The sequence below is a fragment of the Hemicordylus capensis genome, chromosome 1 (genome assembly GCF_027244095.1).
Source record: "Hemicordylus capensis ecotype Gifberg chromosome 1, rHemCap1.1.pri, whole genome shotgun sequence".
Classification (NCBI taxonomy): domain Eukaryota; kingdom Metazoa; phylum Chordata; class Lepidosauria; order Squamata; family Cordylidae; genus Hemicordylus; species Hemicordylus capensis.
In genome coordinates this window covers 336,454,254-336,526,342 of record NC_069657.1, presented here as the reverse complement: position 1 = coordinate 336,526,342, position 72,089 = coordinate 336,454,254, and the positions used below count along the sequence as shown (strand labels likewise).

The following is a 72,089-nucleotide window of genomic DNA, read 5'->3' as shown; positions in this document are numbered from 1 at the left end:
TTTGCAGAACTTTGCAATTCCTGCAATCAGTGCTGCACACATATATCCATGTATTCTGAATATGGATGGCTGTAGTCATCTTCCTTTATTGTTAACATGGCAAAAACCCTTGTCACCAAAGATCACTAAGACAAAATGCCTCAGGAATGTCCAAGGATGCCTCATGTTATCTTTATCTTAAAGTTATCTTTATTTCTTCTTCATATTTGCCTTCTTCAGTATTGGCTGACATGATGTGCAATCCCAATAGCAATGCTGGATCCAGAAGCAGCAGTATTGCTATAGTCAACTGATGGTTTGCACTGCCAGCATTACCACAGGTTGTGATAATGGGCATAAATACAGTAACGCTGATAGCACAACCACCAGTTATCTTCCAGGTGCACAGTGGCACAATAAGTGCCACCATTGCCATTAGGATTGCACATCATGTTAGCCATCATCATCACCACCACCATCATCATCATCATAATGGTCCTCTCATAGCCTAGAAAGATAGGAAAATACTGCTAGCCACATTTTGCAGGTGCAGATCAGAAGCACCCAAGAACTGGATGACTGATCAAAATGAATGTAGAAAGTCTGCTGCAACAAATAAGAGTTTAACTCAAACCTCTCAAATTCTAGGTCAGTGGCCTTACCTCTGAGTGAACCACTGTCATTTCTCCTGGAAGAGAAAGAATAAACAATGAACTAACCCCGTTTCTATCTCCAAGTAACTGATAACTCATTTTGGGTTTCAATTCTCAGGCAAGCCTCTTATTATCTGACCCAGCCAGAAAGCATCGCTGGTAAGTGGTTGAGCTGCTTGAGATTTTTCTACCCCCAACAGCAATCGCATCAAGCCGTTAACAAGATTTACCACAATACTGTATGATGAATACATCTTAAAAGGTCGTGAAAACAAAGACAGTTTTATTGCTTTGCCTTATTGCTTCTTATCTCATCAGTGCTTTTATCTCCATACGATGACCTTTCACAACATTTTTAAAAATGTATTTTTAAAATGCACACATAAACACACAACAGAGATTTAAGTGTCCTCAAAAGGCTCAAAAGCTATTTAGTTGTACTCAGTATGATGTAACATGTCAAAGTTTTACTTGGAACTTTGCTCAGTCCTAAACTGAACTCCTTAGGTGACTTGTGCAACTCAGAACCCTGATTCCATCTTACAGTTCTGGAACTAAGAATGAAAGCACGGCTGCTGAGTCAGAGAAGTATTGGAAAAACACTTACATATTTGAAGGAAATATAAGCATGGGCAGAGCTATAATAGGGCAGACGTGTTCAAGGAACATGAGTCAGCCAGCATCTGGGAGTGGCCTCACTTGCCTCCTCCCCCCCGGTCAGTCAGCCACTCCTGCTGCTGCCACTGGCCCTCACCTAGCATCTGTTTGTGGCCCATGCTGCTTCTCTCCACTGGCTCTTGGGTGGTGAGAGTTCTCAGAACTTCCCCCTCCAACTGCTTGGACACCTGGCACTGCCACCATCGCCACCTCCCACCACTGCTCAATAGGGATGTGCACAAAACTAGGAAAGCTGGTTCAGCTTGAATCCAAACCCACGACCTCTCCTGCCACCCTCCCCACCACTGCTACCACCACCTCTGCCAGCAGCACTTTCAAGGTTCTTTCTGACTCCCCTCATACCTGCTCTACTTCTAGGGAAGCCCCCTGCCTCCTTTTTCTGCTAAAGGGAAATAAACAAGATGGCTTGAGTTGAAAAGTGCCTGGTTCAGTTTGGAACTGGACTTGTACCAAACTGATCTGGCTCACACAAGCCTGTCTACATTCATCAGGACCAGAAGCCTGCTGGGATTGGGATGAACATGAAAGCTCTGATGCAGACACATACTCCATGGGAGCAGGATGGGCCTGGGAGACCTGGGAGACCTGGCAAGTGTGTGTGTGTGCTGGGGTGGGGGTAGGCATTAGCAGCGGTGAGGTGATGAGGGCAAGTGGGGTGTGTGCATGAATGTGAGCACACACACACACACACACTACCACAGGTGTAAGTGAATTGCCACAGGGGGCACTGCTGCGAGGGGGGAAGTCACCTGTGTTCTGTACATGAACACAGGCCAGTCTCCCCTTGCTATGCCACTGAATATGAGTATATATGTGCGAGCTTACTGGTATGGCAGTAAGAACTGCCAATGTGAAGGTATGTATTTTTTATTTTTTTTTATTTTTGGCTTGGAAGAATAGTTGCCACCTTATGTTTTTTGAGAAGCTATGAAAGGTTCACTTGTTCTCCAAGGTTCAGTCAAGCCAGGAGGAATGACACCCATCTGATGGCCAGGATCTCCCATAAACTGGTTGTGGGGGGAAGCTACCAAGATGGGGAGTAGTTACCAGGTGGGCAAAGGGCCCCCACCCTCTTTTCACTTTCTCTCTCTTACAACTCCCTTCTTGGAGATGTGATGGCCAATGGGCAGGTAGTTCCAGCCACAACCTTCCAATGTGTCATTTATAATTGCATGCTTTGTTCTCTTTCAGTGGGCTTATACTGCTCATTTATTTGGATGGGTCTGACAACTGAATTTTTATCTCAGCAAACTCCTCTGTGAAGAAACAGGATGTGGATTTCTTAAAAGCTTCTTAACTTTCTGAATAGCACTTTCTGAGTTCACACCTGGGGGCAGCTGACAACTCGGTGATAAACACAAGCCTGGCTCACTTTCTCACTTTATGTATCACTTTGAAATAAAGTAAAGCAATCTACCTGCTGAGCAGCTTCTGAAATGTGTGTCAGCCCTTTACACAAAGGGTGGCAAAGCTTTCCCATGAAAAATAAAAACCTGACACTTCTCAAATTGTGCCGCATCAGCAGCCATGAGGTATAAATGGATGAGGTTGTGATGCTGTATTTCACTGCTGCCTTTATGTAACACTGGCCCAGTTCTCCACAGCTTGATTTGCCTTTATCAAGCTTCACTGTGAAAAGGGCTAATTGACTTGAATGGGTTTATAATGAATGGGTATGAGCTACATTTTCAGGGTAAGGTCAACGTTCTGTGTGAATAAACTATACATTCAAAGTACAGTACTTTTGTATTGACAAAGAGACATGGTTTTTAATGAAGGTTGATACTGCAGAAGAAAAGATGCAAATGAGAGCATTTCAGGATGCCAGTGGAAAAGAAAATGTTGATAAAGGGATCAAATTACAGGTGTGATATTGCATTCTACTGTCCAAGCAACTTAAAATCTGTTCTGTTGTCTACCCCTTGCGTAAAATAAAGTGTACTTAGATCATAGCTTTAATGCCTTTTGTGTGATAAATAGTAAACATTGTACTAGTCTTGATTAATGATGTATTTTTATACCTATGGCCTAAATACTAAGAATGTGCTAGAATACTGAAGCCAAATAATTAGCTGGTTTAAATCAATAGGTGAGATGCAGCTCCTGCCACACTTGTTTTTAGTTCTCATTAACCCCTTATTCTTGCCAGGTCACAACTGCTGAAGAGACATTAGAAATGTCAGCTGGAAAAAAAATCTCTACCTAAATTATTCAAACCTCGTTATCTCCCACCTAGCCTTTCATTCCATCAGGTCCTTGCTTCTAAGTCCCTTACTACTTTGCATCCTCTCTTCACCCCTACTTCTTATCTATCTTACACTGTGAGACCTCTTTCCAGTCCACAATTGATACTCCCATCCCTGAGATTTCCATGGAGTCTCAGTCAGAGTGAGATCTCTCACAGCTGTGTAATCAATATTTTATCAGTTTTGTCCCTAAAGTAGGTGGAATGTTTATGCATATCTATCTATCTATCTAAATCGTACTCGTGGTTAATCCTGCGTGCGGCAGCTCTTGCGGGAGTTTGTGAGCAGAAGCACCGTGGTGATTGGGCAGTGGTGATTCCATATGCAGATAGGGAGGAGGAGCCTGTGATGGTTAAGGTCAGTTAGAATGCAACTATTACTGATCGGAAGATGTTCTTGATTGTAGAGGAGAGGAATAGATAGATAGATAGTGGGCAGGGGTCTGTGAAGAAAGGGTTCGTGAGGGAGGAAAGAGCCCCTTTAGGAGAAGGAGGCTGCCATTGTGTGAATTAGATGAGGAAACAAGATGAACAAGATCTGTTAACTCATGAAGGGAGAGAGAGAGAAAGAGAAAGAAAGAAAGAGAAAAGAAGGGAGAGGAAGAAAGACAGAGGGGAAGAGCGAGGGGAGGAGACAGAAAGAGAGAGAAAGAAGGGAGGGGAAGAGAGAAAGGGTGAGGGATGGGCCCAAACCTGTCAGCGGCCTAAGGAGAATGAGCAGCCATGGCAGCACCTATTGGCAGCAAGGAAGGCCCCAGTCAACCATTGCTGCTGTTTGGGGCTACCGAGGCCTTTGGCGGAGGCAGGCAGGTAGGCAGGCAGGTAAGGGATGGGCCCAGGACTGTCAGCAGCCTGAGGGGAATGTGTGGCCATGGTGGTGGCAGCACTGAGGAAAGGCCCAGTTAACCACAGTAGCTGCTGCTGTTGCTCCTGTGGGGAGGAGCAGAAGTGGGGCTCGGGTGAGGGTGGAGAGGTCTCTGAAGATAGAGGGCTGCAGCTTGGCCAATAGGCATCAACAATGCTGCAGCCGTGACCGAGAGGGGTGAGGGGGATGGGGTAAAGGGATGGAGGAGGGACCAACAGGGGTGAGGTGGATCGAAGAAACTGGATGGAGGAGGAGCAGGAGTGCGGCTCAGGAGAGGGTGGAGAGATATCTGAGGTGAGGGGGGCTGTGGCAGTTGGTGAGTGGAGCAATCAGGTACTAGCATGCAGATGCTCTGAGCGGGTTAATCTAGTTCTGGATTATTATACCAGCTCTGACAACCGGTGTCAACCATAAGTGTAAAACACTGTCATTCACACAACCTTAGGGAATGGAGCTAGGCAGGGCTGGGGGAAAGACAGGATCCTACCTACCTTCTCCCACACAATCCAGGACCTGTGCATCCACACAAGAGGCGGGGTGTTGAGAGGTGTGCTGAAGTAGAGAGGTGTGTGTGTGTGTGTGGGGGGGGAAGCCTGGCCACCAGATATCCCGCAATGCACTGCACAAGCAGTATGGTGCATTGAGAGATCTCTTGGCTGCTAGGATCCTCCTCCCCCCTGGCTGTATGGTAAGTATGGCTGCTGGCTGTCCAAGTGCCCACACAACCTAGACATGAGGTAGGAGGCATGCATGCATGTGCATATGTGCTCCTACCTCACTTTTAGCCTGGATACAAAAACTGGGCTACCTGGGGAGAAGTGCCAGGATCGAAAGCAATCCTAGTGTTTCTCACAACCAACCCTACCCAATCTAGCACTGTTCTACCCAGGTAGAACTGGTCATGAGAATGACCTCAGTATAAATTACACAGTTCCCTTTGGGCAAATGAGATTGCTGATACAATTCTACAAATGACAGCAGCAATTCCTGCTTCAGTAATTCCTGCTTCAGTAATTCCCACCGCTTATTAAGATGTTCGGGAGAGATCTGCCTACAGCTACCCCAGTTCGTCTAGTGGAAACTCTGGGTTGGGCCTTTTCTGTAGCTGTCCCGAGGCTTTGGAACAAACTCCACCTTGTATGAGCTTCCCCCATCTCTAGCAGGTTTTAAGAGAGCACTCAAGGTGCATTTATTAAATCAAGCCTTCGATCAGCTGTAATTTGGTTTTTATGGTTGTTGTTACTGCCATATATTGATTGTCTTTTAACTGTTTTAATCTTCACTGGCTATAATGGAGTATTTCATTGCACCTAGAGTCTCAAAACATTAATTGATTGTTGGTTCTTAACACTAAAATTTTGTCCATTTAGGACATTGTCAGTGACATGCCAGGAAATAAAACCTGCAAAGAACAAGTAATTACCATAAATGGCTTTGCCTCCATGATCAAAAAATTAATGGGGAACAAGCGTGCCCCATTAGGGGTACAGTCATACCCCTGAGTTAGTTGACTTGCAAAACACCCACTATCATAGTGGAATATATTTTTCTAGGACTTGGTTTGCCGTGGCAAGTTTTGTTTAGTTGACTTATGGGTCAGGGTGCATTCAAAGTTCACCATAATGGCAATTTTGCAAAAATGTTCAGCTTTGTTACCTCGTAGCACCTAGCAATGACTGCCCCTTGTGTAACCCATCAATATGTTTTGTAGGTGACCTATTGGTCAGGGTGCATTCAAAGTTCACCATAATGGCACCGTTGGAACAATCTCAGTATTTCTACCCCTTAACACCTAACTATGTTATCTGACCCCTGTGTCACCCCTGGAGAGCAGCATGCAAAACAGCTAGGTACCCGTGCTGTAGACTTGTTCAGCCATAGTACCATTCAGGAAGGAATGTGGTGGGTAATAATTTTTTCACCAGTACAGACCTAGCAGAAAGTCTGCTAAAGGAAGATCTGTCTTACCTAGGTACCATCAGGAGAAACAAGGCTGATATTCCTAATGAAATGCAACCAAATTCCAGAAGGGAACAGTTTTCATCTATTTTTGCATTTGATGGGGAAGTGTCCATTGTTTCCTATATACCCAGGAAGTCTAAATGTGTTATTTTTTGTTGTCCACCTTACTACAATGAAGCTGTGTGATGATTGTGTTAAATAGACGTATGGATCTGTGTTTTCTGATATAAGTTTCTTCCTGAGTTGTTACTGCAGATAATTTAATATTGTTAATGTGCTTTTTCTAATATATTTCTACTATTTTGATAAAACAAGTATTGTCCTGAAAAATTTGATCAAAATAGGGTTGTTTTGTTTCAAGCTCAAGATAGGTCCTTTATTCAAATGGCATTTTGTCTCAAACTTGAAAAAGCTGAAATGGCCCATTGCAAGTTGAAAAGTTTTGACATTGAAATGTTTTGCACATCCCTAGCATATATATTGTCTATAAGAGTCCAATAAGTTATGCATTCTAAATTAGTCAGTGAAGCCATCATCTACTTTAGGGTATAAAATTTCACTCAAAATGAAATCAATTTGACACCTCCCATACAAACCATTCAGTGTGTACTCACCACTAAGCATGAGTCATTACTGCTGGGTCAAAGGTAGTAAATGAGGAGGCAAAATCCCTGGGTTTAGCAATAAATATGAGGTTATTGTGACTGCTATTTATCTTAATTGCTTTTTTAAATTAATTGAGTGGTAACAAAGGCAAGCATAAAGCTCTTTAATTTAAATCAGACAATTAAAAAAGACCCAGAAGGTGTGGAGCTGATAACAAAAGCCATTCTCTTTAAAGGCTAAAGTTTTGGTTTTAGAGGCAGAAATTAGTCTATTCAATTTCACATGATTTTGCAGATTTATTAGTATCTTCTATCTACTGTTCAGTATGTTTTGTTTATACTGGAAAGTCTTAACATTTAGAAATGTTTCTGATGTTATATGTCCCAATGTGCATTTATTGAAAATATGCATTGCATAGTACAATTCAATCATGGCTAAAAATGTGCATTTTTGTAATGTTGGATGAGTCAACATGAATGAGCTTTACAAAGCTCCTGGGAATTTCTTTGTAGTTCATGCTTCTGATATTCACATCTTCACAAGTGTTATACAACATACTCCCCAGTTCTGATTTTCAGTTAGAAACCACCAGTTTTGAAGGCTATGACATGTATTCCAAAAAACACATTGTGTGGGGTTGTTTTTGCTTTTGTTTTGCTTTTTACTATCTCTTTTAGTGCCATTGTTTCCTCTGGCAGCTGCTACTTTATTGCATTTTTTCACCTTGGTTGTTGCTTCTTCATCTTTCTTGGATTAGTCACATGGGTAATCTCATCAAATCCAGAATCACACAATAAATGGGTTGATATCACAATGATAAATAGCTGATAATATTTGCTGTCACTCAGGCTGATTGACAATGATAGTAAATGATGTCAATGAATGTGAATAAGTGGAAACGTTTAAAGTGCTTAAGAATCCCAGAAAAAGACAGGAATATTTTGGCAATGCCAGAAATGGTAGCAACATTGAGTACTCTCAGCTCTGTTTAGGACTTTGAAAAATGCATGTCTGCAACATTTTCTGCCCTTTCTATCCCACATGTTTTCAGAATGTGAATAGGAACATGTAGCATTAGAAGCCTGCCAGTCTGTGTAGACAATACTGAGCTAGATGGACCAATGGGCTGACTTGATATAAGGCAGCTTCCTATGTTACTACGTTCCTAATTGTTTTTAATTTGTCAGTATCACAGGCTGTGATGTCATATTAGTATTGAAGGAATGTAACACGAGTACAATAGACAAATATCCAGACAACTGTCTTTATGTTTAGTGTACAATGTTCTGTGCTCTGGATTAGGCTACAAGAGGCTGCTATTTCTTTAGGAAATGTAATAAAATAGCCTTATGTTCTATATTATTTCTCTGTAGCCCCTGGATCCTGCAGACTAGAGGACCACTCAGATGATGCAAGCCATGCAGAGTTGGCAGTGTGCTTCAAAAAGAAAAAAGAAGGAAGGAAGGAAAAGCAGCTGCTTCGAAAATTAAAAATAAACATTTTTAAAAATTGAAAAATAGGCCTGGCCCAGCAATAGGCAGGCCAGAACCCAACCTATTCCCTGACTGCAAAAAATATGGGGACATAAAAATGCAAAAAATCAACCCCAGGAAAGAGGCAGCCAGAAAAATGGGGGGGACCCCATAAAATGGGCAAGAGGCCTGTCCGGCTAGAGATCTGCAGCCAGAGATCTGCAGCAGAGATCTGCAGCTAGCAGGAGGAGAATGGGGCCCCACTTGCTCACTGGAGGAATTTTTTTTTTTAAGGACAGCCAGCTGGGGGGAAAAATCCTTGAAAAAAGACAAAAAGGGGGTGGGGAGAGACAAAAGAGAGAGAGAGAGAGAGAGAGAGAGAGAATAGGGCAGGAGAAAACCCTCTGTGTACAGAGACCAGACCTCTACAGCCAGCCAGCAGGCAGGTAGGCTCTCCAGTCTCTCTCAGTAGAGTGATTTTACAAGTCCACAGGTGGGCCTATTCTTTTAAATGGAAGCAGAATCACCCTCCTTTTGGAGCACCCCACCTTGTTCCTTCCCTCTGGCCAGTGGGGTAATGGTTGCCCCTGAGTGGCAACATTATTAAGCCAACCAAAGGGCCAGACACATCTGTCCAATCAGAGAAGCAGCAGCTGGGCCAATCTCGTAAAGATTCTGTCACAGAATGGCCATCACTTCACAAAATAGAGGTTCAAGCCTTCGAACCTCTTCGAACCAGGCTCAACTTGGTTTGAACTTGGACTGGCTATACAATTTTGATGGCCAGCCCAGTTCAAAATCAAGCCATGGAACCACTATCCATGGGGTGGGGGTAGAAGGAGAGGGGCCGATGGCTGCTTGCTCAGCCAGACAATACCTCTCTCTCATACCCTCCCCAACACTCATCTCACCATTCAGTGAGGACCCCGCCGTCCAAGTAATTTAGTCTGCTTCTAGGTCCTCTGGGACCGAGTCAGACTCTGAAGATGAGTCTGCTGTGGAGGAAGTGCCTCTTCAGCCTGGCACTTCCTGAATGGAGGGTGATGGGGTGGGTGGCGGTGGCAGGCAGCCAGCAGCCCAGGTAGACTCACCATCATGCAAGCAGTCAAAGATGTCCAAGACATGAGAGACCTCAAACAAACATTTGGAAGCACTTTGAGATCCACGCTTCCTGTGTCCACTACAAGGCATAGGTCAGAAGAAGGGAGGATGCTATGCATCTGGGTACAACCTCCATGTGGCAACACATGTGGCGCTGTCACCCTGCCATGCTTCCCGTTGCTGACAGCACTAGTGTGCTTAGTTCTATGCCTGCGGCTATCGCTGACAAGGTGTGTGCACCAGATTCTTTACTGAAGCAGGGGTCTCTGCCTGCCAAGCAGTGGGAAAAGGCATAGGGCAGCAAGTGTCATGGTCAGACTGACCCACATCTTGTGAACCGATTCATAAGTGAGATGATGCTGATGGATGACCAGTGATTCCAAATGATGGAGAACACTGGCTTCTGCCAGCTTCTCCAGGCACTGGCTCCTGACTACAAAATCCTCTCAAGGACCACTTTCAGTCGGATGGTGGTCCCTTCCCTGTACAAGCAATGCAGGGAGCTTTGTTGGGCATGCTGCAGGTAGCATAGCCAAGCACCAGCGTGCATTTCACCACTGATCTCTGGAACAGTGTCAGGGGAATGCATGCTGCTTTCATGTCGCACACTGCTCACTTGGGGGGGGGGCAGAGAGAGAGACTGGGGTGGCTGAGTGGCTAATCCACAATTTGGGTGAAAAAAGAGGAGTATGTCTTGGCTTATCTTTGTGACCCAATGATGAAGGGCAATGCTGTCCTTGAGGACATGTCTAGGTGGAGGGACCTAGTTAGAGAGGAGGTGATGGTGTGCCCCACCCAGCAGCAGTGTGGGTCAGTCCTCTGCCCCCGCTCCTCTTCCCAGTCTAGTAGCGTGGCATCCCAGGCAGTGGCGCCAACAGAGCTGGCAGTTCCACTTTCTTGTTCCACCCAGTGGTTCAAGTGGGGGGGCCCTTGGTGACTTGCTAGGGGTGTAGGCGGCTCGTTCAACTAGGCCCTGCACTGGAGCTGAGCAAAGCGTTATGCAGTACCTGCAGGAATTGGTTGAGGAAGACCTGGAGGTGGATCACGTGCAGTTCTGGGCAGTGCATTGCTGAGTCTGGTCAGACCTAGTGGCGGTTGCGTTGAAAGAGAATCGAGATGCCCAAAACTCCCCTGCAATTAGGAAGAGATAGAGATCTCAAAACCCTCACATTAAAGAGAACTATGGGTTCTTTTAAGTGGTCTTGGCTGTCAAGACTCTCAAGATCTGAGAAAACACAAGGAACATGAAGGGGTAAGAATTAATCAAAAGCTTTATTTCTTACCAGACTTTCAGACAAATCTCAGCATACAGCAAAATACTTCTCTCTCTCCCAAAAGCAATCAAGCAGTTAAACTAACAGCTTTAAGAGATTGTCAAAACCTGTGGTCACGATTTCCTTTGCATCTTACCAAAGCCTTCGTGCTTCCTATTTTTACCTAGCATTAGGTGTTGTTCAATTGATTGATCAAATCAGCTTCCTCCTTTTTTCCTGTTTCCCCTTTCCTGTGGGTTGCCTTGTGTCCCCTTGAGTTCCAATATGGGGTTTTTGTACCTTTTGCAGATCACCCACACATTAATAATTTTCCATATTTCCTTGATAATAATTGGCCAAAAGGGGTCTTGACCAATTAACCTATAATTCAATTTGCTGTTACATTTAATATCATTGGCCAGAAATATGACAGATGCAAGCAAAAATGAAAAGGGTACAAATATGGGCAGCGACCCTTCAAGCAGAACTTTTTGTGGTTGACATACTCTCACTTTTTAGACCCTGTTTTTCAGTAAAAATGAGGAAGTTTTGCCTGGGTTAATATGCTGACCCTTTAAGACTGAACAAAAGAGAGGTGGGGGGGAATCGGGGTGGAAAATTACTCACAAGCAAGATGAGGTGTTGTGTATTCAACCGGGAAAGGGACATTTAATATTGGGTATGTGTAGGAAGACAGGAAATCACCTATCAGCAGACCAGAGGTATGACCAGTTCTTGACCATGAGCTCATGTCAAAGCCTGAACTTATGACAAACACATGGACTCATGTCAAGCACCTATCTAACATAATATGGCTAACTTATCTAATACAAAAAATTGACCCCTACTATGTGTTACATGGTACACCTCCTCTCCTTCCCACCAACCAGCGTTTAGAGTGAATGGCTGTTTCCATGGCTGGTGACATGGCTACACCACATTGCTCCCACCTGGACCCTGGCTTGGTGGAGCAATTGGTTTTCCTCAAGGTTAACTTTGTCCTGCTGGGCTACCCCAAGCTGGAAGTGGAGGGTGAGTGATTGACCCATGGTTGGTTACCCACCCAAAATACCACTTCAGAATAGCTCACCCCATCCTACCTTCACTCACTCCATCACTCTTTCCAAAGCACACATTCCAGCGTCTGCTACTAGTGCTGTTGATACATCCACATACACACCCCACTGGCACTGCCCATGATGCTGAACAACTGGTGCCCCTGGCCAGCAGCACACAGGGGGCAAGGGGTATTAGTAACAGGGTATTACTATGAAGAAGTTATGTTGCAGCCAAAAATCCACACTGTTTAGATTCTTTGATGTGACATAGTTTCTTCATAGAGATTAATTATAAAGAGAGGTTATAACACACCAAATCATCTAAGCACATAACCCCCCCCCAATCAACAAAATGCCTCACTGCCTTGTGGGTTGGATGGTAGTTGGGCATCATGGAACCTTGCCACCCATCCCACTTTGGATCATCTAGCACCATCCACAGGGAATTATGGGGGCACTTCAAATCCCCCATTATTCTCTATGGCAGAAATCGTAAAACAAAAACAATACCTAAACATTCATTAAACATCTCCTGAGTGCCTGATTTCTTTGGAGCTTGGGTGGTAGTTGCCACCCATGGGCACCTACTGTATCATCCAACCCATTTTTCTGCCCCTAGGTGCTTGCCATAGGGAATAATGGGCTGGTTTGAATCCCCATTATTCCTTATGGTTAACCTTTCAGAACCATTTTGAGTGTGGTTCAAATTAGAACTGAACCACAGGTCAGCTCTACCAAACTAGAACTCAAGCTGGGGAGCCCAGTTTGAGTCTGGTTCTAATTAAAACCAAAACCACTCAAACTGGTTTTGTGCACATCCCTAGTTGTGCCTGCCACATGCCAATGCCAATATGCATGCCAATATGGCCAATGGTTAGTTTTTAAAAAAAGCAAAGTCAGGAACCTTTGGAATGATATTATTTAGAGTAGGAATTGTGACAGAGGAATGAATAATGCTTTCCCCACCCACTGCCTCTGATACAAACCATCACTCCCAGTTACTTTCCTCTCATGGAGTTACAAAGACATCACTTTGCAGTGAAGTGATTCCTTTATCAATTTAAATGCAAGCAAAAGCCCTGTTTTAATTCTACAATCCCAACATAGATAGATATTTTTTAAACTGTCCCATTATGAATGTTTCTGATTTGAAGTGCTTATTTTGAAGAAATCTTTCTCTCTCCCAGAAATAATAAATTTTGTTCTCTTTGCCAAAAAGCAATCACAATTCAAATTACACTGCAGAGAGAAACATAGATTAAAAATAATACGTGCTGCAAGTCAGGAATGCCTATTGCTTCAGCCATGTTTCTATGTTCTGAGTTTAGATTAGGTTTTTAAAAAATGATCAGAATAACTGAACATTTATGAATTCAGCATGGGTGTTTGTTTTCATGCTTCCTTAGGCTTTCAGTGAAATCTTTGACAAGCTCTTTATGTCTAAAGAAATTTAAAGCCCCTTTGAAATTCCCTGAGCTGCTAAAAGATCTCATCAAAAGATACTGGTGTTGTAGCAAGAAGAGTTTGAAGAATTATGCCTTAAAGTTTTGCCAAAGATCTCAGCTTCTCTTCTTCTTTTTCTTTTATTATCAAACAGAGCTTTGGCTTGTCTGCCTTTGGGCTAGGCAATTTCAGAGATACTGGCAGTTCTACTGCAAAGTTTTTTCGATAGAGAAAAGGTGTTCCCTTTCTCTTGACTACTCTCTGTTGTGTAATCTCTCAACCTTTGTGCTGCATTCAGAATAATGGAAAATACCAGAACAGGCAGCTATAAGAAATAAAAGAAAACAAATCTGTCAGACGGGTCCTCCTTGGTTCCTCCTACATGTGATTCCCCTTTAAACAGAGAAAAATATATCAATAATCAAATGTGTGAACCACCTTCTGCTTACTTGTGCTCTGTTTCCTTCCCACTCTTCCCCATTGCTAAAGCTTCCAAACTAGCCATTTGATTTTGTGCAATTGACTGAACTGGTTGCTGCTAAATTGCTATTTTGATCACCTTCCCATCTGAAGAAGCAGTTACTGATAGTGGAAACTAAAAAGAAATCTCCAGGTTTCCTTTGCGAAGTTTTCCTTAGTAAACAACTTCCGAGAGTAGTGCTGTGCAAAGCAAGATTAGGACTGCTGCTGTAAACATATTTACCTATTAAGAATAATGCTTTGTGGTAGTAAAGCACTCTAGAGTGTCCAAAACACTTTAGTAATGGCTGTCAGGGATTTGTAGAAAGAGACCTTCTCTACTCAGCAATGGCATAGGGAAAGGGAGGCCTAGCATTATTCTGGTGGGTGGGATGAAGCCGCAGTAGAATACTTAGCAATTGGTTTTCTCCTGGGTTGGGGGAAAAAAAAATCAAATTTCACCTGAAATTTGAAAATAAAATGTTACACACACACACACAATCTAGATATGAGGCTCTGAATGCATGAGATAATAAGTTGTTCTGGTAAGATCTAATCCGCCTATTTTCCTTTCACTATAATCTTAATTGATAATTACCATCTTTACAAGTTAGCCAAGTTCAGCCTTAAAATGTTTACACATCTGCCATCTTGAATTGTAGTGGATGACATCACCACAAACTACATATTTGAGGTGTTCCTATGTGTTACTCAAAACAACTATGCTAAATCAGTTCAAATCAGTTAGGTTCAAATCAGTTAGGCAGTCCACAAGTTAGCCCTCTTGTGCCTCAACCATTCACGCATCCAACATCTTGAATCATGGTGGATGACATCATTACAAGCTAGGACCTTGGGACACCAATGTGTCCTTCCACCTGTAGGAAATTTGGTTCAAATCGGTTAGGTGGTTCACAAGTTAGTCCAGTTGCACCTCAAATGTTCATGTGTCCACCATCTTGAACTGGTGTCTTGAACCCATCTTGAACCCATGGCTGCCTACCACCCAATCCAGTTTTGGAGGCTTGAACTGGTTCAAACCAGTTCAACCAGAACCAGGCTCTGTTTGGTTCTAACTCGGACCGGCATTGCCAATTCAATGCCCTGTTTGGTTCGAGTGTGAACTTTCGAACCAAATGGGTTCAAATTTGAACTGGTTCGAATCTGAACCTGTTTGCACATCCCTAGTTTACAAGTTAGCTCACTTGCATCTCAAATGTTCATGTGTCTGCCATCTTGAATTGGGGTGGATGACATCATCACAAACTATGCCTTTGAGATGTCCCTATTTGTCCCTACAACTGTACCAAATTTGGCTCAAATCAGTTCCCACTTGCACCTCAAATGTTCATATGTCTACCATCTTGAACTGGGGTGGAAGGTATCATCACAAACTATGCTGTTGAGGTGTACCTATGTGTTCCTACAGCTGTAGCAAATTTGGTTCAAATCAGGCAGTTCACAAGTTAGCCCTCTTGTGCCTCAAATGTTCATGTGTCCACCATCTTGAAGTGGGGTGAATGACATTACAAACCATGTTGTTGAGGTGGTGTCCCTATGTGTCACTCACTAAAAGTGCACCAAATTTGGTTCAAATCAGTTAGACAGTCAACAAGTTAGCCCACTCATGCCTCAAATGTTCACACAACTGACATCTTGAATCAGGGTGGATGACATCATCACAGATTATGCCACTGAGGTGTCCCTATTCATCCCTACAACTGTACCCAATTTGGTTCATATTGGTCCAGGCATTGCGAACTTGATGGGGCGGGTGAGACACACACATGGACACATACGCACACAAACACACAGAGTCATTCTCTCTCTCCCTCTCTCCCTCCCCCACTCTCTCAGACACACACTACTGAACAATCTCATAAGTTCACTTTCCTTAGGAAAGAAGACTAAAAAGAGGGTTGGGGGGCATGTGTATATAGTCCTTTTCTCAGCCAGCTCCCCTCTTTGGTTTTGCCAGTGGCAGCCCATGACAGCTTAATGCCTGTATCAGAGCATCAAATAGCACTCATTTCCTTTCTTCTGCTTTCTGTTGAAATAACCCCTCCAGTTCCTTCTTTCATTCTGCCTTCATTTCCTGTGAGAAAGGGAAAAGGGAAAGTGCTGTCGATCCATTTCAGCTTCCATCTGGGGGAGGGGTGTGCTTGCTGGGCTGCTGTGTGGCCCACAATGCATCATCTGCCACCTGAAGAGATTCCATGGAAAGGCCAGTCCTTGTTCTTGGGTCCCCAGATGCTGTTGGACTATGACTGCCATCATACACAATCACAATGGCAGAATATCTATGATGGAATTGTAGTCCAACAGAATCTGAAGACCCAGTACTGGGAACCCCTGCTCTATATATCTTGAGTGCTAGAGAATGAGGGTGAGGGGATAATAGCAATCAGTCAAGGCAAGGCTGGTAGATGGTATCATGTAGTAGAGAATGTATTTGGAGCACCAGTTTGAATTATGCGCAGAGGTAGAGAGAGAAGCTTTTCTCAGGTGAACATCAAGAAGTATGTAGATGAAGCCTTCATCTTCCCAGAAAGTTGTCAAAAATAATGTTACTCTAATTTGACAGGCAGCAGTACAAAGGCTGGCAGCTGCTTTGAAAATCTCTCCAGAAAGTAATGAAAGCTTTCTGCATTATTTAATCAAAACATTGAAAGAGTTTAAGGGCAGCATAAACTAGCATGATTCCCTCACATTGTATTATCTTGGCCAGGAGATCACTCCTTACAATTGGAATGTCATTCTTAAAAGTAAGATTTTGTCCCACTAATTGCTATCTTAAAAAGGCAGCAATTTTGGATTTTAAATAAAACCTGACAAGGGTGTACGGGATATTTAAAAGAAACCTTATCCAGCAGCACTTCTCTGGCCATTCTTCTTTGACTGGTTTTCAGAATTGTCTATGTCAGAAAGAAATCAGAAGGAGTTTGGTTTATGAGAGGCAAATGGAGCCATTAAATGGATGACATTTGCACTGCACTTGAGGGCAAATTGAGCATCATGTTGAAATGGTTATGAGCCCTGCCCCGCATCACATGGGGCTGTGTGTGGACGGTGTATATGCCTTTCTCTGTAGGGTAGGCTGAGTTCAGCTCCAGTCACTGGAGGGTTGCTTTGTATGCTCCTGTTCTAGTGGGTCTGCTAGAGACTTGAGTTGAGCATTTGCAAAACCTGTAATATTTGGTTTATTACATGGTTTCTTCTTTTTTTAAAGTTGTCTAAGGTGACATACAAAAACAAAGCAATAAAATGTAAAATCAAGAGCAATAAAACAGCAATTTGTTTTTAAAATAACCTTAAACACTTCTGTCAAATAAACAGCAGTTTGAAGAAGGAAAATCAACTGCCACCCTTTTTAGAAGGACAACTGGGGCTCAATGCATGTGTGTAGAATGGAGGACAGGGTTGTGGCAGCAAACTATGCTATGGCTGGTTCAGATGAAACATCCACCAGCACACACAGTTCACACAAAGAGTACACCTGCCCGGATGTCAGGGCATCACTTAAGCACATGAAGAGGGTGTTCATATGAATTGCCCCCTTACACATGCTATGTTGATAATGTCCAGACCTCTTTTTAGCCTACTTTCCAGTAGGCTTATGAGATCACCCGGCATTCCGTCCATGTGTCCATCCCCACATCAAGTTCACAATGCCTTGACCAATATGAACCAAATTAGGTACAGTTGTAGGGACACATAGGGTCATCTCAACAGCACAGTTTGTGATGATGCAGGCAGGAATTTCTCTCAGCGCTATCTTGGAGATGCAAGTAGGCACGGCAGGTGCTCTTCCCAGAGAGGCACTGTCCCTGCTAACTGGGCAAAGAGGCACCTTTTATCATGGCGATTCTCTTTATTTAGCAGGGTGAGAATAACAGTACCTCTAGTGACTGCTGCTGGTGTCTATCTTATGTTTCTTTTTAGATTGTGAGTGAGCCCTTCGGGGACAGGGAGCCATCTTATTTATTTATTTGTTATTTCTCTACGTAAACTGCTTTGAAAACTTTTATTGAAAAGTGGTATATAAATATTTGTTGTTGTTGTTACTGCCCCCTTAGGGGACTATCTTATAGTGTTCACACATGTCTCCCATTCAAATGAAAACCATAGCAGACTCTGCTTAGCCAAGGGGACAATTCATGCATGTTACCACAAGACCAGCTCTCCACAAGAGACCAGATCTCCTCCTTCCTACCATTGACTACTATGCCTTTTGTAAGCTGGGATGCTTATTCTCAAGCTAGTTTTTCATTTTTCCAGATTTCTTTTATGCTCTCTCCTTCTCTTTTCTACAGGGAAGAGCTATTCATAATTGTGTGCATTGAGAATTTAACACATGGTAACAAAATAATTCAGCTTCATATCTGAAAAGGGAGGAGTCCTTTGCAATCTCATTATACTACCAAGCCTGAGGATTTTCTAGGAGTAAGTCTGACAAGGCTTTCAAGGTCTCCTGTGTCAATTTGGAAAACCCTGTAAGCTGGGAAGGTACCCAGGAAAAAAATTACATGGAGAAGCTCATATCTGAACTGAAAGGTAAGGTAAGTCTCCCTTTCCTGCTTGTAAGAGGGAGAGCTATCCCCATCTGACACTCCAGCTTCAAATAACTACAGTGCCACTATAGCATTCAGTTCCTCTTGAGTGAAGCTGGAGATGACAGGCCCTCCTGCTTCCTTTCAGCTTTCAGATGAGCTGGCTGCATAAATATCTGCTTGGGGAGATCACACCAGATGGAAAGCACAGACTTGACTTATTGAGGGAGGGAAAGACTTCTTCTGAATTGAAGAGTATTAAATTAATACACTCAGAGAATAGAGAGTTCATATTTCTTTCTTTGCTATAATTTTTCTTACTTACTCAGTTTGCAGAAAACTTAATATATATCTCAAAATGAGTATTTTAGGTTAATCCCTGGTTTCCCCACTATCATATTTTAAGTGGTTTTTTTCTTTGAGTATTGCTTCTAAGCATGCATACAATGGAACTCAGTATAAATGCCAAAAAAAAAAAGAAAAGAAAAGAAAAGATGACTGGTTCAAAATAAGCAGCCAGTTTTCAGTTATACAGTCATCCCTCACATATCGCAGGTTTCCCAATCATGGATTTGCATATCCGCAGTTGGGAAATTGTCACCCCCCTCGCCAACCATGACCCGAATATTCGTGGTTTGGTGCCATTTTTTAATTTTGGGTGGTTTCGGGGGGGAATTTCTGGGGTCAGGGAGTCATTCCAGGGATCAGGGGTAATTTCCGGGGGTCAGGGGATGGTTTCTCTTATTTTTTAATTTCCCATGCAAGTCACTGTCTCACCTACCATGAATTCACCAACTGCAATGGTTTCCAGGAATGGAACCCTCATGGTTGGCGAGGGATGGCTGTATGAACAGTGATTTATTTTCCTCTTTTTCATCCCAGTTTATGCATGTTGTTTTGGAAACCCTTAAAAATCCAAAACCATAATGTATTCTTTTTATTTTGATGTATACTGCCCTGAGCCATTTTTTGAAGTATATAAATCAAATAAATAAAAAATAAAATAATAAATTTTATAGAGTTATATACCAAGCAAAAGTGTGCTATTGTTAAACTTGTAAAAGAATATTCTAGAAGGATTTCCCCCCCAAATATTCTTCCTTAAAACCAGAAAGAATCACTAAGAGGATGCATCTCTAAGAAAAGAAATTCCCCTCTACCGAATATCTAAAAGAAACTAAAATTCTAATTCATCTGGCTTTAAGGCACAAGACTGCTCTTGGGTCAGCTTTATTTACACATGGAAGAAGGCAATGATACCCAGCAATTAACAACTTTACACTTTAAAAATGTGTGAGAAAGATCTGCTAGTAGGTTCTTTAAAATATTGCCTTTTCAGTAGGAGGATTTTAGAGATTTAAAAGGGTTTGCTTGAAACTCCAGGAAGGGTTTATTAAATACTAAGTACTGGCCACATTCGCATGTAAAGTGGAAACAGAGTTGCTGGGGTTCCCTTACTGTTATGTCCAAATGCGTGCACCTCTGGTCCCGTCCCTTCCGTGACCAGAGATTTTGCTATGGAGACTCCAGTTTGAAGCCTAGGTTTGTAGTGAGTTTTGCTGCTCAAAACTGAGTGTCTACGGAGCCTCTGTTGCATCTGAATGCAGCACTGTAGACTGCAATTGGTCAGACTGGAGTTGAGGCAGGAAGCTCCTCCTTCTCTGCCTCCGTGATTGGCTGTGCAGGCTGTCCTTCAAGCAAGAAGGAAGCCCGCACATCCAGTTCCCCCTCCTCTCTGCAGTCTCACTGACTGCGGAGGGGACACTCTCCCTGTCATCCAAATCCAGACAGGAGAGCAGGGGTTGGGAGCAGCAGACTTGTGGGTCCATTGGACCCATGGTTCCACTTGATTTGTAAATGTGGCCATTGTGTAACTTCATAAGGTGCAGCTGAATTTAAAACAAGAGAGCTTCAATCTCTAAACAGATTGAAGAATCTGTTTTATTAATTTGATTTTTGATTGACTTCAGCATGTCCAGACTCTGAATTTTAACAGCATCCCATCCATGTAGTGAATGAACATGACTAGTCTATGAAGACACACGTTCACGCTGCTTTGTCTGCAAGCTCACATAGAAAGACAAAAAAGTAAACCCAGGATTGTGAAATGCAGATGTGAAGCAATGGGTCTTTGTTCACCCCCAAAACTCATTCATGTTTTCATATCAGAACTTCCCTCCACCTAAAAGTCAATTTTGGCCTGGCTTTGCTGTTCCCTTGTGGATTTCTTGTCAGTCATTAGCCTGTGATCGCTGTGTGTCACCTTAGACCAGAACAGCCTCCAAGTATTGAGATCTCAGTCTTGTAGGAGGGACCACATCTATGGACTCTCAATTTTCCTCTAGAGTACAACAAATAGCACAGGTGGACGCTTTTGGGTCTGGCCTCTCACAGTTCTCAAAACAGATAGATAAGGCATACTTTGCTCACCCATTGCAAAGGTCCAGAAGGATCTGAGGTCTAGCCTCTCAGTCTCTTGGCTAGCCACTGGTTTCAGGGGGGTTGCTGGGGAGATGGGCATTTTCCCCTCCTCTCCCTTTCCTCCCAGAAATTAATCTAAAACTGGTTCAAAAGGTCTGAACCAGTTCTAAATGCTTTAACAAAAACTAATGTGTGATTCTACCTTTAAACATGAACTGAATTGTAAAGTTGAAAAATATTGGACATAAGAAGAGCCTTGCCAAATCAGGCCCAAGACCTATCTACAGACCTGTCTTTTGATTCCCTGAGCCCCACATTCCCCCAGGCACTGCAGCAGGGCGCAGCCACCCCCACACTCTCCATCAGTTGCCACTCCTCACCTCCACTTCAGTATACAACACACACAGCACTAAAGAGTTCAATCACCTCCCTCCTCGTTCGAGCAAAGTGAGAGGCAACCAAACTTCCCAGTGCCACATAAACTGGAAAATAAATTTGAAGTGTGTAGTAGTAGTAGTAGTAGTAGTAGTAGTAGTAGTAGTAGTAGTAGTATTTAATAGCCAGCTCACGTGGTGCTGGGAAGTTTCCCTCTTTCTTCTTTTGAGCTAGGAGAGAGGTGACCGAACTTCCCAGAGCTGTGGGAGCTGGATGCTAAAAGCGAGCCGTGCACATTTCTTATTTAGTATCCAGCTCACGGGGCTGTTTTATTGCTGCTTTCCTCATAAATACAAAGTAATCTTATGTTTGTTTAACTAAGACTATTCCAGGAACCATTTGCTCCTCCTTCGTCCCTTCCCTTTTCTTTCACCCCCTCCCGTACAGGATCCCCACTGGGACAAAGCTCTAATCAACAAAGCATAAAAGACTAGTAGACAGAATACAACAAGGACACTGGGTCCTCACTGAAATGAGGAAAGAGGCAAACTTCCCAGTGTCTTACAAGCTGAATACTATATGATAGGGTTGTGGTTTTTTTCTGTTTTGTTTTTGGCCTGAATCCAAAATACCCCTATTTTGTTCTTTGTTCAAAATCAGCCAATCCAAAACACCCCGGTTTTGTTCTTTGTTTGAAATTACAAAATCTGAATCTGAAATGTTCTGGATTTAAAAAACGACCCTGGGCCATAACTAGTGGTTGGGAGTGGTAGTGCCCAATGGGTTGAAGCTACCACCCAAATTTCAGAGGAATTGGGCAAAGGGCTGATTTTTGGTGAATTTTTGAAGTTTAAGATTTTTCCGATAGGGAATAATGGAGGTTTCAGCAAAAGTATAGCTGCACATCGGGGGGAAAGGGGGTTGCCCAGCGCAGAGTAGCGTGGGTGGTAGTGCCCAGTGGGGGCAAGGAAGCTGCCAGAATTATTTCAAAGGAATTGGGCAGAGGGCTGATTTTTAAAGATTTAATGGAGTTTATGCATCTTTAAGGTTCTTCCCCATAGGGAATGATGGTGGTTTCAGCAGCCCCATAACTGCACTTGGGGGGCAATGGGGTGGCCCAGAGCGTGTGATGGTGCCAACCACCCGCATGGGTTGCTAACCAATGGGGTACTGGGTTCAGTTGTTTCTGAGATGTTTTGAGTGTAGATTCTCTGGTAGCATATGAGAGTGGATTCATGGTTTGTCATTGAAAATCTCATATGCTGCCATAGAGTCTACAGGCTGGGCTTAGGCTGGCAACATGGCAGGCATAGGCAATAGCATGGAATCTCTCAAGGAGGTGAAAAATATTCTTCTGGAACAAAAAAGCAATGCAGCAAATAAATCCATTCCCAGGCTAGCATTCAGTAGCCATAGCAGGCTGGCAGGCTGGACTCAGGCTGGCAACAAGGCAGGCAGGCATAGGCAATGGCATGGCATCATCATGGCAACTTGAGGCATGCCATGCAATGCAAACTAGTTCTCTCTCTCTCTCTCTCTCTCTCTCTCTCTCTCTCTCTCTTTTCAATGAGGCAGAAAGGCAGAATGGCAAAGGAGTAACTAGCTCGTTGAATGAATTGAAAACCCCTCCTTGAACTCCCCCCACCCTTGCCCTTCTTTGACCCTTCCCCTGGCCAATGTGGGTACAGTAAAGAGTGGCAAGTAGCAAAAGAGCCAATGGGGAACAAGGAGGGGATCTTCAGCAGGTCAGCTCATGCTTTAGGTCATCGAACGGAAGGCTGGAAGGGTAGGAAATTCAAAGAGATGTCAAACACAAAATGGAGACTGACTCAAAGATCGCCACAAAATGGAGGTCTGAAACAACAAAACATTTTGTAGCCGAAACAGGGATGTTTTGTTTTGTGTACAAAACTTTCGGATTTGGAAAACTGGTGTTTTGTTTTGTCTACAAAACACCCAAAATGGCCCATTTCGAGTACAAAATGTTTTGTAACCGAAACGTTTCGCACATCCCTACTATATGAGAGGTGTGCATTCACCCTGATTAGGTATCAGAGTACACATGCGCCTCTGATTTAGTATCCAGCTCACTGAGAAATTGAGCCACCACTCTCGTCACTAGAATGAGGAGGGAGGCAATCAAACTCCTTAGCACTCTGCATGTTGGATACTCAACTAGATAGAATACTGCAGAAAAGATGGCATTCCAATTAAGTTGCTGAAGTGTGAAAAGGTCAGCCAGTGCATAGCTTCTAGTTGTACTTTATCAGGGAAGGTTCAGTTAATATAAATGGGACGGGGGTGAGGAATGGCAGCGAAGGAGAAGTGCCACCTAGGAGCAAGTGCCATTCGCCCCCAGCCCTGCAGCCTCCTAGGGACAGCCCTGCCTAACTAATCCAGGATCCTATGGCCCACAGTGGCCCACCAGATGCCTTTAGGAAGCCCACAAAGAGGAGATGAAGGCATACCCCTTCTCCTGTGGTTGCTCCCCTGCACTTCTGCCTTTGAACCTGGAAGTAGCCTGTAGCTTGTCAAGATTAGTAACCATTGATAGACTTGTCCTCCATGAATTTGTCTAAGCCTCTTTTGAAGCCATCCAAGCTGATGGCCATCACCACATCCTGTGTCAGAGAATTCCACAGATTAATTATGCACTGTATGAAAAAATACTTCCTTTTGACAGTCCAAAATTTCCTGGGAATCATTTTGATGGGATGACCCCTGGTTCTGGTGTTGTTAGAGAGGGAGAAAAACTTCTTTCTATCCACTTTCTCCACACTATGCATATTTTTATAAACCTCTACCATTTCTTCCCTTAGTCATCTTTTTTTTTCTAAGCTAGAAAACCCCATATGTTTCAGCTTTACCTTATAAGGAAAGTATTCCCCCTGATTGAACTTGAACCAAACTGAATCCAAAATATGAATTATTTGACTCCCTGCTGAATAGGGATGTGCTGAACTGGCTCAGCCATGAACCAGTGCACCGCCAACCTGGGCAGTTTGAGCTGTTTGATCACGAACTGGACCATGTTTCAGGAAAGAGGGCCAGTCCAAGATAGAACCAAATCAAACCCAGTTCGAAATGAACCGATTTGACGGTTTGAGTGGGCAGCTGGTGAAGGCAGCGATAGGCAACATTAAAATTAAAAGAGAAGGTCCTTGGTACTGATGGTAGCACCAGAAGAGCGGTGAGAGGCAACTTTAAAATTAAATGAGAAGGTTCTTAGGACTGGCACATGCATGGTGGCTAAGTGAGTGCTGGAGCTGCACCACCACCACCACATGGACTTCTGGGTGAGTGAGTGTAGGCAGCTTCCAGGCCAGGTGTGGTGGTACCGCTGGTAGTGGTAAATAAATTCTCATTTAATTATAAACCTCTCTCTTCCCCACCCCAGCACCACCACCGATATAAACAACTTTCTTGTTTAATTTTAAACTTGCCTTTCACTGTCCTCAGCAGCAGGAGCATAGCAAGGTTGGAGGGGGCCCAGAGACAAGATTTTAAAATTGCCCCCCCCTCACTGAAGCTCAGCTCATGAAGTAAAGAAATCTTAAATGAGGCTGAATAGTGGTAACAAAAAGCATAGTGTGTATGTATATGTATAGAACATCATCCTAAATTATTTTTTTAAAAGTTTTGTAAATTGTGGATGATGCAAGTCATTTTATGGTACTAGAGAAAGACATGCTGTTCTGGCAGCTCCTGGTCTTACCATTCACATCAATTTCGGAGGATGGATACAACTGAAGGAAGCCCGGGAGGGTTTGCAGCTGGTTTTTCCCCCCAAGGCAGTGAGCCCCTAGACAACTGTCTCCCCTTGCCCTATTATAGTTACGCCCCTGCTCACCAACCACCTGGGCTGCTCAAACCATCAAACTGGTTTGAGCTGCTTATTTGAACTGAGCGGCCTAGCAGGTCGGTTCAGCCAAATCAGTTCATAGACCTATGGTTTGGTCCATATTTGGTCTGCATTTGGACTGAACCGTGAAAAGCGGTCTGTGCACACCTCTACTGCTGAACTCTGTATTGAACTTTGCATGGTCCAATTGTGGAATTAATTTTAGAAATTCTCCTAAATAATCCAGAATTCAGGACTAAATGAATTCAGTAGAACATAGGGAAGAGTGAACCACCAAAACGGTAAAGGAACTGAACAGAGAAAATGCTCTTATCCCTAAAATAATATCATAATAGTGTGAAATGCTGATGAAACAGTTGCCAACTGTTGAAAGGAATGTTTGAAAAAATTCCAACTTCTATTTTTTGCCTGCAGTGCAGAAGGCCGTCAGCTTTTGTGCAAATGAAATAATACTAGTTTGGTATGTGCCAAGAAATACAAATTGCCTTGGATTTAGGGAACCTTCATACTATGCAGGATGCAATTATAAATACCCTCAGCTTCTTTGCTGCTAAACATGCCCTTAAATGATATCATTATGGATGGAACAATTCTTGTGAAACTTGCCTCCCAGGCAGCTTCCACTGCATCAACAGCTTCCTGTTGATGAGTTCAAGAGCTGAGTCAAGCCATAGACTTTCTGGAAAGCGAGATGGCACCTGGAAAAAATGGCATCCCAATTGAGTTCCTTAAGTGTGAAAAGATCAGCCAGTGCATGGCTTCCAATTACACTTCCTCAGGGAAGGAGCAGTTAATATAAATGCTAAAATCATGGACAAAGCTAGACATGGGGACTGCAAAGCTATGATGCCAGCCCACACTCTGCACAGTAAACCACCGATCCAAGAGAGGGGCATGCTCTCTGCTTCTGCTTCTGAGCCACTTTGCTTGCACTGCTTCCAATGGTGGGGCTGCTCAGTGGCTACTAAGGAATGTGTCATCACACTTTTGATGCTACTCCTATCATTCCCAGTAGACGTAGTATCAGAAGTGTGATGACACACTACTTAGTAGCCACAGAATAGCCCTGCCTTTGGAAGCAGCATAGGTTGGCTGCAGAGAAATACTCAGAAGCACTTAGTGCACCCTTCTCTTGGATCAGCGGCTTGCTGAGCAGTTTGGGAGCCTGTATCCCTATTCTCAGCAGCATGTTGAAAGTTCAAGAGAAGGTATTTGCCAAAATGATTTTGAGGATATTGTTGGTCATGTGCAGTGCACCCTACAGCGTATTGTGCTTCTAAGCAGAAGGATCTCGAGTAAATCGTCATTTTTTTCTGAACCAACTACAATAAATATTCAGTGAACAATATGTGTGCCAGATTTTATTGATCTTACAGAGGTTAGTCAATAGAGTAGATCTACAGAAGATCCTTGGGAAGATCCATTGACCACCCCGCACCCACCCAAAGCTTTTCAGTCTCATCCCATTTTTAAATGATGATATGCTTATTTCTCTTGAGTTGGATGACTTCACAACCGCCGAGTTTGTAATTTGGAATTGGGTGATTGGACTGTGTCTTTACATCTTTTGTGAGTGCTTCTGTAATTTAGAGACTGCTTCATAAGATCAGTTAGTAAGCTGAAAAGTCTTGCTTGCTTGTTTACTTAGATGCCCATGGTACATCTTCCTAAGGGAATTGCTGTTAGCAGATTAGAGTTGACAGTGAATTTTTTTTTTTAAAAATCAAAATGAATTTCAGGATTCATTTCCCATTGAGAAAAATCAAAGTATTTTTCAGAAAACCAGACAAGTTTCTATAAGACAATCGCAATTTTTCAGGGGTTGGGGGGTTGCATATCCCTAGAGTAGGTGATGTGACATCATACCCATTGCCACTAGCAGGATATTTTCTAAAACTAATTGAAATGTATTTTGACACATGCTCCATATTCTCCATCATGATCAGCACTGAGAAAACCATATGGGACAAAATGTTACACACACCACATCCTATAATAACCCTAGAGAGCAATCTTTTTGAAGTAGGTAACACATTCTGCTGCCCCAAATAGGACATCACTTAAAAAAGAATTGGATACTTGCCTTAGGAAAGCAGCCCTGACAAATTTGAGAAGTATGCCTAGCATTATGGTGAACTGCCACTTTACATTTAAGGTGCATTATGCTATTGCACTAAGACCTGAGCTGTCAAGACAGGAACTGAACAATTCCATTTTTTTGCCATTTTTACATCCTCTCCATTTAGTGGCGAGAAAAGATCACCAGGGTAGACATCCTTGGCCAGGCCCATCTCCCAAACTGCTCTTATCAGAAACAATTGCACTAGTCTTGGGCATCTGCACAGTGTACAATATAGATGCCTACATATACCAAATAGCATACTCAAGATGAGATAACCAGTGCTGAGAAATCCCAGAGGTTGCCCAAAACTTTAAAATCTAATGAAAATATCTGTAAACATGACTTAATAGACTTTGACATCCTGAATGGTCAATTCTGGCAAGTAAAAGGACTATCTGGCATTACAGATTCTGGGCTGGCATACAACATTATGATGAAAAGTGGCTACTTCTGTTCTGGAATAAACTTGAATTAGGCACAGCATGTCATGAACTTTCCAATGAAGGCTACAGGAGTGAGTCCTGTGGCGAGTAACGGTCCTACAAATCCATAATTTGCCTCTTGAGTTGCCAGAGGAAGTCTAAATTAATGAACTGAACTCCTTCAAAATAACGTTGCATGCTCTTGGTCTTGGATGGACAGCTGCCATATATAGACAGCAGCAAATTATAAATAAAATAGCTCTTGTAATCTTCTTTTCCAAATTACATAATGAAACAAAATAAACTGGCAAAAGGATCAACAGCACAACTGAAGGGCTCTTCAAACTGGTATTGAGCTGAAAAATGCATGAGGAAGAATCATTATGGATATATAACTTGTGTATTTACTTATGCAGATTAAATGATTTTACAGGACATGATTTGGTTTGTACTTGTGAACTAATACAATGCTGAATGCATCCTTTCTCTCTAGAAGCTTAATTACTGTTCAGTCTTCCAATACTTTAGCACGCCTTTCTTCTGTACTAAACAATATTCTTTTGAGCCTGCTTGAGAAAAAGCCTTGTACCTAGAATGCATTTTTAGAAAGAACAGTAGTCATGCTCTATAGCCATTGATTTAAGTAGAATAGGTTTGTTTATTTCAATTTATTTATGTAATTTCAATTTCCACTCCAAAAGGCACCCAAAGCTGCCTAAAACATAAAAATATATAAACAACCACAAAACAACATTTTAAAATCAAAATAATTAAATAATACAATAAAAAGCAGAAAGTATTGTAAAGCTCCCATTCTCTGGAAGAGCACAGTTTTCTGCCTCTCTCCAAAACAAGAGGAGAGGAGAGAGGAAAAAGACTAACCAAGCTTTGTTTGTAAGGAAACTTCATAATGAGGGTGAGGGTGGAGGAATTGCACAAAAAGCCTTTGTTTCTTATAACAGTTAACTTGGCCTTCAATTGATGTAGAATATGATGCAGGAACTCAGATGATGACCTGAGTATGTAGGATGAGTTCTTTTTCGACAGGCAGTTCTTTACATCCTGGGGGGAAACTGTCAGGGCTTTGCAGAGTCAGACCAAAGAGCAAGTCCAAAAGGCTAGAGCACAGGTGCCAGTTTGGATGGATGAGTAGTGGCAGGCTGGAAGTCAAGTTCTGAAGTGAGCAAACAGATCCTTGAGTGTCAGAAGTGTATGGCACGGTTGAGGATTGGCTGGTAGTCAGGTTCCAGAGCAGGCCAGCCCAGGCAAGGCAAGAGTCAGGTTTGCACCTTCTAGGAAATAGAAGCTCAGCCTGGGGAGCCAAATTCAGGCCAGGTGATTCTTCTTTAGCAGGACATTCTCTCCATGCTGCTGTCAGATACACTGTGGAAGAGCAAGACTCAGGTAAGCCAGTTCTTCTCCCTGTGAGCTGCCTTTGTAACTTGGAGGGCAAAGAGACTAAGTCCTGCTGCTGGACTGGGGGTCAATTTGAGACCCCGTTTCAAGGTCTCAAATGCCAGCTTTGAAGTGTATACATCAAAACCAGCACTTGGATTTGCACCAGAATAGAACTGAGACCTGCTGTAAATAAGTTGATCCAGGCGTTATATGTCTAAAGTGATGGGAACAGATCAGCAGTCTGGCCTCTGTGTTCTGGACCAATTGAGGTTCCTGAATAGTATTAAAAGGCAATATTACAGTAGTATAATCTGAATAGTACCATTCTGTGACAATAGCAAGTCACCATTTCCTGAGAGGAGATTCAGAAAGTGCACCAAGCAAAGTTGGAGAAAAATGTTCCTGGCCACTGAACATCCAGGAGACATGTTAGGCCAAGGACTACCCAACCTGCTGAGGCTAAATGTAGATGTGGGGAGAATCTGCCCACAAAATTTATGAAATTTCTCAAAGGGTGAACATAATGGGGAATTCTGAGATATTTCTACTGAGCTTTTGAATATCCTTCAAAATTCCAATGAAGGTCTTTTTCTTCAATACAGCAACTGGCATTCTAGAAATGACATACTACCCCCCACCCACATCCCTAGCATGAACTTCATTCAGGGGAAGAAAATGAAGGGGGAGGAGAATAGCATTTCAATTTGGGAAATTATTCCTAACAATATTTTCCTTGTAACACAATAATTCTCTTAGGCATGCTCAATCACTCCCAGTGAAGAATATATATTTTTAAATGTTTGGAGAATGTTGCCATCCATGTCTATGGAGCTCCTATAAAACCCTTAATGGCTTAGGCCCAGGGTACTTAAGAGAGTGCCTTCTCTGTTGTGAACCCTGTCGCCTATTAAAAGCATCTGGAGAGGTCCGGTTAAGGTTGCTGCCAACTTGTTTGGTGTCAACTTGGGACCAGACTAGGGGCGTAACTATAATAGGGCAAGCAGAGACAGTTGTCTGGGGGCCCACTGCCTTGGGGGGGCCCAGAGGCAAGTCACATGACTGACTCCCCCAGCTGCGCACCTGCCCAGGCTTCGTTCGGTTGTAGTCATCCTCCAGAATTGATGTGGGTGTTAAGTCCTGGAGCTACCAGAACAGCATGTCTTTCTCTAGTACCATTAAATGACTTGCATTATCCACAATTTACAAAACCTTTAAAAAAATAATTTAGGATGATGTTCTAGTGTGGCACATTGTGTGTGTGTGTGTGTGTGTGTGTGTGTGTGTGTGTGTGTAAATGCTTTTTGTTACCACTATTCAGCCTCATTTAAGACTTTACTTCATGAGCTGAGGGGGGGGGGCATTTTAAAATTTTGTTACACCTTGATACACCCCTGGACCAGACCTTCTCTGTGGCTTCCCCTGGGCTTTGGAATATGCTCCCTACTGAAAGAAGAGCATCCCTTTCTCTGATTGTTTTTAGGAGGACCCTGAAGAAGTACCTATTTTCCTAGGCTTTTAGCTGAAATCTAATTTTAAATTTTAATGTGTTTTTATCTATTACGATTTTTTATCTTTTTATGAATTTTAAATGTTTATATTTTGTATTATGTTTTAATTTTGTACACCGCCTTGAGATTTTATATTAGGTAGTATATAAACTCAATAAATAAATAATAATAAATAAATTGCAGGACCACACACAAACTGTTGAGGTTAAATGCAACACAAGTCTGCTGAGATTAAATGAAACCCCATCTAGAACAATCCAGCTTCCTTCTCCAAGGATATAGATACAGCTTTGGAAGAGAAATTAGAATGGCAAATCAAATCCTTAAATGTAGCATAGCTATATTTTCATCGTCTGCTGTCATATGTAGCTTTGCTTGCTTGCTTGCTTGCTTGCTTGCTTGCTTGCTTGCTTGCTTGCATGATTGTACGCTGAGCACCTCTGGCTCAAATCACCTTGTATTTTCTGCTTCTCTGTCTATAGAGAAATGTAGTCACATGCTTCCATTTCATGATCTTACATGTTAAAGATATTTGGAAGTGAAAATTCTTTCCTTTGAGCAGGTAGTTGGTTCCTTAACCTTCTGACCATTTCTATTTCTTTACCTTTTCCACGTGCAGGATCACAGACTGACATTTTAGAGTGCATCAAACAGCCATTTTGACCAGAGAAAGAGGGAATAGTAGGAGGGCAAGGGAGGAAAAGGTAGCACATTGGTGTGCCACTGTATGAAACAGGATGCTGGACTAGATGGGCCTTGGGCCTGGTCTAGCAGGGCTGTTCTTATGTTCTTATGTTCACTAATAAGGACAGGGAAGCTACATGAGATACATCCAGGTTGGAACATGCAATGTTTAGTTACTTAACCTAAGGCAAACCAGTACGCAGGACCTGCCAATTTTCTGAAGATGATTCTGCTGGATAAATTTTTATGTGTTTGAGTTCATTGGCAGAGATGTGCAATTCAATCCATGAATGAATCAATTCACTCAGAACTGGAGCAATTCTAGTGATTTGATCTTGAATCAAACCACCCCTAAAATGTGTTGGAGGTAGGACACTGGCAGCATCAGCTCTCAGCTGCAATGTCTCATTGTGACCACTGGGAGGATTTAGGGTCTGGACTCCTCCGCTCTTTGTTCTTCCAGTGTTAGTCTCAATTTTGTCTCTCCAGAGATGGCTGGTTGTTTAGTCTCTCTCCCCTATCAGCCTTAAGCTTTAAATGATAGCTTTCCTATCATTTTATAACCTCTAAATAAATCTTTGTTGGTCTTCACACTTAAAGAACTGTCTCCAGACCTCTTCCTTGGCTGAATTCTTACCAAACTGGTTTGCTCTGCTAATGGGAGTTGAACTGCCATCACCTTCAAAAGGTTGTGAGGCTCAGAAGCCAGTAAATAAAAGAGAAAAGCCTAGAGAATGAAATAGAAAGCAAAGCAAAGAGAAAGCTTTGATCCTTTTATGCCGATGAGAAGCAGTGTTGGAGCTAGGATCCTGGCAGCATCAACTCTCAGCTGCAATGTCTCACAGTTACCACTGGTGGTTTTAGGGTCATGGATAAAAGTGCTGGATGCCTCCTCTCTCTATTCCCTCAGTGTTAGTCTCCATGTTGTCTCTCCAGAGATAGTTGTTTGTTTAGTCTCTCTCCCCTTTCAGCCTTAAGATCAGCTTTCCTATCCTTCTGGAACCAGTGTGGTGTAGTAGTAAAAGTGTTGGACTAGGACCGGGAAGACCTGAGTTCAAATTTCCATTCAGCCATGAAACTCACTGGGTGACTGCGCCAGTCACATATCTGTCAGTCTAACCTACATCACAGGGTTGTTGTGAGTTTAAACATAGCCACGTACACTACTCTGGGCTCCTTGGAAGAAGAGCAGGATATAAATGTAATTAACTAACTAACTAACTAACTAACTAACTAACTTCTAAATAAATCATTGTTATTCTTCAAACGTAAAGAACTATCTCCAGACCTCTTGCTTGTCTGAATTCTCACCAAACTGGTTTTTGCTCTGCTAATGGGAGTTGAACTGCCATTCTTCTCCTACAAAATGAAGAAACTGATTCGAGGTCGAATCAAATCACCCCAATTTGATATGAATCTATTTTCCTCTTGCTGGCCAGTTTTCTTGCACTGGCTTCCAATTGGCTTGAGATCTCCTTGCTTTTTGTAATTCAAATCAAGTGTTGCCATGGGCAACTGTGCCCCCATTCTCTGGGGTGGAGGGAGGAAGCAGGAACGGCCAAAGGAGGGTGTTTCAAAATGTATTTAAGGGACTGCTTGGAGGCAGAGAACCAGAGAGCCATCTGCGGCTCAGAGGAGAAGGAGCAGACTACAGAAGCATAGCAGAGACTGGTGTTGGTGTTGGTCTGGGCCTGCTTAGCTGGCCCAGTGAGAGGAGAAAGATACAGAGGCTTATCTGACTCTCTCACTATTTCTTTAATCCTTTTAATTTACAGTGCTGTCAGCAACTGCTTTTATTTTCTTCTTCTTTTTTTTAAACTGCAGCCCCAGTGGCTTGAATTGGATACTGCTTGGAATTTATTTCCTTCTGTGATCCCCCCCCCATTATTGCTGGTATGCAGCCCCAACTAATAAATGGGGTGCTCTGATCCCCTCCCCGATTAAAAAAAATGTACCAGCAGCCCCCAGAGGCTTTAATTGGGTACTGTTTAGAATTTTATTCATCGTTTCTTTGCTAAAGCCCACAGAGGCTTTAATAACTGTGGTGCTGTGCTTTTAAAATATTTTTATTTTGCAGCCCTGCTGCCACCTTTGCTGCTGCTCTCTGTGTTCTGCCTGGTGGGTTAATTTTTTGGGGGGGTTATGCTTGTGTATGGTGACCAGCCAATCATTCTCCCTCTGTTTACTTTTCTTGGGCTTTTGTTTTGCTTTTATTGTTTGGAAGAGGTAGATGCCACCTGCCCTCCACCAGCTGTCAAGTCCCAGTGTCTGTTCTACCCCAAGAGTGCCTCTGGGAGTAACACCAGCCGAAGATGCCAGAATCCCCCAGCCAAAGATGCCACATAGGTGAGACCCCTACCTCCGCCTTGGTCAGGTTATAGAAGAATTATTTAAGTGGGTGCTGGGGCCTAGTTTGGGAAAGGGAGGGGGATTAGGTGCTGTTAGGACTGTAGGACAGGAAGGGTGGGCTTGGGTTAGACAGGCCACAGTAATCCCCTGCCCTTTGCCTTCTGTTCCCTTACTTGTGCCATTGTAGCTTGCTCCCCTAAAAACAAAGTCCCACCTCTCAAATAAAACATGTTTCTTTATGGGGGGGGGGGAACTATTCTAGCTTCTTTGTGTGCACTACAGTGCTATAAATTTTTTTAAATTTATATTTAAAATATTTCTATACCACCCAAAACTTTCATTTCTGGGCAGTTTATAATTAAAATCATTTAAAAGATTAAATCAATTAACAACTAAAATCATTTAAAAGATTACAAACTTTTAAAACCTAGTATTAAAATTATTTAAAACTATGAATCTAATTAAAAGCCTGGGTGAATAAATGTGTCTTCAGTGCTTTTTAAAAAGTTGCCAGAGATGGAGAGGTTCTTATTTCAACAAGGAGCACATTCCAAAGTCCAGGGGCTGCAATGGAGAAGGCCCGTTCCTGAGTAGCCGCCAAATGAGTTGGCGGCAGCCACAGGCGAACCTCTCCAGATGATCTTATCAGGCAGTGGGGCTCATGGTGAAGAAGACGTTCTCTTAAATACCCAGGGCCTAAGCTGTCTAGGGCTTTATATGTAATGACCAGCACCTTGTATTTTGCCCAGAAACGTATTGGTAGCAGTGCAATACCTTCAAGACAGGAGTAATATGGTCTCTCATAGATGACTCAGAGACCAACCTGGCTGTCGCGTGAACAAACTGCAGTTTCTGGACTAATGAAAATGCCTCAACCTGGGACACCAGAGAGAAGTTCGGATCCAGAAGCACCCCCAGACTACATACCTGTTCTTTCTTGGGGAGTGTGGCCCCATCCAGACCGGCAGATCAAAATTATCTCCTGAGTTTCGACCCTGCACAATAAGTGACTCCGTCTTATCTGGATTCAGCCTCAGTTTGTTGTCCCTCATGCAGCCCATTACTGCCTCCAGGCAGGCATTTAGGGAGGTTATGCCTTCTCCTGATGATGCTGACATGGAAAAATAGATCTGGGTGTCAACAGCATATTGATAACACCCTGCACGAAATCCCCTGATGATCTCTCCCAGTGGTTTTGTGTAGTTATTAAACAATATCGGAGACAATACGGAGCCCTGAGGGACACCATACAAAACTTCAGATTTTGAGGAACAACAGTCTCCAAGAGACACCATCTGGAATATGCCCATGAGGTAGGAGCAGAACCACTGCAAAGCAGTGCCTCCCACCCCCAATCCCCTCAGACGCTCCAGAAGGATACTATAATCAATAGTATTGGAAGCTGCCGAGAGATCCAAAAAGACCAACAGAGTCACACGCCCTCTGTCAATTCCAAATTGGAGATCATCCATCAGGCCGACCAAGGCAGTCTCCACTCCATTGCCCACCAGAAAGCCTGTTTGAAATGGGTCTAGATAATCAGTTTCCTCCAAGCTTGGAGGCCACCACTTCTCAATCACCTTGCCCAACCATGGAAGGTTGAAGACAGGCCTGTAATTATTTAACTCTGAGGGATCCAAGGCAGGCTTCTTCAGAAGGGGTCTAATAATTGCCTCCTTCAGGCAAGGAGGCATCCTGCCCACCCTCAGAGAAGCATTTATAATCTCTACCAGGCCCTCTACAACAGCTTCCCTGCCAGATAGTATAAGCCATGTCAGACAAGGATCAAGAGGATAAGTGGTTGGCCGCACCATTCAAAACAACTTGTCCACATCTTCAGGAGTCACGAACTGAAACTGACCCAGGGAACAATTGTGGAGTTTGAATCCAAGTTGGCCCGAATATGAGAGATTTTGTCCACAAAGAACTCATTAAAAAGGTCACAGTGAGTAATTGTTGGTTTTAAGTACTGATTCAAGGGGCACACATTAGCCCCTTCACAACCCTGAACAAGTTCACTGGACATGAACATGAGGGAGGAAAAGAGTAGCTTCTTTGCCACATTTATCGCCTGAGCATAGATCAGGCCTGCTCAACTTCGGCCCTCCTGCAGATGTTGGCTTACAACTTGCATAATCCCTGGCTATTCGCCACTGTGTCTGGGGATTATGGGAGTTGTAGTCCAAAAACAGCTGGAGGGCCACAGTTGAGCAGACCTGGCATAGATCTTCTAATGCTGTCAGATTTGAGTCAAGTCTTTCTCCACATGCGCTCTAGTCGTCTACCTCACCACTTCAGCCCCCATAGTTCTTGTGTATACCAAGGGGCCAGTTTCGAAACACGTCAGACAGGATGCTTAGGAGCGATTGTGTCCACTGCCCTGGTGAGTTGATTATTCCAGTTCTCCACCAGAGTGTTGTCAGGGTCAAAAGCAGAGCCAACACTAAATCCCTCCAAGGCTTCTTGGAATCCTATTGGATCCAGTAACCTTCTTGGGCAGAAGGTTACTAATCCTAATGGGCCCCCCGCCCCTGCAGAGGTGGGACATCGTCATAAGTCCAACCTTAACTATATGGTGGTCCGTCCATGACAAAGGGGAAATCACAGGAGTCCCCACCCACGGAACACCACCCTGTTCAGAGTGAAAGACCAGATCAATCTTGTGAATAGCAATATGCGATGGTCCCAAGACCACCTGGGCTAGGCCCATAGTTGTCATGGCCGCTATGAACTCCTGACCCACCCTGAACAAACTGGTCCCAAAGTGCCCCAGCACTACAAGCCTGGGAGACTCAAATGCCAAGCCTGAGACCAAGTCCGTCAGCTCTGTTAGGTACTTCGTTGGGCTCCATTGGGCAGTGGGGATCAGTACACCAAGGGAAGTCCCAGTCTATCCGTGGTCCCCAGATTTAGGTACACACATTCAATATGGTCAGACACTTCGACAGGGATCCTGGCAAGGGAGATATTGTTCTTGTAGACCACAGCCACTCCACTTCCCCACCCACTTCTCTTCCCCTGTTCCTCAACAGAGTACCCTGGAGGAAGAAGCCAGGACTGGACTGGGCCACCAGCCTCCCCCAACCACATCTCCATAATGCATACCAGATCAACCCCTTAATCCAGAATCAAATCAAAGATAATTTCCGGTTTATTCTGGGCATATCTGGCATCACAAAGGAGCAAGATGAGGCTCTGTGGGTGGTTAGCATGCTTTACAAAGAGCTGACAGGACAGCCAGAAGGGGAGACAACAATTAAGTTTCTGATTTCCCTTCCCCTGCAATGGCCTGCTGTCTTGTCAACATTACTTCTTCTATTCTCCACCACCACAGGAATAGCTGCCCCATAATCAGTGGATACACCCCGTCTCCCTGTCTCCAGACAGACCCCCGACACATTAAAACTCAACCCACCCAAGATTCCAAGAAGAAGCCCAGTTATAATACCCACCCTCCTTTACACACCCACAAGGGATCTTGAGCCAAACAGCCTGCTCCTCACCCTCATTATCCCCCAAAATGGCTCCCCAAATGGGTTAACCACTTTGGTGTCACCCCTTCAGTGGCGACCCTGCTGGTGGTTGGCCCGCCACCACAGGCAGCATTCCTATGAAGCCCAAAGCTGGGCAGGTACCCGAGGAACTGCTGAGTCACCCAAGAGCTGGTCCGAATCCTGCACACACTCCCCACAGATGTTACACAGAGGCAGATGGCGTGCCACACACATATGGAGCTGTGTGTGGCACACAGAGCATAAATAGACTACCTCAACTGCACAGTCCCTTAAAGGTTTTTCTTCTCCCTCCCCTTTAAATTTTTTAAAACCTCAAGTGTCTGGGAGGATGCGAGGCAGAGCCAGGAGCAGATTGCCAGGCAGAGGGAGGGTGATTCTGCTGGTTGTCCAGTGCAATGGCGAGAGGGGCCTACTCCCTAAAAGTGTCCATCCTTCCAAGTTCCCATTGGCTGAATCCTCCCAAATTCCCCCTATCTGAGACTGAGTAGGAGCAGGAAGAAGTCATTCCAGTTGCTCCTGGACCTTCTCAGCCAGAGGATGCTGGTGGTCCCCAGAATGAACCAGCAGTCCCAGTACCACCACCATCAAAATGGTCCCGAACCGAGAGAAGCATGGTTGGGGCCACTTTGAGCTCTGCCATGGTGACCTACACCATGCTGTCTGCATCCACTGCAGGATACAGGTAGCAGGGGTAAGGACCCTAGGTGTCTTGGGACAATGGGGATGCTGCAGCACCTGTGATGTGATGGCATCACCTGGGGGTCCCTGCTGCTGGCAGCCATAGGCCTAGTGTGTCCTCAGTTATCAGCAAGGCACCTGCTCCTGCTCCCAAACAGGAGAAGTTGCCTGCGCGGTGGGTGCAGTTGGTGGGCAAACGGTCTGGTCACCCAGAGCCTCATTTCATCACCTGGGCCATTGGGGTGATGATCACTTTGGATGACCGGCCATTCCATGTAGTGGAGAATACTGGCTTCTGCTGACTGACCCAACTGCTTGCCCCTGAATACCAAATCCCCCATGCACCACCTTTAGCAGGCAGGTGGTGCTCTCCCCATACTGGTTGTGTTGGGGCTGATGCACACAGCAGCCCTTGACACCCGTGTAGACTCACTGAGGATCTGTGGACCAGTCTCAGTGAGAGGCACTCTGCTTTCCTATCCCTCACGGCACACTGGTGGGGGAAGGAGAGTGAGGGGACATCTGCTGGTGGTGGCATAGCCAGCCCCTCCCATGCAGCAAAGCTCAGATGGGCTGTGCTGCATGTGGAGGTGCTGGACACTCAGCACATTGCAGGTGAGCTGTCAACGGCCATGGATTGCCAGGTGAGGGGATGGCTGTCCAGGCAGCCAAACCTTCACTGTGGGTCCATGGTCACCAACAATGCTGCCATCATAACTAGGACAGCTGAGCAGTATCCGCCTGTGTCCACCCGTTGTGTGGTTCACATTCTAGAGTGCATTGGCAGCACATGTTTGTCCTGCTTTGATGAGGGGCAAAGTGACCAGACCAGCTGCCCAGGTGGATGGACCTCCTGGTTGAAGACGTTAGGCTGGGAGAGGAGAGGAGGCTGGAGTGCAACCAGAGGAGAAGATGGACGAATCACAGATTTTTCTTCAGATTTTTGAGCCGATTCATGGAAATGGCCAGCAGTGGCCAGCTGTTCTGACAGATCGATTCCAGTATTTGTTATTCAATTTGAGCTTGAATCAAATCACAAACACTGAGTCGTGCACTTCTTTAATAATTACAGATCCTTTTCCAAGCCAAAGGATCACTTGTTATTTAACCTCATATTCCTGTTTGCCATTTCTCTGAATATATTTTGTAGCTTTTCAACTTTCATGAATCAAAGACAGAATTTTAAATAACTGCTGTGAAACGCTTATAGTAAATGAACTTCAAATTTGCTGAGGCAAGGAGAAGAAATATACTTTAAGAAATCTGTGACATATACAAACATCTCTGAAGACCTAATGTTCACTGGCTGAGAGTTGTAAATCACATAAGAGCCTAAAATTATTCATAGAACTTCTTCAGCAAATACTTTTGTGGACAATTCATTAATAGGAAAAGTGGTAGAATTTCATTCATTAATAGGGAATCTTACTTTCAACGATTTATTTACCCAGGTCTGCTCAGGAATTTCCAGTGTGGCCCATTATATGATAATCAATTGTAAATGTGGTCTGCCTAGAGGGAACTACAGTATGCAACAGCACAAATAATTCAGTGGTGGTTGTATTTATTTATTTTTTGTCATACTAAATTACAAGAAGGGAACTTAAAGACAGATAACTCCTAACAGTCTGATACTCAGAAATGATAACTTAGTAGAACTTAACTCTTGCAAGCTAGGAAAGATTTCACTTATTCAACATTTCATCCTTGAATAGGCATACAATGGTTATTGAAGGCCAATATGTCAAGACTGTGATGTTTTAAGGAGATGCTGCAACACAAGACAGAAGTGTTCAATTATTCTGGACACTGTCACTCAGAACAGGCTTCATAGTTCCAAGTGATTCCTTATAGGCTAGAATCATCCAGCTGACCCAACCAGGAAACATTTCCTTCAGTCTAAACCAGCACTGTTTGCTTTCATGGGCTTTCATATTGCACAGTGATCCACAACTCTAAGGGAGATGGGAATACCATTGCAACTGCATTTACACAGTGCTTAGTACCTATGGAAAGCCCTCTTACCCCAAACAGCATGGACGTGTTTTAGGCTTCATAGCAGCAAACATACTTCTCCCTTAGAGCTGATGATTGCTGAGTGATATGGGAACCCAATGAGATCTGGCCTCTTGCTGCCTAAAAGGCAGCACGGCCCATTTGCCACAGCCCCCTTCCAAAGGAGCACAAGGCAAAGCTGAAAGCCTATTGGCTTTCTCAGGTGGGGGATGTGGAGCTTCCCACAAGCTGCTGTTTGTTGGTGTCCTTCCTCCTCTGTTCGTTTTAGGCAGGCACCTTCCCTCCCTTCCCTAGGTACAGTTTGAGCTTGCTGGTTGCTTTTTTGAGCCAGGCAGGAATCTTTTGGGTGATCACTTAATTGGCCTGTGGTTCATGTTCTTTTTTCACCTGCCCCTTACTGTACCTCTTCATTAGTTAGTTATTGCTTTACAATCCCCACTCACAATTGGCAGGTATAGTGTGGTGGGAATGAACATTATAGGTTTGGTGAGCACGTTCAGGTACACGATTGGCGACAGAGGGGACTGGTCAACTCCCTAGAGGCTTGGTGGCTGAGGGAACTCTGATCTGGACCCTCTACCCTGTCAAGCGACACCCTCCGGAAAGGCCTGGTAGCTTAGTGGGGCATGGGGTTGCCACTGTGGGCAGAGATCTGACATTAGGTTGGCTAAGATGGACAGCTTCTGCCTTAGGGCAATGGGGCTGCCTGGAGCATCATGCATGGGAAAAATCAGGCAAGGCTTGAACTGAGGTGGCAAGCCCTTAGTTACCACACTGTAGGGGTGGAGAGGCTATTCTTCCATTCTAGTTAGTGTTGAGTTATTTAATAAAATTGTGGTCCTTTCCACCATAACTTTGTGTCTCACATCTTCTTGTTTTTTTTTACTATGTAAACTGCTTTGAGAAACAAGGAGAAGAAAAAAATCAAACCTAAGGGAAAGTGGAGCAACTCTCATGAAGTGGCTCAGAATGGCACTGCCGCCTCCACCTCTTCCTCCTCGGTCTCCATCCCTCCTTGCAGTTTTCACAACTCCCGGCAACTGCTTGTGAACTCTCGCGAGAGCTGCCATGCATAGGATTAGTCATGGGTGTGCCTTAGAGAATTATATATATATATACTAGCTGATCTGCACCCCTAGTTTGCCACCGCCACTTTCTCCCCCCACCCCACTCCCTTTTTTTGCCTGCCTGCCATCTTCTTCTCCCCTCACCCTCCTGTCCGCAGCTTCCATTTTCTTCCCTTTCACCCGTTCCATGGCTATTCAGCAGCAATTCAAACTCTTGCAAGAGCTGCCACATATGGGATTAGCCATGGGCATGTCTTAGAGAATTAAATATATAGATGGATATCTGGGTTTTCAGATGTGTTATCATTTTTACAGTCCTACCTTTCTGTCCCCTTCTTAAGCAATCAAAATTGGATCAGGTGCTAGGATTTCAGTCCCAGACCAAAGCAGCCATATTGTGCATTGTTAAGTCACATCTCTTAGTAAGGCAACATTGAATTCACAGTGTTGTTTTAGCACTTTGAGTACACTCCAGCTCACAGTCTAGCTACATTTGTTCAAACGTACTTTAATGGTAGAGAAAGTGACGAAGGCCCTTTTGCGCTGATCAGTGGACTGTAGACTACAGAACCCAGGATACAACATGACTATGCCTGAAACAATCTGAGTCTGTATATATTAAAGATCGTAAGATATAGCCATACAAATGGAAATAGATGGAATCTGTAGAGCATTGTGGGTCTGTGTCTTCTCCTTCTACAGCGCACTGTTCCAACTTAGTGAAAATAAGTTCCACCTTAAATTCTTGTTCAATGGCATTCTTTAGCAGCAGCTCTGATAGAAATCAATCTATAATATTACACAAAAAGATTGCTCAGACCAATCGATTCATTAAAGGTAGACTCAAAATTGTTAGGGTCCTTCCAAACACTGAAAAACTTGAATTTGAACACACAAAATGGCAGCAAATAGGTATGGAAGAACCACTGGTTCTCAGTGGGCACATGCTTCCATGTTGTACAAACCTAGAAGTGTTGGGTGGAGAATATGAAGTATTATCATTATCATTATCATTATCACTATCAATATATATAATTCACTAAGACATGCCCATGGCTAATGCCATGCGTGGCAGCTTTGCAACATTTTGTGAGCAAGGAGATGGGGAGAGGAAGGTGAGCAGCCACTGGCCAGCGAAAGGAAGTGGCGGCAGCCACCAGGAGAAAGCGCCGGATGGTGAGAGGAAGCAGCGGCCAAGCCAGCACCTCCTGGCAAGAGTAAGTGAAGGCCGCTGGGTGACAAGAGGAAGCACTGCCCACTGTGAGAAGAGTTGGTGGCCAAGCCACTGAAGCGCCATCCAATGAGAAGCAGCAGCAGCTAGGGCCCGCCGGCCAGCTGCTGAGAGAAAGTGGCAGCCAGGGCTGTAGGGGGGGGAGAACGAATTGGGGCTGAAGGGAGGGGGGGAACGGCTGAAGGGATGGGGGGAAGACAGGGAGAACTAGGGGCACAGATGCTCTGTGCCAGATCAGCTACTTATTATTATTTATTTACACAGTCAGACAGGTGTTATTGACTGGTTTGTTTTATCCAGACATCGAGTCCTTCCCAAGGACCTGGGATGCCAGAATGTTATGGTCAATGTTGTTGCTGTTGTTATAGGTATCGTTGCAGAATATAGGCTGTTCCCAGTAAAGCTGCTTTTTGTAATTGGCTGATGGTGATTTCTGTGGCCCCTATGGTGTTGAGGTGCTCTTCAAGGTCTTATGGAACTGCACCCAGGGTGCCACTTACCACTGGGATTATTTTGGCCTTTTTCTGCCACAGCCTTTCAATTTCAATTTTTAGATCTTTGTATTTGGTGATTTTTTTCCTATTTCTTTTTCTTCTATTCTGCTATCCCCTGGTATTGCTATGTCGATTATTTTGACTTGTTTTTCTTTCTTCTCGACTACAGTGATATCTGGTGTATTGTGTGGCAGATGTTTGTCTGTTTGTAGTTGGAAGTCCCATAATATTTTTACATCTTCATTTTCTTCAACTTTTTCAATTTTATGGTCCCACCAATTTTTGGCTACAGGTAGCTTGTATTTTTTGCAGATGTTCCAGTGTATCATCCCTGCTACCTTGTCATGCCTTTGTTTGTAGTCAGTCTGTGCGATCTTTTTACAACAGCTGATTAGGTGGTCCACGGTTTCATCTGCTTCTTTACAAAGGTGGCACTTGCTGTTTGTGGTTGATTTTTCGACTTTTGCTCTTATTGCGTTTGTTCTTAGTGCCTGGTCTTGCGCAGCCAGTATTAAACCCTCTGTTTCTTTCTTGAAGTTGCCATTCTTAAGCCATTGCCAGGTCTTGGTGATGTCTGATTTTCCACTTATATTGTGCAGTTATTGACCATGCAGGGGCTTATTTCTCCATTTTTCTGCTCGGTTCTTGACTTGTTCTTTCTTATAGGCCTGCTTTGTTTCATTGGTGTTGAATAGTTTCGCGTTCTTGACCATTTTAAGTGCATCTTCTTCACTGTCCTTGATATATTCTTCAAGGCCTCTTTTCTCCTCCTCTACTGTTTGATGGACTTGCAGCATTCCTCTTCCACCTGAGCTGCAAGGGAGGTATAGCCTATCGACATCACTGCGGGGGTGCAGAGCATGACTGATGGTCATGATTTTCCTGGTCTTATGATCTAGTGTCTCTAGCTCTGCCTGGGTCCAGTCTATTATTCCTGCAGTGTATCTGATAACAGGTATAGCCCAGGTGTTTATGGCTTGTTTGGTGTTCTCGCCATTGAGTTTGGACTTTAGGATTTTTCTAACTCTCCTGATGTATTCACTTCCAATTTTTCTTTTAACTTCAGTTTGTGCAATGTTCTCAGACTGGAGAATGCCCAAGTATTTGTAAGGTTCTTTCTCTTCCAGGTTCTTGATCTTGCTTCCATTGGGCAGTTCTATTCCTTCTGTTTTTCTTATTTTCCCTTTGTTCATTATTAATGCAGCACACTTGTCTAGTCCAAACTCCATTGCTATATCGCTACTGAATATGCAGACAGTGTTTAGCAGTGATTCAATTTCTGACTGGGACTTTCCATACAACTTCAGATCGTCCATGTACAGCAGATGGTTTATTTTACTTGATGTTTTAGATGTTTGGTATCTGAGGCCTGTTTTGTTTAGTATTTGTGAAAGTGGAGTCATGGCGATTACAAACAACAGAGGGGATAGTGAGTCCCCTTGGAAAATACCTCTTCTAATGCTAACCTGTCCAAGTGTCTCGCCATTGATTGTTAACTGTGTACTTCACATGCTCATTGCTTTTTTATATAAATATCTGAATGTTTTTGCTGACACCAGTTGTTTCTAAACATTTTAGTATCCATGTGTGAGGCAATGAATCGAAGGCTTTCTTGTAGTCAATCGATGCAACACTTAGATTGGTTTTTCTTCTCTTGCAGTTTTCTAAAATCATTTTGTCAATCAGCAGCTGGTCTTTTGTGCCTCTGGTGTTTGGGCAATTGCCTTTCTGTTCAACTGGAAGCTGTTTGTTAGTTAATAAGTGTTGCATCACTTCATCTGTTATTATTCCAGTTAATAATTTGAACATGGTTGGCAGGCAGGTGATCGTTCTATAATTACTTGGAAGTGCCCCTTTTGCTGCGTCTTTCATGATGAGATGAGTTTTCCCAGTTGTTAGCCATTGTTCAATATCACCTCCTTGCAAAATGTGATTGAACTGTTTTGATAGTTCTTTATGAAGGCTTGTTAGGTGTTTAAGCCAAAAGCCATGCAGTTCATCATCGCCTGGCGCAGTCCAATTTTTAACTTTCTTTGCTCTTTCACTTATTAATTCTGGTGTTATTATTAGGTCTTGCATTTGTTGGTTACATTTTTGGGCCTCTTTCGTCCAGCCTGCTTTTTTATTATAATCTATTGGATTGTCCCATAATTTCCCCCAGAATTGCACTGTTTCTTTTTTATTTGGTGTTTCTAGGTTTCTTGCAGTTTCTCCTTCTGTGCTTTGGTAGAAACGTCTCTGATTCATCTGGAATTGGTGATTCTGCCTGTGTTGTGTAATTCTGGCTTCATATCTGCTAATCTTCTTTGACACTGCTGTTCTTTGCTGCTTGATTATTTCCAGGACTTCTCTAATTTTCCTTGAATCTAGGTGGTATTTTTGGAGCAGATACTGTTTGGTGTTTTCATTCTTCAGCTTTTTGTCTTTCATATCTTTCAATTTACTAGCATCTGATCTAAGCCTGGAGATTTTATTTTCTAATCTAATCTTCCATTTAGGTGATGTACTGCTTTCTTTTTTACAGGTCCACTGATCTTATATCCAAGCTCTAGTGTTGTTATTGTTGCTGCACTGTACATTAGTTGGTTTGTTTCTTAGAAATTATTGGTTGTTATTTCTGCAAGTGCAGCATTGACATCTTTTAATGCCTGAGCAAGTTGTTTTTTGACAACTGTTTTTAGAGCTGGAAGTCGAACCCTGGTGGTTGTTTGGTTCATGTGCTCAGTTATTTTTTGCTTTAGTTCTTGTTGCTTTTCTGTTAAATGGCATTCGGGTTTTTGAGGTGAAGGCAAAGGGGAGGTTGCCTGGTTTTGATTTTGAAACAGTTCAGCAACAGTGGCATCCTCTATTTCCAGCACCTCCTCCACCTGCGCCTGAGCAACTTCTTCAATTGGTGGTAATTCTTCTTCCATGTCTTGAGCCTGTGTTGCTCTTTGCAGTTCTTCCAGCTCAACTCCTGTGAACACTTTATTTCTTATTATGAATCTTCTCTGGTCTGCTAGCCTTTGTTCTTTTATTTCTGTATCTGGATGCTTCTCTTTCCAAATTTGGTACATTCTTTTTAAAAATAACCTCTTCTAGTTGGACTAGACTTGTAATAGCAGATCATTATTTCCTTGTTGGCATTTTTCGTATATTTTTTTCAGTTAAACGACGTTTCTTCCAGTAACCTTGCAATCTCCAGCCCTGGTTGCTCAACTGAAGATCCTGAGTCCTGTTGCCCACTTGCCACCAGATGTCCAGGGACTCTAGCACCTGGTGCAGTCCTTGTTGACCTGGGCGACGACCAATCCGGTATAGATTTATTAAAGTTACATCTCACCATATTGTTGATGGGAGAGGCACTCTTTGTCTGGCTCCTCTGGTGAGACCTGTCCAGTATGGTTAGACCTCTGGCATAGCTCTCACCTTCCTCAGAGTACACAAGACCCACAACCACGCCAAGGTAGTGCCTCACTGGGGGATACTTCTTCTTCTTCTTCTTCTTCTTCTTCTTCTTATTATTATTATTATTATTATTATTACTACTACTACTACTATTATTGTTGTTGTTAAATTTCTATACCGAATTTCATTAAAACAATCTCAAGGTGGTTCATACAAAAGTTAAAATAAGACTACAAAAAATTACACATATCAGCTAGAATTTAAAATACAGATCTGATTAAAAGAAGAAGCACAATATAACAATAAAAGATACAAAACAGCAGCAATAGGAACAATCATATGAAAGCCTGGGTAAAAAGCCATGATTTCACATGCTTTCTAAAAACTGTGATGGAGGCTGAGGAGCAGATGGCCACCAGGAGAGCATTCCAGAGCCTGGAAATTACCCACCTCTGCCCTTGGTTCTCAGTAGGGGTGTGCACAAAACTGGCTGGTCTGGTTCGGTTTGAGGCCAAACTGGATCCGAATTGGACCAGGTCAATTCAGTCCGGCATCCCCTCGAAACCCCCCCCCCGGTTCAGTCCACTCTGTGTGGGTTTGCAATTTCTTTCTTTTTTGAAACTTTTTTTTAACTTACCCCCTCCAAGGGAGTTGCTTGAGGCAGTGGGGTGTGTGTGTGTCACGGGTGTGTGTGTCCACAGAGGTACCCCCCCACACACCTCCCTGTGTGGCCTGGCCAATTGGGTCATGCCAGGCCACAAAGAGGCCAATTGTGTGGGCCTGGTGGCCTCCAAAATGACCACTGTACTGGAGGGGGAAGGCCTGAACAGGCCGAAGAGCCTGCCAAATGGGTCAGTTTGGGCAGTAAGGGAGGCCAGTGTGGGGAGGGGGAACCTCCTCAGACCCCCCAGCTGCCTCAAGCTACTCCCTCAGAGTAATTTTAAAAATAAAATAAAATCATGAACTCCCCCAAAGAGCTGGGGTGTATGTGTGTGTTCAGACTGAACAGGGGGTGGTTCCATTGATCCCCAAACAGTCTAACCAAACATGTTCAACATTGAACATGTTCAACGTCTAATCTTTGCACATCCCTAGTTCTCAGACAAACTTTAAAATGATGGGTACAAATGTCACAAATGGTGGGCAGAAGTGGGTACCCAACATTCTTCACCCAACATTTTGAGTTAGCACGACATGGAAGCAGTAGCAGTAGCAAGAGTGCCTGCCTTCCAGGAACCTATGGTTCTTCCATACTTACTTGCCACAATTATGTGTGATTCTGCCCATAGCCCATATTCACACACTGAATAATAGAGAAATCTGAAAACAGATGTTTGTATATGTTTCTATGGAGTGTGCTCCAAAATGGCAAATATATCAGCTAAAAGACTGATATTTGGTTCAATCTTAAATAGGTTGGGCTTGATTTGCTGCGGTGGGCAATGAAATGAAAATTGAATAGGGGGTTAGGGAAGGAAGCTTCTTATCAATCAATGGACTGGGAGAAAATAGATTTACAGTGGAAGCCTGACATCAACACTGTGCTTGCACAAATGTGTTTTCCTATTAGATGTGCTTTGTCAGGATCTGGCATTCCTGACAAGTATTGCATTAGCATAACAGGTTGTACTTATGCCACAAGCCACAGAAGCAGATGCCCACATCCTGTTCTCCATTGTTGTGCATGTGATGTTTCTCAGGAAGGACCAAGCAAGGCTGTTCAACTTATTTACATTTATTTACAATTCAGGTTGGTAAACTGTATACCACTCTTGGAGATCTGCTGCTAACTGAGCTTCTTCCACGGAGTTACTGTTACTCCTGCCCCCTTTACAGTATAGGAAGTTTCCCTCCTAATTAAACTCAAATTCTTAAAGTGAGATCAACATAATACAATTCTATCACATCTCCCTCCTTGGGGGGGGCCACGTATATAATAAGCAAAATAATCTAAAATGTACAAGTTTCTATCAGTCTGTGGTTTCTTCATGAGTCTATTAGAGGTACATAGTCATGGTGCAGTCAGCACCACTTGTGCTCCATCAGCACTGTGGCTTTCTTTGTGTTGCAGGACAACCTCTTATTTATTTATTTTTACTTGTTTTTGCATTTCAGTCCTGCTCTTCCTCCAAGGAGTGCAGTGTATACATGGTTATGTTTACCCTCACAACCCTGTGAGGTAGGTTAGGCAGAAAGAGAAATGATTGGCCCAGAGTCACCCAGTGAATTTCATAGCTGAATGGGGATTTGAACTCAGGTCTCCCCGGTCCTAGTCCAGCACTCTAACCACTGCACCACATGGGCTTAATGGAGGGCATGAAGTGGGCAGAAGCTGCAGACGTCGCTGATTACGATGAAGTATGTGTCCCTCTGGAGTAACAACCTCATAAGTTGTTTTAATTGTTTTAATTGGTTTTAAATGGTTTTGTTTTTCAATTGTTTTAATATTGTTTTTAGCACTGTGTGTTCTTATATCTTTTAAAAAGTTGTACACTGCCCAGAGCCTCTGGATGGGGTGGTTTATAAATAAATAAATGAATGAATGAATGAATGAATGACAGGATCTAGGAGTCATTTTGTGTGATACTGTGGCCAGAGGCGTAACTAGGGAAAATGGTGCGTAGGGCAAGCACTGAAATTGCGCCCCCCTACGCCCACCATCCAAACATCTGACTGCATCTTTCTGAAAACTTGTCTTTTACCATAATATTAGCTCAAAGATACAAAAATACAAAATTACAAAAATACAAAAAATACAAGTGTATGCATAGGATTGCAGTCTTAAACAATCTCCACTCATCTTCTACAGAAAGAAGAAATCAGCTGCTTAAGACTTTCTATAAGGGAAAATATATCACAACTTCCCAGTCATGAGTAGAGATCACCTTGGCCCTTTCTGCTCAGTGCCATTCTGTTTCTGAGATGCAACTTCCATTGTGAAGGGGCCAGGGAGCTGTGAAAATTAAGAAAGATTTGGATTCAGTGTTGGAGTGCCATCACTTATCTTTTGCTTAGGACTCACCGAGGCCACTGAATACAAATTAGCCATGAGTGCCCTACGATGAAGTGTAATTTCAGAATGAGCTGACTCGTTCTTCACTCTAAAGTTCACCTGATGATTATTTGGCTAAGGAGAACTAATGAATTCACTAGTCACAAGCAGAGAATCAAGGAAGCTGCTGTTCTTTAGAGGATCCACCAACTTGGACTGGTAATGAAAGAAAATTTCAGCAACACATTCAATCAGCCTCTGTTTGAGATGGCAAGGTGAACCGCTTTTTTCAAAGTCTCTTTAAAACTCCAGTCACTTCAACTTCACAGGGTTGTTGTGAGAAGAAACTCAAGTATGTAGTACACCGCTCTGGGCTCCTTGGAGGAAGAGCGGGATATAAATGTAAAAATAAATAAATAAATAATAAACTTGTAACCATTCTCTGGAGGCCTCGCTCTTTCTGTAGGCTGCCAAGCACAAACTATAAATAGGCATCTCATTAAGATTTGGAGTCCTTTCCAGGCCTTTACAAAGCTCTCCTAGTATGGCAAACATGTGGGAATTAGTACCAATAAAAAAGGTGATTGAGTCAGAATGGGAGGTCCAGCACATACAAGAACAAGGGTATCAATAGGGTGAGCAAATGCAAATACATCCTTTGAGAATTTGACAAATAAATCTCTATATGGGGTAGAAAGTAAAGAGCTATTTCAAGCATTCTGTTTTGCAAAACTTGCCATCGTTGTACAGTTTCCCAAATATCTGTTATTGGATTTATTGAAAACTCATCACAGTCAGTCAGTTTCCCAAATATCTGTTATTGGATTTATTGAAAACTCATCACAGTCAGTCAGTTTTTAATTAATGCAAACTGGGAACAACAATAGGAGCTCTATTAAATGTACCTAGCCTACCAGTGATTTCCCCCCCAAAAGGGAATTTGAACTAATATTTCAGAAAATGAGGAGTTATAAACATGATTAATAAGCACATTAGACTTTCCTTATCACATTTGTTGGCAGTTTTTATCTGGTCACAGCTGAAATCCCATGGAGAAATGGAATTTCAATTCTAAGCAATGTAGAACTGTATTTTGGTCATTTTCCAGTAGGAAAACAGACTTATATGATGATGGCACCTCTGTCTCTTGCATAGGAAGCTAGATCAACAGTTCATGAGTTCATCCTGAAAATGGTGCATTCAGATTCACAGTACCACAATAAATCTATGCTCGTGCTCTTTAATTATAGTTGAAGACTTAACATTTCAAAGAGGGGAATGGAGGAGGAGGCTTGGGAAAGAGAGTGAGCGCGCGGGGCGCAAGATAGAGAGAAGGAGGGAAGTGGAGGAGACTTGGGAAAGAGAGAGCGAGTTAGAGAGAAGGAGGGAACTCAATAGAGCCATTTTAGAAAGCCAAACTGGGGAAGTTTAGTCACCTATAGCAACCTGGCTGCAACATTCCACACCAATAGCAATTTTGAGCTGTTTCTGCCGCTGGAAACCCAAGCCCTTGGGTCACCCCATTTACCAGCCAATGAGAACAGCAAGGGGGAGGCGCCAAAGAGTGCCTTGAGACTTCTGGGAGCAGTTATTGCAGTGCAGAGCCAAGAAGGGAGAACCTAGATAGTGCCTAATCAGTTTTAAAACTCTCTTCTACATCCTGCTCTGCCTGGCATTCACCAATAGCTGGACACTCCAAGAGTTTCCCCAGACCCCACTGACACACACACTACAGGAGACGAGACAGAGCAGTTTACACTCACACTGTGGCTTCTCCACCACAACGACCCTCCCTTGCCTTGAGAGGAGAACAGTTTGAAGCTTTTTGGTCCGAGATTTGGGAACTCTTAAGAAAATAGTGCTAGGGCTGAGATGCACAGACATTTCTTCCCAACTTAAGGGAACACTTTTACTTCCATCCATGAGAAATAAGCAAAGGGCTTGATGATATTAGTGACTCCCAACCCGACAAACGGCCTAGAGGCTGGCGGCTGCAGCCCCCGCTCCCACTCAGTCTTTTTGTGCCGGCTGCACAAGCGCAGGCAGGCTCTCTCTCACCTCACTCGTGGGCTCCTCCTCTTCCTTCCTGCTGCTGCCCACACCACCACCACACGACTCAGTGACAAGCGAGCAAGCCTGCTGCCTTTTCCCCTGCTCCTGTCCTGACTCTACCGACAAACAGCTGAGAGGCGGCGGCAGGCAGGCAGTGCAGCTGCAGCCAGCAGCACTGAGAGACGGACTTTCTGTGCCACCACACCAGCCGCAACCGCTCGCCCCTCAGCTGTTTGTTGGGTCGGAGCAGCCTGGGGAAAGGGCGGGCAGGCAGGCAGGCTCTCTCTGCGTGCCCTGGAGCAGGGGCACAGGGGCAGCAGGAGGGCAGAGGCAATGCAGGGGCGGGCAGCAGCAGTTTCTCCATGTGGCCTCAGCCGCCCGCCTCTCAGCTGTTTGTAGTGTCGGAACGTCACTCCCACTGCCGCGCTGCCACCTCTTCAAACTGCGGGGTGACACCCCACTGCCCCACCACACCCCAGACAACCCCCAACACGTGCCCCACACTGTTTTCCTCAAACCTTCCCCCCCGTAAATTTAAAGAAAATCGTTGTTTGTTTTAAAACACAGGGCTCTCCCCGCAGTTGCCTCTCAGCTGTTTGTTGGTAGGGGAGCAGGGGAAAGGCAGGCTCTCATTGTCAACCCCCGCTGCCGCCCACCCCCCCACCCCCAAGACACCCGCTGATTCTGAGAGGGAAGGAGACCCAAGAAGAAGCCAGCGCACGCCCGCGCCCCAGACCCGCCTAGCCCAACTGTTCCTCAATCCTCCCCCCCCCCATAAATTTAAATGAAACAATTAAAAAAAAACAAAACCCAGACACAGACCTTTATGCTGTACACTTTACTGAAGACACAGACTAGGCTGCTCGCTCCGGTCCTGCCTCGAGATCTTCCTCCTCCCTCCTCCCACGCGGCACACTGCACAGCCTCACCCTCGAAAGAAAAGAGCAGAGTAGACGCTCCCGCCAGCGCACAGCAGTGCACGTGAGTGACTGATGTGAGAACAGACAGAGATCTCGCGCAAGCACGAGGGGGAGTGCCACCAGGACAGGAGGCCAATGGCAGTACTTTAGGCAGCACAGCGCCCGCCCCCAAGCCGAGAGTGCTCGTGGTGGGACTAAAGATGAAGGTAGAATTTTTTGCGGGGTGGGTGGGGAGCGGAGGAGGGCCCAGGGCATTTTGGCACCCCCTCTCAAGTGGTGCCCAGGGCACGTGCCCTGCCTGCCCCCCCCCCCCCAAGTTACGCCTCTGACTGTGGCAGGTTGTGTCCATTTGGTGCCATTCCCTATTAGAACTATGTCAGTCACATGCAGCGGTGGTAATGCTTGGGCGCCTCTGTCATAATACTCTTTTTGTTTGGCTTTAGATTGTTGTTTGAATTGCTATATTTCCATTCCCTTTTCTTTATCTTTTAGGTAGGCATGTTCTAAGTGGTCTGTTAAAGAGCAGCTGACCATGCTGCAGTGACCATGCTGCAGTGGGGTAGCTCTGTAATTAAGAAGTGTTAGGTAAGGATCACCCTGAGATGATCTTGTTGTCTTACGGCTGATTATTTGCACCACATTTTCAACCAATCCATTGGATTGAGGATAATGTGGACTCCAGGTTTTATGTTCAAATGTGTATGCTTTTGCAAAGTCCTTCAATTCCTGGCAATCAAATTGATGGTCACTATCATAGCATAGTGGTTAGACTGTTGCACTAGAACTGGGAAGAAGTTACTTCAAATTCTCTTTCAACCATTCACTGGGTCTCTCTGGGCCAGTCATATATCTCACAGCCTAACATACCTCACAGGGTTGTTGTGAGGATAAACATACCCATGTACACTTCTCTGAGCTCCTCAGAGGAAAACGGGGATATAAATGTAAAAAAAATAATAATTAAAAATATCAGTAGAGATGTGAACAAATCAATTTTTTCAATTCAACTTGTACCCAAATCAAATCACCCCCAGTTTGGGAGTGCTTCTGGATTCACGCCTCTTCCTGGTTTCTCAGGTTGAGGCAGCGGCCAGAAGTGCTTTCTATCAGCTTCGGTGGATAGGCCAGCTGCGTCCGTTTCTTGAGATTCATGACCTCAGAACAGTAGTACGTTTGCTGGTAACCTCCAGACTTGATTACTGCAATGCGCTCTATGTGGGGCTGCCTTTGTACGTAGTCTGGAAGCTACAATTAGTACAGAACGCGGCAGCCAGGTTGGTCTCCGGGTCAGGGGCGTAACAAGGCTAGAGTGGGCCCAGAGACAAAATTTTAAAATGGGCCCCTCACTGATACACACACACACTTCACAATATATAGTCATGTGACTTGCCTCTGGGGAGCCCTTCGAGGCATGGGGGCCCCCAGGCAGCTGCCTCCCCTTGCTTAATAATAGTTATGCCCCTGCTCCGGGTCATCTTGAAGAGCCCATATTATTCCTATATTACAGGAGTTACGCTGGCTGCCAATAGGTTTCCAGGCAAAATACAAAGTGCTGGTTATAACCTATAAAGCCCTAAACAGCTTAGGCCCACGGTATTTAAGAGAGCCACTTCTTCTGCATGATCCCCATCATCCACTGTGTTCGTCAGGGTAAGCCTGTCTGTGGCTTCAAGTCGTTTGGTGCCCACACAGGGACGGGCCTTCTCAGTTGTCGCTCCAAGGCTTCCCGCTGATATAAGACTCTCCCCATCTCTAGTGGTTATTAAAAGATCTCTGAAGACTCATCTTTTTAACCAGGCCTTTTAGGTTTGTAATTTTAAATACTGTAAATTGTTTTTGTTTTTAGGCAGCTTTTTGGAGTTTTAATTGGTTTTAATGTTTTGCGCTTTTGTATTGTTTTATGATTGTGAACCGCCCCGAGACTTTGGTCTCCCCCCTCCCCCGCAATCACCCTGGATTCAATTTGGATCCGATTTATTTTTATTTTTAATTTTACAAATTTTCATAGATTAATAAAAACTGTGATTTTGCCAACCATGGTGTTTTATGAGAATGAAACCCTCACAGTTGGTGAGGTATGACTGTACTTAAAATAGTGGCCATCACTCCAGCAATGAGGAAGTTGCATATATGATAGAAGGGGTGAGGGAATGTCCATATGAGTGAATACATCTTAACTGGGGGAGTAGAACGCAGTGGCAGCCTGGAACATAAACCTGAAAATGGAATTAGCCTCCCCTTTCTAGAAACAATTCTCCTACTGGACTGGAAAGGGGGAACTTGCAGTTGCAGCAAATAATTTATTCATGATTGCAGAATGCAAGATATATTTGCTAGTATTTTATTTCCCCAATAGCATTAACAGGGGCATAGAAAATGTTCTCAGCTAGCAGGAGATAATGTAATGATTGATTATGGTTGATCTTCAACACTGATCTTGAAACCAGAATCTGGGCTCAGCCCTATGATGTCCTGAATCAAATTAAGCATAGTTATGATGGTATCTCTAAGATTCATGTAATGAGGACTGCATTGTAAGTTCAATATATTTTTGTCACACAGAAACATACTTTAGCATGGTGTATTACTGGGAAGTTGTTTGTATGTATTGTCCTTTGTTTGTGCTTACTGCAATTGTGGCATTACGTTTCATAACAATTGCTGACATCTGTCTTGCATTCTGTTTGTATTCTGCTGAAAGCAGGAGTGTAAACTTTTCAGGGAGGGGTAATTCCTCCCCCAGGCTTCCAGGAGGCTTTACAGACAGGGCTGTTACCCTGCATGACAAGAGGGATACTCTCTTTAGAAATGCAGATATAGCTTTTTAGATATCTCCCCTCCCCCGCCCACATTGGCTAGAAGGAAAACACGGAGGCATGTGATGTGAACTTGCACCAAAACAAAACCCGAGAGCAGAGGGGAGGGGCTGCTTCCCTCAATGCTGTGAGTGTAATTCGAAGTGGCTTTGTGCAATATTTACCCCACAACAATATTTACTCCACAGCAATATTTACCCTGCAACATTGCACAGGCAATGAAATGCATTCCAAAAAGTTCAAGAGAAAGGGATGCATATGAAGGCTTCTCAAACTGGAAAAAAAGCATTACAAAGATTTCAGAGCCATCAACATTCAATGTTCACCTTGCAGCTGTTCAAGCTATCGCTGCTGTTAAAGGTGGGGTAAATGTGCATGTCACTTGCTTGGAAGGGAAACAGAAGCAAATGCAAGAAGTTAGAACGGCACTGCTGAAAATGTTGTCCTCTGCAAGGTAGGATTTTATTTGTTATGAAATGTTATCCTTTTGCCTATCACAGTCTAGCAGTTCATGGTCATGTTGAGGAAGGGTCAAAACTTAGTCGGCTCTTGCTGCTTCACATAGGGAAATTTGTTATGATGTGGTTGATAATAGCAGCAGCAGTTTACGCAATTGCTTTTCCTCCGATGTGTGTTTCAACACATGAGCTACATTGAAAAGGATTTTATGCAACTGACATGCCATGGATGCTTTTCAATTATAGCTTCACCATTATATGCTGTTGGATATTGCAAAGGAGCAGAAAGATAAACTTTCAGCTCTTTGGGATGTGGTTGATCTTCTGAGTGGCCACCACCTCCACCTGAGCATCCAAAAGCAGAGCCAGGTCCAGTAATACCCCCAAGTTGTGCACTTGTTCTTTCAAGGAGGATACAACCCTATCCAGAACTGGCTGAATCACCCTATCCCGATTGGCTTTTCTACTTTTCCCGATTGGCTTTTTTCTGCTTTTCTACTGACCAATTGCACCTCTGTCTTGTCTGGATTTAATCTCAGTTTGCTAGCCCACATCCAGCCCATCACCGCCTCCAGCACCCAGTTCAGTACATCCACTGTTCCCCTAGGATCTGATGCCAGAGAAAAGTAGAGTTGAGTGTCATCTGCGTATTGATGACACTTCTTCTGATGACTTCTCCCAGCGGTTTCATGTAAAACAGCATAGGGGGACAATACTGACCCTTGCAGAACCCCATAGGCCAGTGGCCAAGGAGTTGAACAAAGATCCCCCAGCATCACCTTCTAGAACCTCCACCCCCCAATAGACCCCCAATTGTTGATGAAGGGTGATTTCTAGAAATATAAATAATGAATACATATAGAAAAGTATAGAACATAAGAACAGCCCAACTGGATCAGGTCCAAGACCCATCTAGTACAGCATCCTGTTTCAGACATTGACCCACCAGATGCCTCTGGGAAGCCCACTGGCAAGAACTAAGGGCATGTTCTCTCTCCTGTTGTGCTCCCCTGCAACTGGTATTTAGAGGCATCTTGCCTCTTAGGTTGGAGGTGGCCTATAGTCCTTAGACTAGTACTCATTGATAGACTTGTCCTCCATGAATTTATCTAAGCCCTTCTTAAAGCCACCTAGGCTGGTGGCTATCACCACATTTTGTGGCAGAGAATTCCATAGGTTAATTATGCATAGTGTGAAAAAGTACTTCTTTTTGTTGGTCCTAATGTTTTTGGCAATCAGTTTCATGGGATGACCCCTGGTTCTAATGCTATGTGAGAGGAAGAAAAAATTCTCTCTATCCACTCTCTCCATACCATGAATAATTTTATAGATCTCTGTCATGTCATCCCTCAGTCATCTTTTTTCTAAACTAAAAAAGCCCCAGGTGTTGTAGCTTTACCTTATAAAGAAAGTACTCTAGGCCTCTGCATCTTGGTTGCCCTCTTCTTCACCTTCTATAATGCCCTTTTTGAGGTATGGTGACCACAACTGTACACAGTACTCCAAATGTGGCCGTACCATAGATTTGTATCAGGGCATTATGATATTAGCAGTTTTATTTTCTGTCCCTTTCCTAATGATTCAAAGCATGGAAGTTGCCTTTTCAAAGCTGCCACACATTGAGTGGACACATCTGAGTGAGCTGTCCACCATGACCACAAGATCTCTCTTCTGGTCAGTCACCAACAGCACAGACCTCATCAGTGTATATGTGAGGTTGGTGGGGTTTTTTGCCCCAATATGTATCACTGTACACTTGAACCACATTTGCCATTTTGTTGCCCACTCCCCCAGCATGGAGAGATCCTTTTGAAACTCCTCACAATCTCTTTTGGATTTCACTACCCTAAATAGTTTGGTGTCATCTGCAAATTTGGCCACCTCACTGCTTAGCCCAACTTCTAGATCATTTATTAATAAATTAGAAAGCATTGTGATTAATACACCTGTGAATACTCCTGTGACTGTCCCCGGTTTAGCCCTGTGCCACCCTCTCCGCCCCCAGGGAAATTTAGCAGTCTATGTCCCTCACTGAAGGAAAGGAAGGAGAACCTTATAATTAAAGGTAAAGAGTAAATAAACACTCTGACAATCTCTTTGAAGTCTCCAGGTAGTGAAAAAAGAAATCTATTTTCTGGTAGATTTTCAGAGAGAGAGAGAGAGAGAGAGAGAAAATCAGAAACAAGGCAACATTAAAGGCTATTCTCCTTCAATATTGATTTGCAATCGCTTTAAGGCATCAACAGTTTCAGTGCTAACCAGAGAACAACAGATCAAAGATAAGTTTACACCACACAGGATCACATGGGGACTGAATTATTCTTCACTAAGTAATAACATTATAAAAGTGGTTCTCAAATATTGGCCATTGGTTAATATTATTCCAGGTTGTGAGGAACTGCCTTTGATTGGCTTCAGAAAAAAATAAAAGTATCTTTATTTGTTACACTCTGATATGCCACAGGATAGGTCAGCTATGTCAAGGGTCAAGGGCCATTTCAAATGTGGTACTTGCGCTGCATTCAAGTTTTCATTGCCCACTAAAATCGTTCAACATCCTACTGAGAATTATGTTAAGCCTTTGGAAGATTTCTCCAACTGTAATTCTGCTTCTTATGCCATATATGTCATTATGTGCCCATGTTTAAAGCTATATGTTGGCTGCACTACACATCCAGTTAAAAAACGTATTCTAGAACATTACTACAGAATAAAGAATTGAGTATTAGAGGCACCACTTAACAGAACATTTTTTGCTAGCTAATCATCAGCCTGATGACTTTAAATTTGTGGTGATCTCCACTTCTAAGAAAGAAAAATTCAGATATTGTAATGTTGATGCAGTAAGATAGCTAAACAGACAAGAATCTTTTTATATACATAGATTAAATTCCCTGTCACCTTGTGGTTTAAACACGAATTTAGATTTATCTTGCTTTTTGTAACTGTGGTGCCCTAATTAAGCGTGATGATTGCCAGATAGTGGCAGATTAGGAGGTTTAACAGCTGTGAATAATTGAGAGTGTTATAAAACTGGAGTAAGAGAGTTTGGGCAGTTTATTCAAGCTGGCTTGATAAGACTTGGTGTCAAGTTTGGCAGCAGCTTGTGAACCGTTGTACCTTTTGGGTAACTATCTTTGATGTGTACATATGAATTTTATTATGTTGTATAAATGTTTTCTCTCATGTGGTACTAATGTTTTCTTTAATGTATGGTTTGTGCTTTGTAGCTATAAGGACTCTTTCTTACTCCCTTGGAGAAATCTAAGAATGTTTGGAAACAACTTATACTCCTTTTGGAGGAATTGAAGAAAGACTTTTGGAGGATATTATGAAGAACTCCATACACCAGGGAGGAGTGACTTATATTTAGCAGATGGGAAGTTTATCTCGTTTGTGACATAATAATTGTTCACGTATTTCTGAGGAAGCTCATTGTGAAACAAGGACTTATCGCGAAACATTGTCAAAAAATTAAGTGATTTATGTATATACAGTGATTCATATATCAAGTGATTTATGTACATTAAGTGATTTATTAAGTTACATTTATATGAGTATTGGCATTGGTATCTTTTGTATGTGTTTATATTTCTTGTATTGGGTGGTATTTTTTTTCTTAGTTACTTTATCCAGAGAACAAAGCTCCTTTCATTCTAAGGAAAGAGCAAACATACACATAAAAAAACAATAACCTAAAGACTTTATTTAATCACATTGTTTTAGAATTCACTGTCAAAGGAAATCAAAGTCCTATGAGTTAGAATTTGAAAAGTTGCTAGAGAATAGTATTTGTGAGAATAACAGTAGTACTTGTCCATGCAAATACTATGCTTTGGGGAATATGATAATTGGTGCAGAAGTATCAGATGTCATTTGCCATTACTCTGCTCTACTTGGTTAATACTGTCAGATTTCCTCAATACTGTCTTTGTTTAAAAAGAACCCCACATTCTCACTAGTAGTTTCACAAGGCTGCAGTTGCTTATTGAATTATCTCTCTGCACCCAGCAATACTAGTAATTGTGCACATCTGACATTGAGCTCTAGCACAAACTATCAGAAATTGGTATACTAATTGTGAATATGCTCGGTCTATCTCAGTTGTCTCCTGTTAACACTCCCCTACATGGGAGGAGCTAAGCTAGAGAACATGCACCTTTTATATAAATACATCTATGATACATGAACTTTCAGAAGAAATGCTGTTATGAACAGATGCTCAGTGGCGTAAATAGGGAAAACGGTGCCCAGGGCAAGCACTGAAATTGCCCCCCCCCCCCGCCGCACCCTCCCCCCGCCCCCCCAACATACATCTGACTGACACACATGTTTCAGAAAACTTTTATTTTAAAAATTTAAAAAATTACAAAAATTACCAATATCATACATGTGGTCAAGCTCCTATCTACCACTTCAGATTTAGTTTTTTAAAACTATCCAAATTGTGGGGCTATCATTAATTTGTTTGGATAGCTCAGGTTAAAATGCTGGAAAATGACAAATTTCAGTATGCTGGGGCTCATGAAATACCCAAATATTATGCGGAGGTGTACTTGGAAAAACTAAAAGAAGTGCCTATCTAATTCTCTGCTATGCATTGTAGCATCACGATTACATAAGTTTTAAAAATAAATGGAGAATTTGACTTTTCCCAGATACTCTGAAAATAATTAAATGATATGCAGAGTAAACTGTGTCACTGCTTGGAATATATTCTAGTATTTCAGAAAGACAGTAAAAATGAGAGAAAGAGCAAGAAACTCCCAGTGGGCCTTAATACTAAGGATTTCACATTGATTCAAAGACAAACTGACCATTAATAGCCATATTATTAAGACATTGCATTTAACTCACTTATCACAAGAAACAAAGTAAGAGCAAATGGATACAATCTTAGCTCATAAACTTCAGCTCAGTATTCACAAGCCCTTATTCTCTGTACATAGTGCCAATCTGAATATGTGTACAGTGACATATTATATTAATTTTTTTTTAAAAAAAAATTACCTGTAGCCCCTTCGGGGGACATCTTAAAGGCTGTGGGGGGTCTGCAAAGTTTTCCCTTCCTCCCACTGGCCTCTAGGGCCTCACAGGCACCATTTGAGCATGTGCGGTGGTCATTTTTTAAAATATATTTTTTTAAATGGCCGCTGAAAACAAAATGGCCACTGTGCATGCTCAAATGGCCTCTGCGAGGCGTGGCATGCCCTAGGGCCTCACAGAGGCCATTTGAGCATGCCCAGTGGCCATTTTGTTTTTGGTGGCCTTTTAAAAAAATTATTTAATTTTAAGAAATTGCACACCCCCCTTCAAGTGGCGCCCGGGGCACGTGCCCCCCCTGCCCCCTATAGATACGCCCCTGCAGATGCTTCAAAAGACAGATTTCAAGAGGTGAACATTATCTCACAATGTAAAGCCACTTGAGTCAGAGTAGGAAAGTAAAACTTTATACCATGACAGTAAAGACTCTAGTGGTATAGATGCAAGTGTCATCATTTTTCAACAGCCACAATGGAAGGGAATGTCCTTCTAAAGTGAAATTGAACAAAAGCCTGATTAAAAAAATTAGACTTAGAACCTTAACTCATTTAATCATTGGGAGGAATGGCTCCTGTATTTTTATTTTAAGGAGTTTTGTATAGGCCTCTGTAGTTAATTATATTATGATCATGATGATGGTGACATTGACACTGATGGTCAAGCTTCAGAAGGTTTGGTGGTAAGCAAACTTCTTCATAGAAGTCTTCATAAATTACTAATTTATCATTATTCTAGCATTTGTATTGCTATCTACTGAGATTATCAGTGTCTGTGATAAATTGTTTGTAGTCAGCCTACCTTGAACCCCAAGATGCCTCCCAAAAGTCAGTTAGTACAAGGCCTACCCAGCCTGCCAAACAACTCCAACTATGCCTTCTCCTTGGTTCCACCTAATCAAAGCTCCTTCTACATGTCCCACCCCAGCTCTGCCCATAGAAGCCTCTCCTATCAGCCATGATTGCTAAATGAAACCTTCACATTCAGAAACGGCATTCCCCAGATCCTGGGAACAAACAAAAGGGAAATCTTCTTGTTGTTCTGCTCTGCTTGTAAGCTTCCCAGAGCCTTTGGCTGGGACAGAATGCTGGACAAGAAGATAAAGGAAAAGAAGGTAGAAGCAGAGCAGCACAATTGTGGGCAAGTCTCTTCTTCATATTTCAAGCAATTCTAATAAGGGTGCTTTGCTCAAGGAGTCTCCAGAATCTATAAGCCACCCATTGAGGGCCAGGGACCTTGACAGTGCTTCAGTCAATATTTGATACCAATCCCTACATGATGCTTCTAGGAAGGCAATAGTAGGATGACTGTAAAAACAGGCTAACTGTGTTAAAGGGAAATCAAAAGCATATTTTCTTTTCACTAACATCAATTTGGACTCTAGTTACAACATGACCTATAAAGCAATTAAATTCTTTGCCATTTGCTTAGTTTCATCCCATCAGACTCTGATATAATTCAAAACCAAACATGCCCATATTCAGTCCAGGAAAGCCTATTATGTTGGTTGAGTTAGTGCAAAGACAGAATTTAATGAAATCTGCTTACAGAAGACATAACATTCTTTTTGCTTAAATTAAACAAAAATGAAAATCTTATTATCTTAGCTTCCTGTTTTAGAAAGATATAAGTCACTTATACAATCCTTTCTAAGAGAAAAGCAATCACAGTGCATAATGTGCCTGGATAATCTAAATGGAAATAAACAAATTCCTTTAATTAAAATGTGAACACAACTTTATCCATCATGTAATATACTGTTATAAATAGCTGAACAAAAAGTTAATGTTTCTATGGCAAGCAAAAAAAAAAAAAAAGTCTGTCCTCCTATTAAAAATATTACCCTCAACAACAGTAGATTTCATTTTTATCAGCAATGTCAAACACAATGAAACATATGAGAAAACAACACTGGAAGAAAAGAAACACATAAAATTGCTGTAGTAAGCTGCTTGCAAAGTATTTCTTTGGCACATAGGAAAATAAGAGGCATAATCAAATATTAGCTAGTCCAAATGTTATTGTATGGCCAGTCCTGCTCCTACATGATTAGGGTCACCAACCCATATGTCCAGCCCCCATCCCAGGGCATCATTGCCTAATGGGGGGGGTCATCCAAATTGCCCCTCCACATCCAGTGTAAATACTACTTTAAAGTAGTATTCTGATAATGCATGGAGAATAAGACAAACCACCTCTTAAGTGATGAGTTAGTAGCGCTCTGGCTCAAGGGGAGGGAGGTGAGACATGCTTGCTCACATCCCGAAACATGTGGTAAGGCTCGTAGGAAAAGTCATCTGAATTGGCCTATGGTGTAGCAAACACTAGCCCATCCGCATTTGCTGTGGAGGGTTAGTTACCCACATTAAAAATCATTTAAAGAATTTGAATAATAGAAGTAGACTGTGAGGCGGGTCTCATGATCAATGAGACCAGCTTTGAAAGGGTTTGAGGGGAGAGCGGGCTAAGCCCGCTCTTCCTGCAGACAATCAGCAAGTCCTGCCTGGGAAGCCAGATCGACCACCCACATGACTGCTGGCTCCGTCACGGAGCTGGCAGGGACTTGGGAGTTCAGGGGCCACGCGGCCCCCGGAAGTTCCAGCATGCTCTGCGCGATCCGGGAGGCTGCTGTAGAGAGACCCGCGAGCCAGGAGGCTGCTTTTTAGCCTCCTAGTCAGGGCTCTCCTTGTGAGTTGCTGCGGCAGCGCACGATCCGTTAACCCCGGTTAGCAGAGCGCTCGCTCTGCTAACCTGGACTAAGGGGAGGGCTTCTCAAGTGGGTTAGCCACTTGTAAACTACCTGGCTCACCTGCGAGCCCAGTGGTTTACACAAGCAGCAAAAATCGGGCTAGGCTCTCCTAACCCGATTTTTGCTGGTCGTGAGAATAGCCTCTACATCTTATATGCTGATAGGAAGTCTTAATTCCTACCATAAAAACAGATGAAGGTGTATTCAGAATTTTCTTGAAAAGAACCAGGGGAAAGAGATTGTCCTCCCACGGCAGCTACTCTCCTCTCCAAGTTAAACTCAAGTGCCAAAATCCAAAGGCTTAAGTGGTTCTCTGTGCATGTGGGTTGCCCCATTGAATTCAATAGTGTCACTGGCTCCATGAATCCAAATAGAGTCTCATGCAGAGTTGCATCTTATTTGAAGTAGAAGGGACAATTTTTTCTGCTCAAGATTTTTGAATCTGGATGATGACTTCTTGTTCTGTTTCCAGTAGAAATGGGAAAGAAATGTGTATCTTATCTGGGATTTTTTTTTCCTATTTTGCGATTGCATACCAGAGTAACCAGTAAGCAAATAAAAGGTTAAGCCCTCCTCCATCCTCACTACACTCCCATCCCCGCAGTTGGTCCAGATCCTCTCTTCATTTATTTAAAAGAAAAAAGAAAAAGACATTCAGGAGACGATTACATGTTCAACATCTCCTCTAATTTGACTGTAAGGGCCAAAAACAATAAATGAAACTTCTCAAAAGTGGAATTTGAAGAAATTCAAAGAGAATTTCAGGTTTTCCCAAGGAGAAATTTTGAAGCTTTTTCTCAGATGGTTTACCCACATTTCTGCATTAAACATGTAGTTTGGTCATACATGTTTTTTTAAAAAAACCTTTAATAGTAGCTACAGGGGATCAGAACTGCAGCACATGGGGAGGAGGAACTTTAGCCTTTCCCCTAATACCATGGTTGGATGACCCCACTCCCTGCAGTCTCCAAGCTGCTGTCACTCCCAGGAGGGAAATCTCCATTGGCTCCCATGGAAGCCTTCTTCTTGAGGTCAGTAGCAGCTTCAGAGAAGGGCATTTTTTTGTCAGGAGCATAGCACAAGAAGAAAAGCTTAAATACGCTCTCTCTCTCTCTCTCTCTCTCTCTCTCTCTCTCTCTCTCTCTCTGCCATGGCCCGGATACTGATCACCCACCCATGACTAGGTAAGAAAGAAAGAAAGGACACACTACATGTTTAGTGTAACGTAGTTTTGCCCCAAATCTCCCCCTTTTCTTGTCACCACACTCTTCCTTCTGGATTTACATCTCTGTCATTATATAGACTGAAAGCTTGCGGGGGAGATTGGCAGGAGTAATCTAAATTTCTATCAGTGGGCTAGCTCACATTTTATCTTATCCCTTGTGGTGCCCATTAGACTAATTGGACATCATTATGTAAAGGCCTGCATGCCTTGTAGTCAAGGTTTGGACAGGCTTATTTATTTGGCTTCCTCAGGTTCTCATATCTCAGGTACATCAACAGGTCTGAACTAAAAATAACTAAAGGCAAAATGAGCTCAGGCAAGATCAGAAGATTAGATGAATATCTATAATTTAGCTTTAAATTTTAATTTATACCCTTCAATTTGACTCAGAATTAAAATTGCCATTAACTTTAAAGTTTAAGCTTGATAATTAATTAAATGTATAACAGTCTAGAACTGTGATATTTATACTTCAAATGATCATTCCTTAACTAGTGAGATTGCAGTAGTACTTACAAAGGTAAATGAATGATGGGTTTCAATGGAATACATGATTAAATAGGTGCATATATGACTAAACTATGAGTTAAATTGAGCTATTTAAATTCAAAGCATCAGTTTTGCTAGGTTCTGAAGTATATACAGGGCAGAGTATCAGAGCGACTAGTTAGTCATGCCTAAGCACCATTGAAATCAATGAGACAAGTTCTCCATGACTTATTTAAGCCCTATAATGTGATTTAGTTATGGCTAATATTGTCTGGATGCTGCCAATAGTCTCTGAATGCTTTTGGAATGAGGAGAATAAGCAAACAAGTCAGCAAATATAAACAGGGTACTTTAGCTCAGTGGAATTCATCTATATTCTACTAATATATTTTTTTAAAAGTTCCTCCCAAGAGTAGATAAAATGTTAACATGACGAAATGATGGGAAACAGGTTGAAAAAAATCAGTTAATAGTTAAGTAGATGGAGCCCAGACAAAAACAGGTTTGGTAAAAACTATAATCATCAACACATTCTATCCTCATCTAAATTTAACCAACCAAGTACATGAGAGTGATGAAAAATGGAACTTCAGTCTAAAATTAATCTATTTAATAAGCACTGAGAACCTCCAGACAAAAACAAAAAACAAGCTTTCCATCATATTTGTATGCAATCAAAGCAAACTAAGAAGTTTGGAAGTGGAAATATTTTTTCTTTTCCTGATATGTAGATCTAAGGAAGCTTGAATTGTATATATGCTTATTTCTTTCCAATTAATCAGAATAGCTAACTTTGTCAGTGACTGTGCACAATTATAGAAGGAATGCTGAAACTACTGTGAGAATTCATGCTTACATCCTCATGGACACTAGCCCCCAAGTAGAGATGTGCACAAAATCAGATTTTGCAGTTCAATTCAAGTTAGAGCCGGGCTTGAACTGGGTCCCCCATGTTGACTACTGGTTCAGTTGAGCAGACCTGTGCTTCAGTTCGAGCTTGAACCACACTCGAACCAGTTCTGAAAGGTACAGCCATAGGGAATAATGAGTATTCAAAGTGGCCCATAATTCCCTGTGGGTAGCACCTAGGGACATCAAAATAGGTGCCAACTACCACCCAACCCCTAAAGGAATCGGGCAAAGGGGTGAATTTTTAGGAATTTTTAGGCGTTGAGGATTCTTGGTTTGGTGATTCCACACCTTACCCTATAAAGAAATAATTTCAAACTGAAAAACCACATAGTGTGGTTCCACAGTGTGTAATAAATTCTTCATAGGGAAACGTGTGTTTCCCTATAAAGAAGTCAATACAAACGGAGAATCCAGAACACATAAACATTCCTAAAATTCCACCCCTTTGCCTGATTCCTTCAGGGGTTGGGTGGTAGTTGGCATCCATGGGCCCTACTGCCGAACCCATTTTGGTGTCCCTAGGTGCTACCTGCAGGGAATTATGGGCCATTTTGTATCCCCATTATTTCATATGGCAGAAATAATATTTTGTTTTTTAAAAAACCCATACCCACAAACACCACCAGTGATGAACCAGTGGTCATAGGAACATAGGAACATGCCATATACTGATTCAGACCATTGGTCTATCTAGCTCAGTATTGTCTTCACAGACTGGCAGTGGCTTCTCCAAGGTTGCAGGCAGGAATCTCTCTCAGCCCCATCTTGGAGTAGCCAGGGATGGAACTTGGAACCTTCTGCTCTTCCCAGAGCAGCTCCATCCCCTGAGGGGAATATCTTACAGTGCTCACACTTCTACTCTCCCATTCATATGCAACCAGGGTGGACCCTGCTTAGCTAAGGGGACAAGTCATGCTTGCTGCCACAGGACCAGCTCTCCTCTAATGTCACCATGTGTCTGTCAGCCTTGCAGGCTCTCTGCAAAGCTTTGGTGGCCCTGCCAGTCTGAGGTGTAACTATTCTTATTACTAGCATTGCCAAATACAGGAAAAATAGAAAAAATCGAAAAATAGAAAAAGAAAAAATCCTTTAAAAATCACCTGATACTGCCTTGTGGGTTGGGCAGTAGGCAGAACCCATGGCACCTTGCTACCCAACTTGCTTTGGAATACCTAGGTGCTACCCAAACCTAAAACCTAAAACCATAAGAAACCACAAACCAAACTACAAACTACAAAGTACAACAAACTATAAACCTAACTATGACTACAAGAAACCACAAACTTAACTACACACCACAAACCATAACCTACAACAAAACACAAACCTGACTACAACCCAGAAACCAAGACTTTGACTACAATGGACCAAACACAAACAACAAAAAAGGAAGCATTCAAAACACAGACAGAGCTGAAAGAAGGCAAAAATATGGAGGTGAGTCTGTGGGGAGAGCGGGGTGTTGAGGGATGTCAAGCTCACACTTCTGCTCATGGAACATGCACCTGCCCTTCTCTCTCTGGTAAAAATAGGCTGCAAACTTGCAGTACTTCTCCACAAAAAGCAGCATGGCCACCAGGTGGGATGCCCCACTCCCTGGACAACTTGACCTCCTTGAGGCGAAGGGCGTCCATTGCCACCAGGTGTTGAGTATGCGCGACACAGCATATGGACATACACTGCAGCTGTGTGACTGCCTTTGTGATGTTGGCTCCATTGTCAGTGACAATGAAGCCTCCGGCATCTTGACATCATCACTGGAGTCAAAGGCCAGGGGCTGCAGGGCAGGCCCAGCAGAGCAGCACACCTGGCACTCACTCACAGGAGGCGGGAGGGCAGATGGGGCCAGAAGGGCCACCCACCCACCCAAACAAACACATAACAGAAGTAAAAGACTTATCTATCTGTTTATTTATCCTAGGCATACCTGTCGCTAATCCCATGTGTGGCAGCTCTCGCAAGAGTTCGGGGGAGAAAATAGGAATGCTGACCACTGGCGGGCCACCCGGTCAGCAGGATCAGGCAGTGGTAGGCCAGGCTGGACAGCAGGAGCAGGCAGCAGTGGGCTGGGCCAGCCGCTGGAAGTAGGTGGCGGGCCGGCCTGGCTGCTGGGAATTGGTGGGTGGGTGGGCGGGAGGATGTTGTAGGCCAGCTTTCCGGTCGGCCTGTCAGCCAGAAAGCACCAGATGGCGGAGGAGAAGAAGTGGGCTGCCAGCCAGAAACTGCGGGCAGGCGGGTGGGGGAGAAGCAGGTGGCGGGGAGAAGTGGGCTGGGTGGGGGGAATGAAGTGAGGGGGAAGAAGCAGGCTTGGGGGGGGGGAAGAAGTGGGATGACTGGGCTGGCAGAGGTGCAGATGTTCTGCACCGGGCCCAGCTAGTTTAAAATAAATTTTAAAAGCCAAATGTCAAATAAGAAAAAGAAAAAAAGAAAACAAAATTAGGGAGAGAGAAAAGGCTCTCTCTGTCTCAAAGTCAGTGACTCTAAGTGCAGTTTTAAACAACAACAAACTGCAAGCCCAAAGGCCCAAAGGACTGGCTGGCTGGCTGGCTCAGGCAGCAGGAGCCAGGCACTGGCTTTAAAAATTAAAGCAGCCAGCCAGGGGGGAAATTCCAAATCCAAAAACAAAATCCAGGTAGCAGCAAGAAGAGAGAATACGAGGCAAATCTCTGAGCAGAGCAGAAACTCCACTCAGCCGGCAGCCTGCTCTCTCAGTCTCTCTTAGTGAATCCACTCAGAGAAGCAGTGATTTTACTAGGCCAAGGGTAGTCCCTAAATACTTTCTGAAATCCCCTCCTTTCTGCACTCTCCCCGCCCGCTCCCCAGCCAATGGGATCACAGTTGCCCCAACAATACACTTACTGGCAGGATGGCAAGCCAACCTAGGGATAGGACACAGCTAGCCAATCAGAAGACAGTGGCAGGAATCATGACAGAAATGTCAAAAAATGGCTGCCACCACTGTGAAATGGCCACCCGGCCTTTTTCAATGGCTCAAGCCATTCATTCTGAATCGATTCAAACCAGGCTCAGCTCAGTTCGAACTCAAACCAGCCTCATTCTCTATGAGGCTGGTTTAGTTCAACCCCAAACCAGTCAAACCGGGTCAGTTTGATGTCGAGCCCCACTTGAATCGAGCCAGCTCACACATACCTACCCCAAAGCTTTCTGTTAGATTGATTAAACACTGTGGTAGTCCTGTGATCTTTCCATTACTTTACCTAGCAGGAAGTGTGTTGCAGACTTTGGAACTTTAACCAATGTCGCTGTAAAAGTCCATTTTGTTTTTCTAAGTGATAAGTATGTTGTAAGGTTGGTACTCTGATGCTAAAAGGTATTTACTTGTAAGTAAGTCTCATGGATTTTATTTGTTCCAAAATGAGTTCCAAATGAAATGTCATATAAAGTAAAAATTGAGGGAAATTTGAGAGCTCTTTCTCAGGCAGACAGTTTATGGGAAGCTGGAATAGATGCAAAAAGAGCAAAATGTCTTAATTGTTTATACAAGTATGGAACCACAACAAAATGTTGTAGTATGTTTCTGGTGTGCAAGGGTTATTTCAGCCTATGTTTGAACATGGTGAGAAAACAAACCGAGACTTCTCTACGCTAACTTCGGTCTTATTTCATATGCATTTCCCCCCCTTGATTTGTGGAGAGGATTTTTTTTGAGGAGGAGGACACTGATGCTGAGCCCCAGTTCCTTTTCACCCAACCCTAAAATTTCAAGAGTTAATGGCTGGTGAGGGGTCAGTTTAACCATAAGAAAGAAAGGCACATAATCTTTGCTGTGGAGGAGAGATGCCAGAGGAAACCAAATTCTTCTTTCAGTATTTGCATCAGGATTGGTCAAACAGACAGAGTGCCAGCCCATCTGTCATTAGTGTTAAGCAGCAAGTTTTTCTAATCATCACCATTGGGGTTTGATCCGCCGCTTTGCCACTGATATTTCTTCATCTCTTCTCTGCCACTGGAGGGGAAAGGAGTGCCAACTCAGTAATGAAAAGCATCATTGCCCTGTTTATTTTTGTCAGCTGTTAAACCATTGACAATGGACTTCTCATTTTGTCAGGATAAGCCAAAGCACTGTTACCAGAGACAAAAATTCAAAATGGCATCCCAATAAGAATATAGATTGCCATTAAGACTAGCATTGCACGAAAGTAAAGTAGACACACTGTGCTGTTGAGTCGGTGTTGGTTCCTGGTGACCACAGAGCCCTGTGGTTGTCTTTGGTAGAATACAGGAGGGGTTTACCATTGCCATCTCCTGCAGAGTATGAGATGATGCCTTTCAGCATCTTCCTATATTGCTGCTGCCCGATATAGGTACCAGCAGGGATTCGAACCGGCAACCTCTGGCTTGCTAATCAAGTCATTTCCCCAGTTCACCATTAGGTGGCTAGCACTGCACTAGTGCAACAAAAAAGATGCACACATGCAAGAACGTTGCATGGCTGAACATATGATCAAAGTTGTGCAAACTCTTGAGGTCTCGGTTTATGTACACAAGTGCTGCATTTGCAGAACAAAGATAGCAGTTAGCTTGGCATCATTTCCGGCAACATATATGGACTCAAGAAGAATTTTCACTGCTGGAGGCATGCCGCAGTTTCTACAAGTGCACCCTTTTGCACCACTGCAACACTAGTCTGGATCACAAGCTCCCAATTTAGCAGCACTAGCTAACACATAATTCATGCACTAGTGTATTTGCACTAGTGAAGCATTAGTCTGGATGTCAGCCACATCCTTTAATTAAATTATTGAAAATTTGATATCCTTCAGTGGCATCTTTAATTTGCTGCCTGGGGGCACCCAGCTCACTGTGCCTACGGATAGGCTCAGCCCCTCATACCATTTACTCTTGTACAACACATGAGTCAGATGATCTCCAGTGGCTCCTAAAATGCTGGGAATTTCTAAAATGCTGGAAATATGGGTTGGGTACAGTGTACCTGGTTGAGAAAAGTGGCAGAGTCAGATTTTTACAACTGTTGAAGCTTCGAGTGCACCACATTCCCAGAGCAGTTACAGTGGGTCGAGCCAAACTGGGCCTGGTTTGGCCCAAATTCAGGCCAAACTGGGCTTGGTTAGGCTCAAACCTGCTAGAGAATAACTGGTGATGTGGAATCCAGTAAGGATTCCACTTTACCAGTAAAGGGGGAGGGACTAGGGCCTTAGTTAAAGGGAATTGGGGTTGAGTAGTAGGAAGTGCTTTTTTACCTTAAAGTTGACTCCTGCAGTGGTGGCAGCAGCTGCAGTGGCCTCTTGGGAGGGTGGGGGTGGTGGTGGTAGCTGTTCCAAACCCCTGCCTGATCATGCAGGGCTGGTTCTGGCGAGGTTCGGGCACAGTTCAGGCCTCTATGCATGCATGGAGGTTTAAAAAAATGGCCTCCACGCATGTGCAGAGGCAATTGTTTTACCTCCACACATTCACAGAGGCCAAAAATGGTCCTGAAACTGGCCAAAAATTGGCCCAAACCAGCCTTGCCTGATTCAGCATGGTGGGGATGACCCTACACCACCACCTCCACCCACCCCAGAGGCCACCACAGCCACCACTACTAGCTGCGAACTTTAAGGTAAAAAAGCACTTCCCACCTGCCCCAAATCACGTTAACTAAGCCCCCAGGTGCCCCCTCCCACTTTGCTGGTAAAGGAGAATCCTTACTAGATTCACCTTAACCAGCAGAGCTTCGAACATCCCCCCGCCCCGGCTGAACTGGGCTCAGTTCAAGTGTGCACAAAGCCGGACCGGACCTGGTTTGATTCAAGTCCAGTTTGATTTGCGCTAAATGGTTTTTCCAGTTTTTTGCACACCCCTACTTAAATGAGCCTGCCGGGTTGAATCCCCGCTGGTACTATATTGGGCAGCAAGCAATATAGGAAGGTGCTGAAAGGCATAATTTCATACTGCGCAGGAGGAGGCAATGGTGTACCCCTCCTGTATTCTACCAAGGAAAACCATAGGACTTTGTGGGTGCAAGGAGTCTAAATCGACTTGATGGCACACTTTACCTTACCTGGTCACCTGAATGTTTTGCTGACATATAGATGATGTGTTGGTTCAGTGGCAATTTCATTGGCTTCCCCTTCCCTCTGAAGCTGACTGTGACTTCTAAAATATGTCCCTAAAGGTCACATAGCCCTCAGGGATATATTTTTGGGATTCACCGTGGCACCAGATGTTGCAACAGTCCCCCATTGGCTGCACCAGCACTTCATTAGTATGGAAGTTGTCAAATGTGAATTACAGCTAGAGACTCATGCTGTAACAACTGGATGTGTGCAAAACTCTAAGCTTTGAGGATAATGGGGGAAACTAAGAAAACAAAGTTGAAGCCAAACTCTTTTGCACTAGAAAAGTTTTTAATTGTGCTCACAGACCTTTATGGAAGGCCTTTGCCAGCGTCTAATCAAAAAGGCAATTTCATTAGTCTTTAAAAAGCGATTTTCTTCATAACAATTTTAGCAATCAATTCCATTGTTTTTCTCTTTCAGGAAGCAATTTTTGAAAGGCATTTTTTCTATGACTTGCAAATGCAAAATGAAATTACTTCTTGAATGTTTTCACTCTGCTCTAA

At 43.4% G+C, this 72,089-nt stretch overlaps 2 long non-coding RNA genes across 4 annotated transcripts in view; one reads left to right on the top strand and one right to left on the bottom strand.

Annotated features, from left to right (window-relative positions):
- LOC128343067 (uncharacterized) overlaps positions 1-8,487 on the top strand; it is a 25,078-nt gene extending 16,591 nt beyond the window's left edge. Inside the window, exon 4 of the long non-coding RNA XR_008315327.1 lies at positions 8,362-8,487. This is a non-coding gene — a long non-coding RNA (uncharacterized LOC128343067). The remainder of the gene's footprint in view (positions 1-8,361) is intronic.
- Positions 8,488-28,219: 19,732 nt separating this feature from the next.
- On the bottom strand, positions 28,220-67,556 carry LOC128339887 (uncharacterized). 3 transcript variants are annotated; one of them, XR_008313299.1, is made up of 3 exons: positions 67,434-67,556; positions 34,393-34,576; positions 28,220-28,909 (listed from the first exon to the last, which is right to left on the bottom strand). It is a non-coding gene; the product is annotated as an uncharacterized LOC128339887 (long non-coding RNA). The 3 variants fall into 3 exon arrangements; XR_008313298.1 differs by lacking the exon at positions 67,434-67,556 and adding an exon at positions 51,720-51,850 and having other exon boundaries at positions 28,220-29,197; XR_008313297.1 differs by lacking the exon at positions 67,434-67,556 and adding an exon at positions 51,720-51,850.
- Positions 67,557-72,089: the final 4,533 nt, after the last annotated feature.